This window comes from Tamandua tetradactyla, chromosome 11 (assembly GCF_023851605.1).
Source record: "Tamandua tetradactyla isolate mTamTet1 chromosome 11, mTamTet1.pri, whole genome shotgun sequence".
Taxonomy (NCBI): Eukaryota; Metazoa; Chordata; class Mammalia; order Pilosa; family Myrmecophagidae; genus Tamandua; species Tamandua tetradactyla.
The window spans coordinates 71,053,822-71,125,578 of NC_135337.1; the positions used below are offsets into that span (position 1 = coordinate 71,053,822).

Consider the following 71,757-nt stretch of genomic DNA (forward strand, 5'->3'; position numbering starts at 1 on the left):
GTGGAAGTGGCAGCATGTACATCAGCGAGGTGGCTGGACACTGCCCTGTGGGGATCAGCAACAGAGGTAGCAGCTGGCAGCTTGGTGAAGAAGCCAGGGCTGCAGAGTGAGAGATACCTGCTTCTGAGGACAGGTGAGACAGCTCCTAGGAACAGACATAAATAACTGTGGGTACCCAGGGTGGGGAGGTGAGGGCTCAAGTTATTGTACTTTCTGTATTTAACAGAAATGTTATCTTACTTTATAGTTACAATCTGGAGAGGTCTTGTATAATTAGGGTTGTGTGATTATGTACCCCTGAAAAGCCATGTCCTTTAATCCTCATTCAGTATTGCTGGGTGGGATCTTTTTTATTGTTTCCGTGGAGATGTGACCCGTCCAATTGTGGCTAATAAGTTTTGATTAGATGGTCTCCATGGAGATGTGCCTCCACTCATTCAAAGTAGGGTAGCTTAGTGGAGCCCTTTAAGAGGGAACCTTTTTGGAAAAAGCTTTAGAGCCAACAGAGTCCACATAGCCAGACACCTTTGGAGATGCAGAAGGAAAATGCCTCTGGGAAAGCCTTATAAAATAAGGAAAGGAAGCTAGAAGATGTTTCCATGTGCCCTTCTAGCTGACAGAGGTGTTTTAGACACATCAGCCTTTCTTGAGTCAAGGTATCTTTCCCTAGATGCCTTAGTTTGGGCATTTTCATGGCCATAGAACTGTAGACTTGCAACTTAATAAATTCCCCCTTTAAAAAAGCCATTCCATTTCTGGTGTGTTGCATTCTGGCAGGTTTTACAACATAAAACAGATTTTGGTACAGAGAAGTAGGGTGCTGCTGTGGTTTGCAAATATAAAAAATGTTGGAACAGTTTTTTAAATGGATAAGGGGGAAATTTTGGAAGAGTTGTGAGGATTTTGATAGAAAAGGCCTAGAATGCTTTGGAAAGACTGTTGGTAGAACTGTGGACTCTAAAGATATTTCTGATGAGGCTTTAGACAGAAATGAGGAATGTGCCATTGCAAACTGGAAGGAAGGTGACCCTTGTTTCAAAGTGGCACAGAATCTTGAAAAGTTGTGTACTGCTGTTGGATGGAAGTTAGAATTTAAAGGCGGCAATCCAAGATACTTAGCTGAGGAGATTTCCAAATTAAATGTGGAAAGTGCAGCCTGGCTGCTTCTTGCTGTTTATAGTGAAATTGACAGGGAAGAGTTAAACTGAGAAATGAACTCTTGGGTACAAAGAAATCAGAAATCGATGGTCTAGAAAATTCTGGGCTTCCAGAAAGAGAGACCACAGAGAATAGTGCCTCATGTAAAGATTTAACCAAATATGGAACAGTCAGCCATTTCAGAAAAAGCCAGGAGATGGAGCTATCCAGGAAGGATTTGTGGAAAATCCTATTGTTTGATGGTTATGATCCCAGTGTACTGCATAGAAAACCAACAAGTGTGTTGTGGGATCTATATAAATGGAACCACTGCTAGCATGGACTAAAAGGGACAGATTGAAAGAAAAGTGCCTTCAAAGGCAGAACCATTGAAGCTAAGGTCTGAAGCCAAGAAACCTTGGGCCAGGAGAGTGGACCCACCCAAGCACTTGGAGAGGGTGAGTTTGCCCCAAAGGCAGAGGGTAGGCCTTCCACCTCCTTGCTGTAGAATAGTTGTGTCCATATCTCTCCAGGCCTTAGAGAGGGTGGAGCACATTATTTAGGGATTGTGAAGAGCCTTGCTGCCACTCCATTGTTCTGGAGGGGTTGAGTGTGTGACCTGGGGATGGCAGAGATCTGGGTGCTTCCCTGGTGCTTGGAGAGGGTGGAGCCAAGAAAAAGGTGGTCTCCCCAGGGTCCTCCAAGGTTGCAAACTCTGTGCCAGCATTTAGAGAGAGCCAGGCTGCTGCATAGGCCCTTGGAAATGGTGGGACTGCAGCTTTCCAAAGCCCTGAGAATAACTGATTCTTAGACTTTGAAATCTAATGGTGTTTGCCCTGCAGGTTTCCAGGTTTGGGTCCTATGACCCCTGTGTTCCTTCTCCCCGTGAAAATGGAAACATGTATCCTAGGACTGTCCCTCCTTTGTATGTTGGCAACAGATAACTTGTTCTGAGTTTACAGGTACACAGCTAGAGGAGAATTTTCCCATAGGACAGACCATGCCAGTAGCTGACTTTGTTAGGATTTTATACTGTTTCTGACTTTGTATTATAGTTGTATTTTTGACTGATTTGGTCTCTGGCTTTCTGATATTGTTATGGAATGAATGTATTTTGCATTTGGAAAGAATATGTCTTTTTTGGGATCCAAAGGGTAGAATGTGCCAATTTGAAGCTATTATTTACTCCAGAGAAGCCGTGTCCTTTAAGTCCTTTAATCCTCATTCAGTATTGCTGGGTCGTATCTTTTTTAATGTTTTCATGGAAATGTGACCCACCCAATTATGGTTGGTAACTTTTGATTAGGTGGTTTCCATGGAGATGTGTCTCTACCCATTCAAGGTGAGATTGTTTACTACAGCCCTTTAAGAGGGAACCACTTTGGAAGAAGCTTAGAATGTACATAGCCCACACAGCCAGAGACCTTTGGAGATGCAGATGGAAAACAGCCCTGGGGAAGCCTTTTGAAATGAGGAGAGAAAACTAGCAGAGGTCACCATGTGCCCTTCCAGCTGATAGAGGTGCCTTGGATCCATCAGCCTTTCTTGAGTCAAGGTATCTGTCCCTAGATGCCTTCGTTCGGATATTTTTATGGGCTTGGAACTATAAACATGCAACTTAATAAATTTCCCCTTTTTAAAAGCCATTCAGTTTCTGGTATATTGCATTCCAGCAGCTTTTACAAATTAAAACAAGAGGTTTAGGCTAACTTGCTATAAAAAAGAAACTGAAGGGTGGGTCGCAGTGCCTCAGTGGCACTGAGCCATGCTGGAGTGTTCAACTGCCTACGAAAAAAAAAAAAGAAACTAAAAAATGGAGTGACTTAAATAAGACAGAATTTCCCCCCTTTCCCACCAGGTAGTCCTAAGGGAAGTGGGCCAAGTTTGGCTGGTCCTGTGTTCTCAACAAGTGACTTACAACCCTGGGCCCAAGGCTGATGACAGGGTTGTGGCTATTTGTCAATGAGTGGAAGCCCAGGGAAGAGCCCAGGTTGAATATCTTTGAAGAAGTGTGAAGTTGCCCACATCATTACCATTTCCATCCCCTGGCATGAATTTAAAGACAAGACACTCCTGGCTGCGAGGGGCTAGGGAAATGTGAACTATGTTGGGTCCCCACTAGTACTTAAGAGGCTCTATTATTAACAGGAAGAACAGGAGGATGGCTGCTGGCAAATAGTTAGCACTCCCCACCAAAGGCTGGATAAACTATTACATTGCAGTGTTTTGAATTATTTTTCCTTGCAGTCTGGTTTATAGTGTTAACTTTTTATAGGTAAAAGATGAAAGAGGGAGAAGTGGGAGTTAGAAAGGTAAGGCAAAAATTCCAAAGCAAAAGACATCTGGATTGATAAATGAGAGGTCAAATAATAGTAGAAAATGGCAGTAACAGAACTGGGAATAACCCAGAACGTATCCAGAAAAGGACGGATCCCTGATGTATGTTAAGGCTCAGGGTGGGCCCTGCAATAGAATTCCTCAGACTCCTCTGTTTCAGCATCATCTTCCTACCTCCATCTCTGAATTATGGCTTAAGTATGAAAGTACACAAGGACTGCTTTCTGTAAGCATATAAAATACAGCTGTACTTAAGCCCCATGGTAACCATAAGAAAATACTGGGTAAATATGCATAGAAGGAGATGAGAAGGGATTCTAAAGGATTTGCCACAAAAAACCAACAGAGTTAAAATAAATAAGAAGTAATGGAAGAATCGAGGGACAAAAAGGAATAAGACATAAAAACCGAAGAGTGAAAGGGTAGAAGAAATTCCTGCATATCAGTAGTTACTTTAATTGTAAATGGCTTTAACTCTCCAGTCAAAAGGAAAATATTAGCAGAATAGATTTAAAAATATGATTCAACTATGTGCTGTCAACAGAAGACTCATCTAAATTTACAGATGCAGATAGATTTAAAGTGAAAATTTAGAAAAAATATTCTATGAAAATAGTAATCAAAAGAGAGCAAGTGTGGCTATATTGATATCAGATAAAATGGACTAACTGTACTTAAGCTGATGACATAACTGAATATTCTTGTTTCTGGGAAATGCACATGTATGTATTATGTGTTTAAGAAACATAATGTATATAACTTGCTCCCAAATGTTTAGAAAATTGATAGATAGATAGATGGATAGATAGAAAGACAGACAGATATAATGATATAGCAAATGTGGCAAAATGGTAAGATTGGTGGAATTGGGTATCTGGATGGTGGATTTCTCAGTGTAGATTTTATATTATTTTTGCTACTATCTTATAAGAGTGAAATCATTTAAAAAAAATTTAAGAGGAAAACAGATGTGGTTGTAGTAGACTAATTACTTCAACTAGGCTACTTAAAGCAGAATGCCATGAAATATGTTGGCTTTAATCAGTGGGAATTTATTACCTGACAGACTGAGGATGTGAGAATGTCCAAATCAAGGCATCATCAAGGTGAGAATTTCTTCCTGAAGACCGGCTGTCCTTGACCCTGGGCTCCTCTGCCACACACTCAGGCACATGGTGGTGTCTGCTGGGCTCTTCTTCTCTTCTGGGTTCCATCGATTTCAGCTTCCTCCTCCCATGGCCTTCTCTCTCTCTCTCTCTTTCTGGGTTCTACTCACAATGGGGTCACACCCATAGGTGCAGATTAGGTTTAAGAACATGTCTTTTTGGGGCACACACAGCTCAAACATTCAGTAACTTTTCAGCTGCCCCATAAAGTCATGTTGTCTATTTAACCACCCACTAAAAGGGGACTGCTCTTATGACTTAATCTGACCAATAAAGTGAGCAGAAGTGACAATGTGGCTGAAGTAGCAGTGTGCCAGTTTCAAGACCAGACTTTAAGAGACAATGCATGATTGCCTTCCTCTGCCAGAATCTGCCTGAGCTACCCTGCCTGAGCTGGAGGGATGTGAGACACAAAGGGAGAGAGGCCTCGGGCAGTCCAGCCATGGCTCCCCTGTGCCCCCAGCTGACCTGCTGGACACATGAACAAGCCCAAATTCTCTGTCCTGGTCCAGTTCAGCTGAACTTCCCTGGTAGACCCATGAGAAATAACAAGCGGCTGCTTTTAAGCCACTAAATTTGGGAGCTTGTTATGCTGCTGCAATGACTAGCTGATCCAGGGTTGTTAGGAGGATGAAAGTGACTTGGGCCATATAAACTTCTGCAAAAGCCTTTTCCTAGGAGGAAACACAGTGCCTTCTCCCACGGTGCTGCTATATAGTAGTATATTATTAGAGCACCATTTCTGAAAATTCTTCAGGTTATTCTTTGCTATTTATATTCTCCTTCTCATCATGAGCAGGCCATGAGTAGAGATATTGAAGGATAACATTTTAAAATACGGCTGATGGATTTATGCTAATTCACTCACACTTTTCTTGCATGTGACACATTTTTAAAGCATTTTTATACATAAAAAGTACAAGGTTGCATCGTAGCTCTTCTAGATGCCATTCTCAATTAATGTTAGAGCTGCATCTCCAGTCGTTCATTCCTGAAGATCACCAGATCCTTCACGCTTTGGTCTACTCCTTTCACAGTTTCTCGGGTGCTGCTGTGCTGTATGGGGCATCAACACAGTGACCAAGGCATCCAGAGACTCTCAGTGATACCAGCAGATTATGACAAGCAGAAAGAGCAAATCCAAATTCAGAGTACATGTTTATTCTAATGATAACAAATATATGCTCACTCTATAATGCAAGTCTCCGACAGAACAGACCTGACCCCGGGTAGTGTCTGGGATCTCCCAGTACCATGTCAGAGCTTGTGGTTGGCAAACTGGGAAAAGGTATGAGTCAGATAAGCCTTGGTGAGGGAAAGTGCATGGCGTTGAGCTGCTGCTTTGGCCATGAGCGCTCTGAACATGACCTAGAATGGACTCGTTGAGGTCAGACGGTTCTGTTCCACTGCAGTGGGGTTCTCTGAAAGAGCATTACATGGGTCATCAGATTTTTGTTTTTGCTTTCTGTGCTCTGGATCCACTGGGTGAGAAGCTCATCCACAGATATGCTTTTCCAACCTCCCCGTCATTCATTTTCCCATCTTAGTACTTTCTATCTTGACCATCTCTTTGGCTAGGCCATTAGCCAATGGACAGGTGGGAAGCCATTTCTTTCCCCCAACAAACCATGAGGCACACTGCTCACTTCCCCCTGAGATGATTTCTCTGTCGACCTTTTTAACGCCATCCCCCTTTCCTTCACTCCTTGAAATACCTCTGATGTGTGCAACAGACTTTTACTTAAGATTTGGAGATACTGAAGTGCTGGCAACATCACTGCAAAGACCACGACAATCTAGACTGAAACATCAGAAATTCCTGTTTCCAAATGTTATATAATTTTAATCTGCAGCATAACATCTCCTAAAACTTCAACCCAGTTGGGTCTACACATGTCCAAAGTATCCATTAGCAAACTTTCCTTACCAAAAAATAACAGATAAAGATAACCCCATGATTGCTTCTATGGTTTATTGCACCACTTGAAAATAAATACACAAGCAGTATCAGCTGGTTGTAGCTTAGCTAGCATTCTCATCTTTCTGAAATACATGGACAGCATATAGAACCTGTAGCTATAATTATTATCCGGATATCATTATACCAATCATGTGTTTGCTCACTAAAAACAGAACAATAGCATTATTTGATACATGAGAAAAGTAAGTTACTGGGGAAAAAAAGAAATTTTGTTTTTACAAAAGATAGGAAAATTCAATATTTAATATCCCAAGGACTGGCAGGGAAAAAGCTGATCAAAAATTAAAACAAGATATAAGTAAAATTTGGATGTTAAGATTACCATTGATTTTTTTTTAACATGGGCAGGCACTGGGAATTGAACCCGGGTCTCTGGTGTGGCAGGCAAGAACTCTGCCTGCTGAGCCACTGAGGCCCACCCACCATTGATTTTTAAAGGATGTGAGAATTTTGATTAACAATATTATTACATTTGTTTTTGACGTCAAGGAGGATAACTACATCCTATCATAGCAGTTTCTGTATTACGGATTGAATCGTGACCCAAAAAGATATGCTCAAGTCCTAGCCCCTGTCCTGTGAATGTGACCCGACTTGGAGATAGGGTCTCTGACAATATTACAGTTGAGATGAGGCCAAATGGGATTAGGGTGGGCCTATCTGATTTGACTGATGGCCTGATACGGAGAGGAAGTCTGAACACAGACAGACAGACAGACAGACAGAGAGTGAAGACCGCCATGTGATGAGGCAGAGATTGAGTGATGCCACAAGCCGAAGAGAGCCGAGGGTGGCTTGAGAGCCCCACAGACCCCGGAGGGCTTTGGAGGAAGCTCGGTCCTGTGGCATGCTGCTTCAGGCTTCTGTCCTCAGGACCATGGGACAGTGACCTTCCATCGTTCAAACCTCCCAGTTTGTGGCCCTTGGTCACCGCAGCCCTGGGAGACGAAGACGCCTTGGTGTGGGTGTCAGACCAAAGTGAGGGTTGGGTCAATGGCGCATCTGATACTTGATGGCGGTTGTTAAGCGCCTTCTCACCCACGCTGTCTTTGGGCCACCACTAGCATCTTATGGGTGCGGAGCTGTCTTGGGTGCTTAGAGGGCAACGTGAAGCTTTTCTTGCAGAGAGCAGGCACACTGGACTCCCTGCCCCTCTCTCTGTCTTACTCAGTTGGCGAAACCACAACTCTGGTTGAGTTCGACTTCCCTCCGGCTCAGCTCTTGTGCCTACACATCTGAATGTGGTTAGAAAAAGAAAACCAGTGTTCATGGCGACCGGTCTTACTCTGTAGTCACGATGCTCCCCTGAGGGGCTGGAAGGCAGCCTGGCAGTTAGGCACTTCTCTGGGCCATTGGCTCTTGCCCTCCCCTGCAGGACTATTTCCCCTCTTTTCCTCTCGCCTCAAGCAGCTCTGACACCCTTTCTCCATCTTCGCCCTCAGTTAACCTGGCTTCCTACTTCGTGGGGAACATAGAAACAATCAGAAAAGAGGCTCCCTAAGCAGTCGCCACCACCCTCGCCGCCCCTGCTCTGTGACCGTGGTCTCTGCTTTCCCGCCGTTTCCTGCCGAGGCACTGCCCCTCTCCCGGCCAAGGGGACCCTCGCGGCTGCACCAGACCCCGTCCTGCTCGGGTCAGCAGCGCAGGGAGCAGGCCCTTTGCCTCCTCTTTCTTTGCGGAGTCAACATGTTCCCTCTTTGCTGGAGCCTCCCACCGATAAGCAAACATGCTGTTGTTTCTCCCATCTTAAAAAATATTTTTGACACCAGTATTATCTCCAGCTACTGCCCTATTTCTCTGTTTCCCCCTTGCAAACTCCCCAAAAGAACCATCTTGTGTTCTCTTCTATATCTGCACTTCTAAGAACCTTCCCATGCGTTCCCACCACACTGTGCCGGGGTCGCAGTGGCGTCCTGTGCTAAGTGCAGTGGCCAGCTTTCTCTTCATGCCGCCTGACCCGCTGGCAGCGCTTGGCATGGCTGATCATTCTCGCCTCGTAACATGCAGACCTTGGCCCTCTCTCTCCAGCTCCGTCCTCTCCCTGGGTGACGACAGCCTCAGCGCTTAGAATGCCACTGATGCGCTGATGACCCCTAAATTTACATGTCCAGCCATTTATATAAACCGCTACCTTCTGGACATCTGCACTGGGATATTCTAAAAGGTATCTCAGACTTCACAAGGCCCTAACTGATGTCCTTCCTTGACACTATTTCCCACTTTATTTACTGAGCTCCGACCTTCCACTGCCCAGGCCAAACACTTGGGGGCCATCCTTCATGCTTCTCTTTCTCTTACACCCCACATCCAACATCCTGTCCTACCAGCAAGTCCTGCTGATTTTACACCTGGAACACAAGCACTTCTTTCCACTAACCTATTTCAATGCTGCCCCCAAAGTAATCCTTTAAAATGTCACTCAGCATGCTCTGATGGCTTTCCCATCTCACTCCGACAAGAAGCCACTCATCATAGCAGACTCTGAGTCCCGCCACCTGCCATCACCTCTCTGCTCCGAACCCCATGCCTTCCCCGGCTCCCTCCACTCCAGCCACCCAGCCTTCCCTGCTTTGCCTCGGACATCATGAACTTGTCCTTGTCGTTCCTTCTTCCTGAATTTCTCCTCCTCCAGATAAACACTGGGCTCACACCCTCACCTCCGTCAGGACTCTTCTCAGATGCCGCTTTCTTGGTGAAATTTTCCTGTTCACCCTACTTAAAACTGAAACTTCCCTGTTGAGCCCTGTCCACCTTCCCTGCTTTACTTTTCCCTAAGGCATTTATCACCATCTACCATCCTGCATGTTTTATCTATTTTGTTTATTGTCTGTCTCCCATGCACGTAAATTCCACAGCATCAAGGATTTTTCCTGTTTGCTCACTGCTATAATCCTTGTGCTCAGAAGAGTGTCTTATCTGGCAGTTGTAGATGCTCAATAAATATTTGCTGAAAGAATAAGTGAATTGTGGTGTAGCATACAGAGGCCCGGATAAGGGCTCAGAAGATACAGGTCTCATTTTCTGAATTGACTACTCCTGATTTACATGCTTTGGGGCCAGATACCTAATGCTAAGTTTCTTTCCATTTGTAAAGCAAGGGTAATAACATGCATTTTACCAAAATTGTTTGTGAGAGTTAAGTCAAATAAGTATGTAGAGAATTGGGTAAATTTCATGTATAAGTGTTAATTAACATTGACAATGCTATGTATAATCACATGAAAAGGAAAGGAGAGAATCGGGCAAACCCAAGATGGATAGTCTCACTTCTAGTGTAAATTCTGCTCCTTATCAGGGGTCAAGTCAGGATTTTCCTTTTTCCCTTGGTGGGGGAGGCTGCAGCTGGACTCTTGCTTATCATGGGCCTGGGTGGAGCAGGTAACCCCGATTTCCCTGAAAGTTCAGTTATTCCCAACTGAAGACTGCCTGCTGCTCTAGGCATCTGGAGATCAGAATTCTGATGTCCACACACAGGTGAAGCCATGACTTAGCAGTCTCAGGCTGCAGAAAAAGATGAACAAAGCAACATGAAACTTTTGAAGGTAGTTTTTCTTCTTTGTGTTTTGCCTCCTCTTGTACCACAATGAAACGTTTGTGAGATTCTAACTCTCTGTTCGTCACAGCTTTACCCATAAAAGCATGTCATATGGTGTTTCAGGCTTTTTATTCCATTAAAAACAGGGGTGTGGGTAGTTGATAAAACAGGGGTGCAGGTAGTTGATTATAAAGTTTGTTAGGCATTGTCCAGCGCCTTCCAGAGAACCTGAGAATCATTCCAATTAATTTGTAATTTACAAGAAGAATAAAGTTACATTCCACAAATGAATAATTCTGAAACAAAAAAATTTGCATCTAAAATTGAAATTGTCAAGTGACCCAGTTACATAAGCTGGTTGTCTTCCTCCGCCTGGCTTGTTACCTTCTCACCACCTGAAGGCTGTGCAGGAGGAACCAGGCTTGTGGTGAGGCACTCACCGCAGCACCCGGCGGGGGACGAGCAGGAGCCGGGTAACCCGAAGAGCAGCCGAGAGGTGAGAAGGGCCGGGGCCCAGAAACTGTTTACAGAGCCTCCCAAGGGTCTCGCCAGTGAGCAAAGCTGGTGTGTTCGCACTGGTGAAGAGAAAGCTAAAGTTTGTAGAAATCTGCGATTTAAGAGAAAAACTCTGCGGCTGTTAATTTGTGGAACAAAAAGTGACTTCTTCACAGGTAAGTTTTGTCTTGTTTTGGGATGTAGAAAATAGGGTCTCTTTCTTCTTTTAAAAACAGTCACACTTTGGAAGTCAAAGAATACTGCAGACATTTATATTCTCAAATCAGATATTTCGTGCACACCTCTCGTGTGCTATTTTAGTCATGCTAAGGGGAGAGGAGAGAAGAGACATTAACTTTGGTAGAGGGTATTGGAAGCAAGGCACCATTCTGGAGACTCACCATGCAGTACTTTATCTAATCCTGCCTGTGGTCCTGGGATGTAGGGATTCGACTATTTCAAAGAGCTTGGAGAAGCTACGTCACAGTTAGAATGGGCAGCAGACGGCCTTGCTTCCAGATTTTTCTGATTCCAGGGTCTGTGCTCTTTCTAGCTCACAGAGACGTAAAATATGATCTCCAAGTCCCTGTGAGCTTGTTTGTAATAACTGTAGCCACATCCGAAGGAGCCGGTCATCCCGATGAGCCCTAACTATAAAGAAAAGCGTGCTCCACAAAACCAAAAACAAAATGAAACTTACTGGTCCTCAGGGGCTGCCCCGGGTAACTGGACAAGAGGCGCTGGGTGAAGCTACCTGTGCCCAGGGCCTGGGAGGAGCTAGCCTGAGGGCGTGCAGGCAGGGGTGGGGATGGACACAGGAGAGCGGGGAAGGAGGAGGGGGACACTGGTGGAAGTAGGTCCTGGGTGTGGGAGGAAAGGGTCACAGCAGACTGACAGACGGGGAGATGAAACGTTGGAAGGAGAGGGAGAACTTGGAGCAGCTCCAAGGACTAAGTCCACAAACGAAAATGTCCCCGCGTGGGCTTATGGGCTGCCCAGGACAGTCCCCGAGACTGTCATTCATTGAAGAAGCTGTGAAACATCATCTCCTAAGTGAAAGTGTTAAACGGTGGCAATCAATTTCACTGCATTGTGGGATACCCTGTTTGTCATTTAGACAATATTGCCAGTTTTCCATCTGCACCACAACCTGAACCCTTTGCTTTAATCTTGTGTCTTCTCTTGCTAAATTTCTTTATACCTTATGAGCCCTCACTTAGTTACTTATCTAATAATATCAACCATCTAAGACAACCTGAGAAAAAGGAAATGAACACAAAAATAGTTTCTGGAGCCAAAATAGATATGCAAAGCCCAGACCCCAAAACTTACGTGCTTTTCTCCCAGGGGAGGCCCTCAGGTGTACTCCCCACAGGTCCTAATTTAGAGGCAGTTCTGATAAGTAGGTCTATTTGGTTTCCCACCTTGAGCTTATCAGAAGCACAGGGTTAGAAGTGGGGGGCAGCTGCTTAGGGCCACCACTCTGGAAATGAGACTGGGGTGGGCTGGGACAGGCTGCCAGCGAAAGTTGAGCTGGGAAAAAACAGATCAGCTATGAAAACTCAACAGACTTTACCTGGGGCCATCTGAGGTGGAAGCCCTGAGCCCCAGGTCCTCCAACGGTCTTGGGTGGTGTTGGCAGTATTTGGTAGTATTGGTGGTACTTGGTGCATCACTGCAGAGGCAAAAAATATAGGTCCCCGCGGTAACTGCAGGCCGCAGGCAAAGCTGCATATACGGACATTATTATTTCAAAGGTAGAATGCATTTGATTGTATAAAAGAAAACATATGAGAAGTAATATATGGTAATAAGTTACATATGTTGTATATAATATATTTTATTGATGAAGATGGAAAGGGACACAAAGTGCTTCGGCAGGTTTTCATCGATCAGGTCTCAATTTAAAAGTGTTTAAAACTGAGAAATGTCAACTTCACTTGAAGATTAATTGCAAATAGAAGTTATTCCATGTAAATAACCTATCCTAAGAACAAAAGATTAACTAGGTATTACTGTGTGACTATAAAATTTGCTTAGTATCCAGTGCTCTTTTCAGAGTTCAGAGGATATAATGACAAAGTAATTAAACTCACTGGCTTTGAAATCTGAGGATGCTCTCTCATCCTCTATTTATATAGAGGTAATCATCTATAGAATAAATATATTCCTTTTCATTTTTAAAGAAGTTTCTCTTTCGGGAGTAGAATGAGAAGCTGGAGACCACATAGAGTGAGAACAGGAGGAAGGAAAGAAAGACTAATACCTAAAAGAGGACCAGGTCTCCAGGAAGTGGGGGTGGGGCGGGTCACAGAATAGATGGAAGGGAAAGAGTCTGAAGACAATGGGCCGAGGCTGGGGGTGGGAGCACTGAGAGCATATGGGCTCAGGTGTGACACACCTGCTCTAGGTAATCCTGGTGACAGGGATAAAGCAGAGCTGCAGTCCAGGGTCTCAGGCGGGGTACAGCGAGGGGGGTACTGCGAGGGGGGTACAGCGAAGGGGTTACAGTGAGAGTACAGCGGGATACAGAGAGGGCGGTACAGCGAGGGCGGGGTACAGCAAGGGGGGTACAGCAAGCAGGGTACAGCAAGAGGGTACAGCAAGGGGGGTACAGCGAGGGTAGGGTACAGTGAAGGGGTTACAGTGAGGGGGTTACAGCGAGGGCGCGGTACAGAGAAGGGGGTTACAGCGAGGTGGGTACAGCGAGCAGGATACGGTGAGCGGGGTACCGCAAGGGGGTATAGTGAGCAGGGTACGGCAAGGGGGGTACAGTGAGGGGGTTACAGCGTGGAGGGGGGGTGCGTACAGGGTGCCTTGGATCGGGTTGTGCTTGCCCAGGCCCTCTGCGGCCGTCCCCTGCTTTGTCCTTTGCAGCCCCTTTGTGCTGGAGTTCTCTTCCTCTCCCCACACCCACGCAAGCTCCTGAGACTCAAGGGGCGTCCGGAGGCCTTGGAAACTGTGCGGAGGTGGGCATGCCCGGGGTGCGGGGGGGGAGGGGCAGGAGTTAGAAATGCAGGGTCTCAGGCCCCAGGCGGGCCTAGAAGGCCACCCCCCAGGTGTGACCGTGGACCCTCGACCGGCCCCGCCCTCTGAGCCCTGCTCCGCCCCCTCAGGGCCTGCCAGTCCGCCGCAGGTCTCTGGCATGAAGAAAAAAATGTGTGGCTTTGAGGTTTGTTTCTGGTGGATAAACAGGTATTTTGGTAAATCTCACAATCACTGTCCTATGGGTAAAGTTAAATGAAAACGTAGGAATAGAAACCATTCTTTGGTCTTTTGTAAACCTTTTAAACCGGCGCTTTTTGGAGCCTGTGGAATGGGGGCGGATGTGTGGGTGCCGCGGTGAGCAAGTGGGCGCCGATTGCCGGCTCCTAGGCTTCCCGCAGTGTCCCACGCGGCCCGAAGATCGCGGGCTCCTAGGCTTCCCGCAGAGCCCGACGTGGGCCGGAAGCTGCCCCAGGTCAGAGCCTGCGCTGACCGTCCCATCGCGCCCTTAAATCAGCAGGGCAGGTGAAAGGACACCCTCTTCACTCTGTCACCTGATTCCGTCTATGCTGGAAAAACGAACAGGCCCTCACGGAGTAGATTTATGATTTTAAGTGAGAATGAAGGAAATCCAACTCCACTGAAAGTTAGCTTTAGAGCCTCATTTCATTAATCCGCATCTCAGTGGTCAAACATACCATCCGCTCCACTTTCCTCATGCGAACAGGGGCCTCTTTCTCTCCATCAATTCAGTATCTTCTTAACATTTCTGGCAGCTGATTTGAAGCAAAATCGCATGTTCAGTTCTGGAAACTGACAAAAAAAAAAAAAAAGAAAAGAAATTGTGACAATGGCAGAATGAAGCTGAATATTACCAGAAAGTTATGTAGAAGGTTTTATTTTTTTATTTTTTATTTTTTTATTAATAAAACAAAACAACAAACATGAACATTCTTAACATCTGAACATTCCATACTTGGTGTGCAATCAGTGGCTCACAATATCATCACATAGTAGTATATTCATCACCATGATCATTTCTCAGAACATTTCCATCACTCCAGAAAAAGAAATTAAAAAAAAAAGAAAAAACTCATACATACCATATCCCTTGCCCCTCTCTCTAATTGACCACTAGTATTTCCCCCTACCCAATTTATTTTAACATTTGTTCCCCCTATTATTTATTTATTTTTAACCCATATTTTCTACTCATCTGTCCATAAGGCAGATAAAAGCATCAAAACAAGGTTTTCATGATCACACAGACACTTTGTCTTAAACATGGCTACTAGAACACAGCTCTACTGTTTCAGGCTGTTCCCTCCAGCTTCTCTAACACACATTAAACTAAAAAGATGATATCTGTATAATGCATAAGAATAACCTCCAGGATAACCTCTCAACTCTGTTTGGAATCTCTCAGCCATTGACACTTTATTTTGCCTCATTTCTCTCTTCCCCCTTTCAGTCAAGAAGTTTTTCTCAATCCCTAGATGCTGAGTCTCTGCTCATTCTAGGGATTGTGTTCCACGTTGCCAGGGAGGTCCACGCCCCTGGGAGTCATGTCCCACGTAGACGGGGGAGGGCAGTGAGTTTGCTTGTTGTGTTGGCTCAGAGAGAGACCACATCTGAGCAACAAAAGAGGTTTTCTGGGGGTGACTCTTTTTTTTTTTTTTTTTTTTTTTTTGATGATGATGATAAGATATTTATTCTGTTTTTATTTGGGGCCAGGCACTTACATGGGTTTTTTGTTTTTGTTTTCATTCAAACCTGCATAGCCTGAAATGCACATTTTTTTATTATTATTTTTTTTTTATTAATGGAAAGAAAAAAAAAGAAATTAACACAACATTTAGAAATCATACCATTCTACATATGCACTCAGTAATTCTTAACATCATCACATAGATGCATGACCATTGTTTCTTAGTACATTTGCATCGGTTTAGAGGAACTAGCAACACAACAGAAAAAGATATAAAATGTTAATATAAAGAAAAGAAATAAAAGTAGTAGTAATAGTAAAAAACAACAACAACAAACAAACCAACAAGCAAACAAAAACAAAAAAAACCCTATAGCTCAGATGCAGCTTCATTCAGTATTTTAACATGATTACTTTACAATTAGGTATTATTGTGCTGTCCATTTTTGAGTTTTTGTATCTAGTCCTGTTGCACAGTCTGTATCCCTTCAGCTTCAATTATCCATTGTCTTACCCTGTTTCTAACTCCTGCTGAACTCTGTTACCAATGACATATTTCAAGTTTATTCTCGAATGTCTGTTCACAACAGTGGGACCATACAGTATTTGTCCTTTAGTTTTTGGCTGGATTCACTCAGCATAATATTCTCTAGGTCCATCCATGTTATTACATGGTTCATAAGTTTATCTTGTCTTAAAGCTGCATAATATTCCATCGTATGTATATACCACAGTTTGTTTAGCCACTCTTCTGTTGATGGAGATTTTGGCTGTTTCCATCTCTTTGCAATTGTAAATAACGCTGCTATAAACATTGGTGTGCAAATGTCCGTTTGTGTCTTTGCCCTTAAGTCCTTTGAGTAGATACCTAGCAATGGTATTGCTGGGTCGTATGGCAATTCTATATTCAGCTTTTTGAGGAACCGCCAAACTGCCTTCCACAGTGGTTGCACCCTTTGACATTCCCACCAACAGTGAATAAGTGTGCCTCTTTCTCCGCATCCTCTCCAGCACTTGTCATTTTCTGTTTTGTTGATAATGGCCATTCTGGTGGGTGTGAGATGATATCTCATTGTGGTTTTGATTTGCATTTCTCTAATGGCCAGGGACATTGAGCATCTCTTCATGTGCCTCTTGGCCATCCGTATTTCTTCTTCTGGTAGGTGTCTGTTTAAGTCTTTTTCCCATTTTGTAATTGGGTTGGCTGTCTTTTTGTTGTTGAGTTGAATAATCTCTTTATAAATTCTGGATACTAGACCTTTATCTGATATGTCATTTCCAAATATTGTCTCCCATTGTGTAGGCTGTCTTTCTACTTTCTTGATGAAGTTCTCTGATGCACAAAAGTGTTTAATTTTGAGGAGCTCCCATTTATTTATTTCCTTCTTCAGTGTTCTTGCTTTAGGTTTAAGGTCCATAAAACCACCTCCAGTTGTAAGATCCATAAGATATCTCCCAACATTTTCCTCTAACTGTTTTATGGTCTTAGACCTAATGTTTAGATCTTTGATCCATTTTGAGTTAACTTTTGTATAGGGTGTGAGAGATGGGTCTTCTTTCATTCTTTTGCATATGGATATCCAGTTCTCTAGGCACCATTTATTGAAGAGACTGTTCTGTCCCAGGTGAGTTGGCTTGACTGCCTTATCAAAGATCAAATGTCCATAGATGAGAGGGTCTATATCTGAGCACTCTATTCGATTCCATTGGTCAATATATCTATCTTTATGCCAATACCATGCTGTTTTGACCACTGTGGCTTCATAATATGCCTTAAAGTCAGGCAGCGCGAGACCTCCAGCTTCGTTTTTTTTCCTCAAGATGTTTTTAGCAATTCGGGGTACCCTGCCCTTCCAGATAAATTTGCTTATTGGTTTTTCTATTTCTGAAAAATAAGTTGTTGGGATTTTGATTGGTATTGCATTGAATCTGTAAATCAATTTAGGTAGGATTGACATCTTAACCATATTTAGTCTTCAAATCCATGAACACGGTATGCCCTTCCATCTATTTAGGTCTTCTGTGATTTCTTTTAACAGTTTTTTGTAGTTTTCTTTATATAGGTTTTTTGTCTCTTTGGTTAAATTTATTCCTAGGTATTTTATTCTTTTAGTTGCGATTGTAAATGGGATTCGTTTCTTGATTTCCGCCTCAGCTTGTTCATTACTAGTGTATAGAAAAGCTACAGATTTTTGAATGTTGATCTTGTAGCCTGCTACTTTGCTGTACTCATTTATTAGCTCTAGTAATTTTGTTGTGGATTTTTCTGGGTTTTCTACATATAGTATCATATCGTCTGCAAACAGTGATAGTTTTACTTCTTCCTTTCCAATTTTGATGCCTTGTATTTCTTTTTCTTGCCTAATTGCTCTGGCTAGAACTTCCAACACAATGTTGAATAATAGTGGTGATAGTGGACATCCTTGTCTTGTTCCTGATCTTAGGGGGAAAGTTTTCAATTTTTCCCCATTGAGGATGATATTAGCTGTGGGTTTTTCATATATTCCCTCTATCATTTTAAGGAAGTTCCCTTGTATTCCTATCTTTTGAAGTGTTTTCAGCAGGAAAGGATGTTGAATCTTGTCAAATGCCTTCTCTGCATCAATTGAGATGATCATGTGATTTTTCTGCTTTGATTTGTTGATATGGTGTATTACATTAATTGATTTTCTTATGTTGAACCATCCTTGCATACCTGGGATGAATCCTACTTGGTCATGATGTATAATTCTTTTAATGTGTTGTTGGATACGATTTGCTAGAATTTTATTGAGGATTTTTGCATCTGTATTCATTAGAGAGATTGGTGTGTAGTTTTCTTTTTTTGTAATATCTTTGCCTGGTTTTGGTATGAGGGTGATGTTGGCTTCATAGAATGAATTAGGTAGTTTTCCCTCCACTTCGATTATGTTGAAGAGTTTGAGGAGAGTAGGTACTAATTCTTTCTGGAATGTTTGATAGAATTCACATGTGAAGCCGTCTGGTCCTGGACTTTTCTTTTTAGGGAGCTTTTGAATAACTAATTCAATCTCTTTACTTGTGATTGGTTTGTTGAGGTCGTCTATTTCTTCTTGAGTCAAAGTGGTTGTTCATGTCTTTCCAGGAACCTGTCCATTTCTTCTAAATTGTTGTATTTATTAGCGTAAAGTTGTTCATAGTATCCTGTTATTACCTCCTTTATTTCTGTGAGGTCAGTAGTTATGTCTCCTCTTTCATTTCTAATCTTATTTATTTGCATCCTCTCTCTTCTTCTTTTTGTCAATCTTGCTAAGGGCCCATCAATCTTGTTGATTTTCTCATAGAACCAACTTCTGGTCTTATTGATTTTCTCTATTGTTTTCATGTTTTCAATTTCATTTATTTCTGCTCTAATCTTTGTTATTTCTTTCCTTTTGCTTGCTTTGGGATTAGTTTGCTGTTCTTTCTCCAGTTCTTCCAAGTGGACAGTTAATTCCTGCATTTTTGCCTTTTCTTCTTTTCTGATAAAGGCATTTAGGGGAATAAATTTCCCTCTTAGCACTGCCTTTGCTGCGTCCCATAAGTTTTGATATGTTGTGTCTTCATTTTCATTTGCCTCTAGGTATTTACTAATTTCTCTTGCAATTTCTTCTTTGACCCACTTGTTGTTTAAGAGTGTGTTGTTGAGCCTCCATGTATTTATGAATTTTCTGGCACTCCGCCTATTATTGATTTCCAACTTCATTCCTTTATGATCCGAGAAAGTGTTGTGTATGATTTCAATATTTTTAAATTTGTTAAGACTTGCTTTGTGACCCAGCATATGGTCTATCTTTGAGAATGATCCATGAGCACTTGAAAAAAAGGTGTATCCTGCTGTTGTGGGATGTAATGTCCTATAAATGTCTGTTAAGTCAAGTTCATTTATAGTAATATTCAGGTTCTCTATTTCTTTATTGATCCTCTGTGTAGATGTTCTGTCCATTGATGAGAGTGGTGAATTGAAGTCTCCAACTATTATGGTATATGTGTCTATTTCCCTTTTCAGTGTTTGCAGTGTATTCCTCACGTATTTTGGGGCATTCTGGTTCGGTGCGTAAATATTTATGATTGTTATGTCTTCTTGTTTAATTGTTCCTTTTATTAGTAGATAGTGTCCTTCTTTGTCTCTTTTAACTGTTTTACATTTGAAGTCTAATTTGTTGGATATTAGTATAGCCACTCCTGCTCTTTTCTGGTTGTTGTTTGCATGAAATATCTTTTCCCAACCTTTCACTTTCAACCTATATTTATCTTTGGGTCTAAGATGTGTTTCCTGTAGACAGCATATAGAAGGATCCTGTTTTTTAATCCATTCTGCCAGTCTATGTCTTTTAATTGGGGAATTCAGTCCATTGACATTTAGAGTTATTACTGTTTGGATAATATTTTCCTCTACCATTTTGCCTTTTGTATTATATATATCATATCTGACTTTCCTTCTTTCTACACTTTTCTCCATGTCTCTCTCTTCTGTCTTTTTGTATCTGACTCTAGTGCTTCCTTTAGTATTTCTTGCAGAGCTGGTCTCTTGGTCACAAATTCTCTTAGTGACTTTTTGTCTGAGAATGTTTTAATTTCTCCCTCATTTTTGAAGGACGATTTTGCTGGATATAGGAGTCTTGGCTGGCAGTTTTTCTCTTTTAGTAACTTAAATATATCATCCCACTGTCTTCTAGCTTCCATGGTTTCTGCTGAGAAATCTACACATAGTCTTATTGGGTTTCCCTTGTATGTGACGGATTGTTTTTCTCTCGCTGCCTTCAAGATCCTCTCTTTCTCTTTGACCTCTGACATTCTAACTAGTAAGTGTCTTGGGGAACGCCTATTTGTGTCTAATCTCTTTGGGGTGCGCTGCACTTCTTGGATCTGTAATTTTAGGTCTTTCATAAGAGTTGGGAAATTTTCAGTGAAAATTTCTTCCATTAGTTTTTCTCCTCCTTTTCCCTTCTCTTCTCCTTCTGGGATACCCACTACACGTATATTTGTACGGTTCACATTGTCCTTGAGTTCCCTGATACCTTGTTCAAATTTTTCCATTCTTTTCCGGATAGTTTCTGTTTCTTTTTGGAATTCAGATGTTTCATCCTCCAAATCACTAATTCTATCTTCTGTTTCTTTAAATCTGTCATTGTAGGTATCCATTGTTTTTTCCATCTTTTCTACTTTATCTTTCACTTCCATAAGTTCTGTGATTTGTTTTTTCAGTTTTTCTATTTCTTCTTTATGTTCAGCCCATGTCTTCTTCATGTCCTCCCTCAATTTATCGATTTCGTTTTTGAAGAGGTTTTCCATTTCTGTTCGTATATTCAGCATTAGTTGTTTCAGCTCCTGTATCTCATTTGAACTATTGGTTTCTTCGTTTGACTGGGCCATATGTTCAATTTTCTGAGCGTGATCTGTTATCTTCTGCTGGCGTCTGGGCATTTAGTCAGATTTCCCTGGGTGTTCGACCCCACAGGTTGAAAGATTTTTCTGTGCAATCTCTTGGTTCTGTTTTTCTTATCCTGCCCAGTAGGTGGCGCTCGTGGCACACGTTTGTCTGTGGGTTCCACCAGTGAAAGTTGCTGTAGGTCCTTTAACTCTGGAAAATTCTTGCCGTAGGGGAGGTTCGGCAGCCGAAGCGTCTTGGAAGAATGCCAGCCGGCCTGGGGTTCCGAATGCGGGGAGGGTCGCTGGCCATCGCAGCACAGGAGAGCGTCCGGCCAAATTAGCTAGTCGGCCCGGGGCACCAAGCGTGGCGGGAGGGCGCCAGCTGTCGCAGCCCGGGAGAGTGCACTGTTCCCAGCCGACGGGGGAGTCACATGTTTGGAAGGGATCCCCCGGTCACTGTTCTCCGCAGTCTGGGGATTTCCGACCCAACTATCTCAGTTGTTCCGGGGGGCCTCGTGTGGTGGGGGCACCAGCCGCCGCGGCCTAAGGGGACCGCCTGTCCAATTCTACCAGCTGGCCTGGGAAGGTGGAAGGGAGGGACTCCGGTCGCTTGCCGTCCCACCCAGGAAAGCCCGTGCCCCTTGGTGATCTCACCGGAGCTGGTTCTCCCAGATAGTCAGCCATTCCAGGATGGGGTACGCTGTCCCTTTGATCTCCCTCGTGGCTCCGGGAGTTGCTCTGTATTATCTCCACTCCCCCAGTAGTTGTTCTGGAGGAGGAAAGGTGAGGGCGGCAAGGCTGTCGAGGCTGGTGGCGGAGGAGCACGGTGAAGGCGGGGGAAGAGGGCACCGTGGTGGTTGGAGAGCAGCCGGAGCAGGAGGGGGAGGAGGGGGGGGAAGGAGGTCGGGCGGCTCGGCTGCTGCGGGGCGTGGGCGCCGCGCGGCGGGCCGGCGGAGAAAGAGAGGGGGGAAGGAGGTCGGGCGGCTCGGCTGCTGCGGGGCGTGGGCGCCGCGCGGCGGGCCGGCGGAGAAAGAGAGGGGGGACGGAGGTCGGGCGGCTCGGCTGCTGCGGGGCGTGGGCGCCGCGCGGCGGGCCGGCGGAGAAAGAGAGGGGGGAAGGAGGTCGGGCGGCTCGGCTGCTGCGGGGCGTGGGCGCCGCGCGGCGGGCCGGCGGAGAAAGAGAGGCTGGGGGTGACTCTTGGGCCTAATTTTTAATAGGCTTAGCTTACCCTTTGCAGGGATAAGTTACATATGAACAAAACCCAAGACTGAGGTCTCAGCCTATTGATTTTGTTGTCCTCACTGCTTGCAAGAATAACAGGCCTTCTCCAAATGGGGAAATTGAATTTTCCCCCATTCTCCCCATTTCCTCAAGGGGACTTTGCAAATACTTTTTTATTCACTTTTCAAATCACTCTGGGATTTATCGGGGTTTCACTCTGGACAAACCTACAAACTCTCATGCCCTACTCAAGATTCCATGTACTTATGGTGTTCAGTTAAACTGTCCATATAAGTTATATCAGGAGATGCACTAGTCAAAATATAAATTTTGTACCAAATAAGCATTTTTTCCTTTAGTCTCACACATAAGTTAAAGTTTTAAAATATGAATTACCATCTATTTTCAACACCCTGCAATACTGACATTCCTTTGTTCGTCCTCATGCAAAAACATTTTTAAATTTGTACATTTAGTCATTATTATTATAGACTCTCGGCATTCCTAGATTTTACCACCTGTCTTTATCATCTATCCTTCCTTCTGATTTTATTTGTGCCCCCAGCCCTCCTCCCTCTATCATTCTCATATTCTGCTTCATTCAGTGTACTAACATTACTGTATTACAGTTAGTTAGTATTGTGCTATCCATTTCTGAATTTTTACAATCACTCCTGTTGCACAATCTGTATCCCTTCAGCTCCAGTTACCCAATATCTACCCTATTCTATCTCCTGATGGTCTCTGTTCTTAACTGAAATTCTCCAAATTCATTCATTATTGTTAGTTCATATCAATGAGACCATACAGTATTTGTCCTTTTGTTTCTGGCTAATCTTACTCAGCATAATGTCCTTAAGGTCTATCCATGTTGTTACATACTTCATAACTTTATTCTGTCTTTTAGATGTGTAATACTCCGTCGTATGTATATACTACAGCTTGTTTAGCCACTCATCTGTTGATGGGCATTTGGGCTGTTTCCATCTGTTGGCAATTGTAAATAATGCTGCTATAAACATCAGTGTGCAAATGTCCATTTGTGTCCTTGCCCTCGTGTCCTCTGAGTAGATACCTAGCAATGGTATTGCTGGGCCATATGGTAATTCTATACTTAGCTTCCTGAAGAACTGCCAAACTGCCTTCCAGAGTGGTTGTTCCATTCGACATTTCCACCAACAGTGGATAAGTGTGCCTCTTTCTCCACATCCTCCCCAGCACTTGTCGTTTTCTGTTTTATTGAAAATGGCCATTCTGGTGGGTGGAAGATGATATCTCATTGTGGTTTTGATTTGCATTTCCCTAATAGTCAGGGAAGTTGAGCATCTTTTCATGTGCCTTTTATCCATTTGCATTTCCTCTTCTGAAAAGTGTCTGTTCATGTCTTTTGCCCATTTGTTATTGGGATGTTTGTCCTTTTGTTGTTGAGTTGAACGATCTCTTTATATATTCTGGATACTAGACCCTTATCTGATGTATCATTTCCAAATATTGTCTCCCATTGTGTAGGCTGTCTTTTTACTTTCTTGACAAAGTTCTCTGATGCACAAAAGTGTTTAATTTTGAGGAGCTCCCATTTATCTGTTTCTTTCTTCAATGCTTGTGCTTTGGGTGTAAGGTCTAGGAAACCACCTCCTATTATAATATATATAAGATATTTCCCTACATTTTCTTCTAAAAGTTTTATGGTCTTAGATCTAATGTTTAGGTCTTTGATCCATTTTGAGTTAATTTTTGTATAGGGTGTGAGATATGGATCCTCTTTCATTCTTTTGCATGTGGATATCCAGTTCTCCAGGCACTATTTATTGAAGAGACTCTTCTGTCCCAGGTGAGTTGGCTTGACTGCCTTATCAAAGATCAATTGTCCATAGATGAGAGGGTCTATATCCGAACACTCTATTTGATTCCATTGGCTAGTATATTTATCTCTATGCCAGTACCATGCTGTTTTGATCACTGTAACTTTGTGTATGCCTTAAAGTCAGGTAGTGTGAGACCTCCGATTTCATTTTTCTTTCTCAAGATATTTTTAGCTGTTTGGGGCACCTGCCCTTCTAGATAAATTTGGTTATTGGTTTTTCCATTTCTGAAAAGTAAGTTTTTGGGATTTTAATTGATATTGCATTGAATCTATAAATCAATTTAGGTAGAATAGACATCTTAACTATATTTAGTCTTCCAATCCAGGAACACGGTATGCCCTTCCATTTATTTAGGTCTTCTGTGATTTCTTTTAGCAATTTGTTGTAGTTTTCTTAGTATAGATCTTTTGTATCCTTAGCTAAATTTATTTTAAATATTTTATTCTTTCGGATGCAATTGTAAATGGAATTTTTTTTCTTGATTTCCCCCTCAGGTTGTTCATACTAGTGTATAGAATCACTGCAGATTTTTTGAGTGTTGATCTTGTAACCTGCCATTTTGCTATACTCATTTATTAGCTCTACTAGTTTTGCTGTGGATTTTTTGGGGATTTTGACATATAGCGTATCATCTGCAAACAGTGAGAGTTTTATTTCTTCCTTTCCAATTTTGATGCCTTGTATTTCTTTTTCTTGTCTAATTGCTCTGGCTAGAACTTCCAATACAATGTTGAATAACAATGATAATAGTGGACATCCTTGTCTTATTTCTGATCTTAGGGAGAAAGTTTTCAGTTTTTCCCCATTGAGGATGATGTTAGCTGTGGGTTCTTCATATATTCCCTTTATTATGTTGAGAAAGTTCCCTTCTATTCCTATCCTTTGAAGTGTTTTCAACAGGAAAGGATGTTGAATTTTGTCAAATGCCTTTTCTGCATCAATCGAAATGATCATGTGGTCTTTCTGCTTTGATTTATTGATATGGTGCATTACATTAATTGATTTTCTTATGTTGAACCATCCTTGCATAACTGGGATGTGTTCTACTTGGTCATGGTGTATAATTCTTTTAATGTGCTACTGGATTTGATTTGCAAGAATTTTGTTGAGGATTTTTGCATTTATAGTCATTTGAGAGATTGGTCTGTAATTTTCTTTTCTTGTAGTATCTTTGTCTGGCTTTGGTATGAGGGTGATGTTGGTTTCGTAGAATGAGTTAGGTTGCCTTCCCGCCTCTTCAATTTTTTTGAAGAGTTTGAGCAGGATTGGTACTAATTCTTTCTCGAAATGCTTGGTAGAATTCACATGTGAAGCCATCTGGTCCTGGACTTTTCTTTTTGGGGAGCTTCTTAATGACTAATTCAATTTCTTTACTTGTGATTGGTTGTTGAGGTCATCTATATCTTCTCGAGTCAATATTGGTTGTTTATGTCTTTCTAGGAAGTTGTCCATTTCATCTATATTGTCTAGTTTATTAGCATAAAGTTGTTCATAGTATCCTGTCATTACCTCCTTTATTTCAGTGGGGTCAGTGGTTATGTCTCCTCTTCCATTTCTGATTTTATTTATTTGCATAATTTCTCTTCTTCTTTTTGTCAACCTTGCTAAAGGTTCATCAATCTTATTGATTTTCTCATAGAACCAACTTCTGGTTTTGTTGATTTTCTCAATTGTTTTCATGCTTCTCAATTTCATTTATTTCTGTTCTAATCTTCATTATTTCTTTCCTTTTGCTTGCTTTGGGGTTAGTTTGCTGTTATTTCTCTAGTTCTTCCAAGTGAGAAGTGAATTCCTCGATTTTTGCTCTTTCTTCTTTTTTGATACAGGCATTTAGGGCAATAAATTTCTCTCTTAGCACTGCCTTTGATGCATACCATAAATCTTGAAATGTCATGTTTTCATTTTCATTTTCCTTGAGATATTTACTGATTTTTCTTGTAATTTCTTCCTTGACCCACTGCTTGTTTAAGAGTGTATTGTTGAGTCTCCATATACATATGAATTTTCTGGCCCTCTGTCTATTATTGATTTCCAACTTCATTCCTTTATAATCTGAGAAAGTGTTTCATATGATTTCAATCTTTTTAAATTTATTAAGACTTGCTTTGTGACCCAGTATATGGTCTATTCTTGAAAATGATCCACAAGCACTTGAGAAAAAGGTGTATCCTGCTGTTGTGGGTGTAATGTTCTATAAATGTCTGTTAAGTTTAGTTCATTTATTGTATTATTCAAATTCTCTGTTTCTTTATTGATCATCTATCTAGATGTTCTATCCATTGATGAGAGTGGGGAATTGAAGTCTCCAACTATTATGGTAGATGTGTCTATTTCTCTTTTCAGTGTTTACCTCATGTATTTTGGAGCACTCTGGCTCAGTGCATAAATATTATTGATTGTGTGTCTTCTTGTTGAATTGCTACTTTTATTAATACATAGTGTCCTTCTTTGTCTCTTTCAATTGTTTAACATTGAAGTCTAATTTGTGGGATATTAGTATAGCTACTCCTGCTCTTTTCTGATTGTTGTTTGCATGAAATATCTTTTCACAACTTTTCACTTTCAACCTATGTTTATCCTTGGGTCTAAAATGTGTCTCCTATAGGCAGAATATAGATGGTTCCTGTTTTTTAATCCATTCTGCCAGTCTACATCTTTTGATTGGGGAGTCTAATCCATTAACATTTACTGTTATTACTGTAAGTACTTTTTTCTACCATTATGCCTTTTGGATTTTATATGTCATATCTATTTTTTCTTCTTTTTACCTTTACTGATAGTGTTCATTTCTACACTCTTCTCCATACTTCTCTCTCCTATCTTTTCCTATCTGTCTCTAGTGCTCCCTTTAGTATTTCTTGCAGAGCTGGTCTCTTGGTCACAAATTCTGTTATTTTTTGTCTGAAAATGTTTTAATTTCTCCCTCATTTTTGAAAGACAATTTTGCTAGATATAGAATTCTTGGGTGGCAGTTTTTCTCTTTTAGTATCTTAAATATATCATACTACTGTCTTCTTGCCTCCATGATTTCTGCTGAGAAATCTACACATAGTCTTATTGGGCTTCCCTTGTATGGGATGGATTGCTTTTCTCTTGGTGCTTTCAAAATTCTCTCCTTCTCTTTGAAATCTGCCATTCTAATTAGCAAGTATCTTGGAGTACATATATTTGGATCTATTCTGTTTGGGGTACACTGCACTTCTTGGATCTATAATTTTAAGTCTTTCATAAGAGTTGAGACATTTTCAGTGATAATTTCCTCCATTGGTTTTTCTCCTTCTTTTCCATTCTCTTCTCCTTCTGGGACACCTACAACACATATATTCATGTGCTTCATGTGGCCATTAAATTCTCTGCTCATATTTTTCCATTAATTTTTGCTATATTTTCTTTTGCTTGTCAGATTTCAGATGTTCCATCCTCCAGTTCACTAATCCTATCTTATGACTCTTGAAATCTTACATTTTACTTTTCCATTGTTTTTTCTTATCTCTTCTACTGTGCCTTTCATTTCCATAAGTTCTGTGATTTGTTTTTTTCAGATTTTTCAATTTCTACTTTTTGTTCGTCCCTTGCCTACTTTATATCCTCCTTCAATTCATTGATTTGACTTGTGATGAGGTTTTCCATGTCTGTTCAAACATCCTGAATTAATTCTTTCAACTCATGTATCTCATTTGAATTGTTGGTTTGTTCCTTTGACTGGGCTATATCTTCAATTTTCCTAGTTTGAGTCATTATTTTTTGCTGGTGTCTAGACATTTAATATCCTTGATTAATTTATTCTAGAGATTATTTTCACTTTTTTTTTTATCTAGGATTTTCTTGCTGGATGACTTTGTTGTCTATCTGCTCTTTGACATTCAGTTCACCTTATTCTAGTCCTCTAGCTTAGGTTTTGTTTAATAGATCAGAATTTTCCAGTTCTTGTTTTCTCGTTTCTTGCCCTGTCTGCATGATGCATTTTTTTTTTTAACTTAAGAGGGTATACTTAGGTTTTATAGATCCCAGTCAGATTTTCCCAGACCAAACTGGCCTCCTCTCAGGAGGAAAGAGTCACCTGCGTCAGTTTTCCCTGAGGGTGAGACCCAGCAGGTTGAGAGACTTTCCTATGATGCCTCTGGGTTCTGTTTTTCTTATCCTGCCCAGTAGGTGCCTTTGAATGCCTGCAGGTCCCACCAGCATAAGGTGATGTGGTACCTTTAACTTTAGCAGACTCTCCCTGCTGGGCATGGTGGAGACAGAGGAGAGGGTGTAGGCTGGCTTTAATTGCTTCACTTTTCCAGATCCTGGGGTCTGAATTCCTTGAGGGAGGGAATCCACCTGAGCTGGGCCTCTCCCTTCTCCTGGGGAAGGCACAGCTTCCAGACAAGCTCTCAGACAAGCTTAATTCCACCATTGCCAGGGACAGAGCAGTCAAGCTGTAGAAACACAGCCACAAAAAAGAAAAGAAAAAAACATTGTCCTTTTCAGAGCAGGAATCCTGTTTCTTGGGTTTACCTATCAAGAGCTTAAGTTGGTACATTGCTCTGTGTGTCTTCAGGTCCTATGTGCCCCCTCCTTTCCTTCAGGGCACAGACCCTTTCACGTACTATGTGCTATCCGATCCAAAAAAAAAAAAACCTTTGTTTTTTTTCTTTTTTCTTTTTCTATCAGCCCTGCCCCCTCTATGCTGGGGCAAAAACCAGCAACCTCCACTTTGTCTCGAGGTTCAGCTGAGCTGGGGGCCTACTTTCAGTAGTTAGAATTTGTTAATTAATTCCACAATTGGCGTTTGGTTGTACTCAGCCCCTGCTGGTGGTCAAGTCCCTTTCCTTTCCCCTCTGGGAAGCAGCCTGTGCGGAGGGGCACCAGCTGCCACAGCTTGGGGCACTCACGGTTCTGGGGGGGATCGCAGCTGGTCCAGCGTGTCCAGACTGGGGTATGCTGTGTGTCCGGTCACTGCTGTTGTTTTGTCCTGTTCCTGGCTATTTACTAGCTGCTCTGGAGGATGAACTAAATCCCACACCTCACTAAGCCACTGTCTTGGACCCAGAGAAGGTTTTATTTTTACAGCAGCAGAGGTTACTGACTTCCATAATAGTTACTACAATTCATTCTTCTGCTTTTCTTTGAAGTATTGTTTTATTACATAACAATTTAGCACATTATTAATCTTATGGAAAGCACAAAAACATAGACATAAAAATTTTGTATATTTCAGCTTCCTCAAACAATTGTCATCATCATTTTCATATATTTCTTCCCAGCTGTCTTCCAGGTATAGTTTTGATAGAGTTTCTCACTATCAGACATTCCGGTAGGACTAGGGCTGTTGTGGAATGCTGTGGCCAGAATCAGAGTTTGAATTTGGGACCTCAAGCCCAATTTAGCAAAGGGACCTCTGTTTTCATGCAGCATGAAAATAGAATTTGAAAAAACTATCCCCTCCTCCCTTATTTCAAAGATCTCCGGGCATTATAAGGGAAGTGAATATTGGTTAAATTGAATTCACCTTTAAAGCAGCCTCTGGGCCATGACTGCAAATGCCTTTTTTTTCTTTTTTTTTTTTTTGCAAGAAATAATTTATATTTCTAGTGTTAATCAGTGGAACACATAGGTTTATACAACCCCTTTCAATCTTGTTCACTTTCAATATGGTAATATTACTTATAAACACACTAGAGAACTGCCTTCACTTCTATCTACTCCCTTACATCTGTGTTCAACCTCATTAGCTAACCATTCACCCATGTCTAGTTTCTATGCATCTCTACGTTCCCTACATTCTGTTTTATAAGCCTCTGATTTTACCTTTACCATGGTCGTAAAAGTGGAATGATACAGTATCTATCTTTTTGTCTTTGGCTTATTTCACTCAGCATTATGTCCTCAAGTCTCATCCATCTTGTCATGTGCTTCAGGATGTCATTTTGTCTTACAGCTGCATAATATTCCATTATACATATATACCACATTTTGGTAAACACACATCTGTTGATGGGTGTTTGGTTTGTTTCCATCTTTTGATGATTGTGAATAATGCTGCTATGAACATCAGTGTGCAAATGTCTGTTTGTGTCATTGCTTTAAGCTCTTCTGGGTATATAACAAGTAGAGCTATTGCTGGTTCATAAGGCAACTCAATATTTAGTTTTCTAAGGAACCACCAAACAGTCTTTCATAGTGGCTGCACCATCATACATTCCCACCAACAGTGCATAAGTGTCCCAATTTCTCCACATCCTCTCCAACATTTGTAATTTCCTATTTATTTAATAGCAGCCTTTCTTATGCAAATGCCTTTTAACAGCACGTGCATAAAGGGACTTTACTGTCCCCCATTATTGAGAAGCTCCCCAGCCTGCCTGCCAAAAGGTGCTGAGAAGAGAGCAGCCCAAGCGCTCATTTGTGTCTCTTGAAGAACATTTGGGAGATTCAATCCAAAACCTGGCTGACATTTGCTTAAGCTGCTTTCCTCTCCCCCTAATTCTCTCCGGCTCTGGAGCTGCTCGGGGGCTCCACACAAAGCCCAAGTCTCGCTTGTGCACATCCAGCTCTCCCAGCCTCTCTATCCTTCCCCCCACTTCTCTTTGTCTATTCACTTTTGGAGCACGTTCACCGTTTCGGCTAGACGCGGCTCCCTTCCCTGCGCACAGGAGGTGCCCGCGGCAGCTGCACCACACGGCAGGGGAAGGACTGGCAGAGCTGGACGAAGCACAGGGACTTACAGTGTCCTCCATCCATCTGGCCGCTACCAGCGCCTTCCGCCTATGTGTCTTCTGCTCTAGCCTTTCCCTTAGGCCCTGTGGCCAGTAAAGCTGTTCCTTTTCCCCTTCCCCGATCTTCCAATATTTAAGTCAGCCGTCTTTCCCTGGTCCCCCACTCCACGCCCAGCCCAGCTCTCTCCAGTCTGAGCGGCCACACCCTTCCTCAGGCGTCCATGGCCACAAGCCCCGTCCCCACCCCAACCAGACTCTCCAGGGTGGGCCATTACCCACTGGACCGAGGGTGAGCAGCGGGCCCGATTCGAGCCCCGTGATCTCTGCACTCCAGGAAGCCCTCCGTGCCGGCGCCGGGGAAGGCTGGTCCCTGCCATGATCCAGTGCCCGGGCAGGGGCAGCCTGCAGGCCTGTGCAGCGGTGGAAATGGTGGGGAGGGTGGAATGAGCAGAGCTTTGGTGGAGATTGGAGAGAGAAAAGAAGCCAGGGATTCCCATCCCGAGTGAAAAGCCCTGGGTTTCCAGATTCATTTAGATTTAAAATGAAATCAGACACCTGCTCCCCAAGTATCTTGCAGAGAAAAGCGGCACTGCCTTTCCCTTGGCCTTAGACAACACGCTCCCGCCCGGCCCTGTCCAGTCTAAATGGATCCAAATGGATCAAGTGGAGCCACTTGATCTTTGATCTTTGGAGCCAAAGGTCCTTCCCTTTGAGTGCCTCTGAGGGACGCGCTTCCAATCTCTGTTTGTCAGTGCTGTACCCAAAGCTGACTTGTCCTGCACTTTGTCCACACACGTAACCACTGGGGTCTTACAGGCTCTGGTGTAAAGATACAGTGATAATTTTCCCTCCATCTCCTGATGCTCAATGGATAGTCATCATTCATCTGTAGTGTTTCAATACCTACCTCCGGCGTTTCCACACAGAGGGCCCTGGGGGTGCAGAGTTTCAGGGTGGGGGGGCTTCCTGGCACTGCTGTTTAGCTGCCCCTCCCTATTGGTGCACATAGGGGCCAGGTGAGGGGCAGCCCAGCACCGAGCTCTGGTCCCCAACTCCAGGCCCTGCTGCCTTCTTTACACTTGCATCAGCTGCAGACCAAGGGCAGGTGGGGAGGGCCTCGGGAGGGCCACTGAACTCAGCTTGCACCTGCAGGGCCCCCATTGCCCACTGCAGTCCATTAGGGCTGACCTTTACCAGCCCACCGGGCAGCAGGGTCAGTGCACGTGCTCGCCTGAAATGGCCTGGCCAGAGCAGCTGCTCTCAGAGTTTCAGAGGTTTCCAGTGTTTCACTGGCAGGATTTCTGAACAGTATTTAATGATAAATGGTGGAACACCGTCTCCATCGTCAATTTCCAGAATCTCTGCTGGGTTCTCTGACTGTTCCCGCCATCTTCCCACACATCGTTACCATTTCCTTAAGGGCAGAGCCTGGGATTGGAGCTTATGTGGGGCAGGCTCTCTGTCCGCATTTGTGGAGGGGAAAAGACGTGGCCGGTCACCGGTCTGACGCCTGTTGCAGCCCTGGAACCCCCCACTGGTGCGTGAAGAGGGGCCCTCAATGCCATCCATCTTCCCAGGACCACCCATTTCCCTCTCATTTGTGGTTGCATCTCCGAGCCCCTCTCTTTGGCTCTTCTCCCTGGGTTTTCCGGCATCCCGAGTTCAGTCCTCTTCTCAGGCACCCACCGGGTCCAGGCCGGGCCGCTGTCCGAGGACCTGGGTCAGCCATGGGCTCCACTTCCTCGAGAGCCGCAGACCGTGGAGCCGAGAGGGGAGGTGTCAGGGGGACGAGGCAGAGAGGAGGCAGAGCAAAGAGCTCAGGGCGCAGAGCCAAGCGTCATTCGTCCGCAGTGGGAGAGCGGGACGCAGCCATCCAGGTGTGACCGCCACCTGGGAGAAAGCTGGGCGAGGAGCAGGGCCCCAAATGGACAGTGTGACCCGGGGGCGTTTAGGAACCCACAGGAGCACTGCCCTGGGAAGGCGCACTGGCTGAGCGGGTCTGAGCTGCCCACTGGCGAAGCTAACGAGACCAGCCTTGGAATTCGTTACGGGGAAGGTTTGTTTCCCTCGTGCCCCCAGCAGTCCGTGCCCCAGGCTGGGCACACCTCTGGCTCTCCCAGTACCTGAGTGCCGAGGCCAGCGCTGCCAGGGCCCATGGCTCCCTTAGTTTGCTGTCGCTTCCTGCAGTTCGTTGCAGAGCCTCCCTCCTCCCTGGGCTTCACCCAGTCTTGGGCCACCGCACTTGGCTCTCCTCCTTCTCCCACCCCGGGCATGGACTCAGACGCCTCTTTGAACTTCCCACCGCACAGCCGAGACCAGGCGCTAACTTCACATGACGTGGCCAGAGGCCAGGTGGCATCAGAAGGGATGTGATGTGAGGACAACGAAAGAAACATAGGGTACGAACCGAGGCTGCCCTGGTGTCCCCAGCCCAGCTCACCTGAGGGCTCCCGGGCGCCGCCCCATGGCCTCAAGGCACAGGGCAGGAAGCCCAGCCAAGGAGAGCATTCCCCTCTGGCCGCTGGCAGCTTCTGCCCCGGATGTGGCCCTTTGTGGAATGGATGCAGGAAAGGTCCACTTTTGGTAGAGGAAACTCCACTCCCCGCACACAGGGGAGGTTTTCCCAGACGGCTGTAACAGAATTGCATTTTCAGGAGCGCCAAGGCCTCCTGCACCCTGACCCTCGCGGGCTGGGCCCCCACGGGCAGGGCCGAGCCACCTGGGCTAATCTGGCGCCTCCTAGGGATCCTTCTGCCGGGATGGGGCAGCACGCCCGCAGGCTTCCCCGGCAGGTCCCCTGCCACTTGGACCTCGGCTCCACACCCGCAGGGCCCCCCCCCCCCAGCCCCTGGCCTCAGCTCCGGCCTAACGAGAGCATATGGGGGTGTAGGGGTCAGCACGGGGCTGGCAGAGGGGGTGGCTGCTCACCTGCGTCCCAGGCTGCCTTGAAGGGGCCCTGGGGGCCGCAGGCACAGGCACCCCGACCCCAGTTTTTGTCGTTTTCCCAAGATGAAGGCACCGGCAGCCCCAAGGGCAAACAGAGTTTTACTTCCTTCCCGAAACAAGGTGCACCCCCGAAGGCTAACTGTTGGAGTGAAAAGTTATACTCTTTTTGACTCATACTCTTTTCACTAATGTTTCAAAAGTCTTAGAGCGAAGTTTTGTTAGAACCCGATGCGCTGTGTTTCCTGTACTCAGGGGAGAACTTTCGAGAAGAAAGTTCAAGTTCGGGTCAGAAGACTGACCCTGAGTAAGGACACTGGGAGAGCATTTACCGAGATGCCCGGGGGCCGGAGCTGCAGAGCCCTCCCAGGCCCGGGCCCCTTCCAAGGCCCAGGGGGGCCCCAGCAACCTATTCCCCAGGCCGTATGTTTTGGTAAAATTTGTGAAAGTAAACTCTTTAAATGGCAGTCAGAATGGCTGCAAGTATTTGGGGGCCCAACATAGGGAACATTGAATCAGGGATGCCTTTAAATTGGGTTTAAAGTGACATTTTAGGTGCTTTGCCATCACCTCCGTGTAGACATGTTGTTGCTAGCCGTCCGAAGCTGGAATGAATTCAGGACCGTGTGGCTTCCTCCGAGGCAGCCGGGCAGTGCTGCGCAGAGCTGGCAGGCAGGGGGCGGGGATGGGCGAGGGGAGAAGATGCCCTCAGGTGCGCACAGCTGGAGGCCGGTTGGTGTAAAGTATGTTCAAAAGAATATATATATTTTTGGGTGCTCAGTATTTTTAATCATGATGCTTGTAAAATTTTAAGCAGAGAATTTGGTTTTCGTCACTACTTGGAAATTCTTTACTGTCAAAATATACATATATGATTATAAATCCACAGCACATTTTTTTTTCTTATTTTGAGGGGAATGAAATAAAACGGAATTGGTCAGAATTTCCGTACTTGTCCGGCACCAGGGCTGCAAACAGCAAGGACGTCTATATGTCAAGTCATGTCTTTGTTCATCCCAGCTAGCATTAATAAAAAGCAAGTTTCCATCAATCGTGCTAAAGGGAAAAACAGAATAAATTCTCCAGGGTTTTCAGACGGAAACTATTATGAAATCCTTGTTGTCTGAAGGGGCCTGCAGGTCTTCGGTCCTCACCCGGTGCAGCTGAATGGACATGCCACACGGGAAGGTGGCAAAGGAAAGCACTTACCAACGGGTGGAGGGGGGGGGCTCCTCCTGGCCCAGGGTCCGCCTCCCCGAAGGAACCATGAGAATCAGGTTTAAAGGCATCATTTGGATCAAAGAGAATGAGGGAAGAACAAAGGAAAAGCAGGGAAGTGACATTTATGGATTCTTTGGGAAATTAGAAAAGTTAGGGAATGCAAACAAGTTTTAGGGTGCATGCGAATTTCCTCTTGGGATTTGCTGCAATGTAACTAGATGCAGAGGGGTGAGCCTTTGGTCAGGGAACCTTTCTTTAGTGGGGCCTGGAAGCCTGTCTACTGATCTAGTTGACCGACCCTCCCTTTGTCAGAAAGGTCAGAGCAACCGGGGGACGGTAAAGATCTCAGTGTCCTGTCATCCTCTCGGCTGCGGGCTGGGGACAGGGAACGTAATTACAGGGGCTGCTACAAGGAGTAAACTTCATCCAAGCTGGGAACCCAGAGACCCAGCTGTAGGGGCTCTTTCAATGTGAAGAGGCTATTAAAGTGCATGCAGGAAAAACAAAAGAAAAAAGTTCTATGGAGGTATATCAGGCAGTTAATGAGAAATGATATTTCATTTTTCTAGATTTTATATTTGTCAGCTTTTAAAGTTTGTAATTTGTCACGATGTCTTTTCTCATTCTAAATAAATATTCGCTTTCGGATCCACTTTGGATTCTTTTCTTAATGAAGGCTCCTTACGTTTTGATTTGCATGAAACCTGGACCCTTGAATTTACACGAAACCTGCCTGTCCCTATTCCCGTTATATAGTTATCATTGTTGCACATGCACAATTTTATGGTAAAACCCTAAAAATGCTATGAAGTTAGTGAGTATTTATTCATTTTCCAGAAGAGAATATTGAAACTTGCTAACCTGTCTAAGACGTTTGGCTGTTATGCTTGGGAGGCAGAATTCTAATTCCAGTCTCATTTCTCTAAGCCTGTCTCTAACCACTGCATATACTTCCTTCCTGAGCCAACAGGGCGATTCAAGGGCTTTTTTTTTAGGTGCTTTTGAATACCATGTTGGACGTCCTTAAAAGTACCACTCATGCCTGGGGAGAAAAAAAGGATTCTGTCTTAGTTTGGGTTTCCCCAGAGCAGAGCCTGAGGCAGGGAGCTGTGCAGGAAAGGACTTGGCAGATGATCCCAAGGGGCTAGAATGGTTGAGCGGAAAATGAGAAGGGGATGCTCAGAAGCCAGTTTCTGAGCCGGTGGAAGTTGCTGGGGACACTGGGGAGCATATAGACTGTGCCACTAAGGTGTCCCTCTGCAGGCTGGGAAGCTGGGGTGCATCTCCACACTACAAAGCCCCCTGGGCTGAGGGCTGACCCCCGTCTCCCGCTGTGGGCTGAGAGCTGACCCCGTCCTTGTAGGCTAGGGCTGACCCCCCTCTCTTAGCTGGAGGCCTGTCCACCAGGGACCACTGAGCCCGCTTGCACTCTGGGCTGTGCTGAGCGCTGAGCAGAAAAGCCTCGAGGAATAGAACCAGAGAGATGCTTTGCGTGCTTGTGGTGTGAGTTGTCAAAAAAGTCCGAGAGCTGTCCAGCAGAGCTGCAGCTGCAAGCAAACACGGTCAGGGGGCTGGTGCACGGGACCCAAGGACGCGCGGCCTGCTGCGCCTGGCTGAAATCTACGCGGCCAGCTCATGCCCACTCGGCTCCCTAACGCCGCCTCCAATTCTCACTGCCTGCCTTTTTCTAAGGAGTTGGCTACAAGTTCTTTCTCTTTCCTCAGCATTCTCTTCTCCAACTGCCGGAATAAACTTCCGGCCAGGCCACCCTGAAAGTGTCCTCAAAGCACATTGTAACACCAGAAATTAAGTACTAAGGCCAATTTTCAGTTCTCATGTTCCCGACACTGCAGATTTCCCTTCAAGGACTCTCCTCTCGCGTCTTCCCTCACAATGGTGTATGAATTTTTGAGTGACTTATCCTCCTGCTTACTTCTTCTCAGTCTCTTTCCCAACTTTAATGTGTGCTTTTGCTCCCTGTACATGAGCACAGGCCCCAGGGGTTTCCACTATGTCTCTGAGCTCACTTACAGCCTTGGTGTGCAGACTATTCCAGTGCATCTCCCTGCACCTGCTCTTTGCAACTCTGGGATGACAGTAATGATAATAAAAACACATTTGCAGAGCTGTTACTGTCCATCAATCACTGTATGAGGTGAGTATTTCGTGTCTCTAATTCCCATGTTAATCCTTCACAAATATCCGACCGCCATACTGGAGAGTAATGTGAAAACGACTGTGGCTGTCGTGAATCAAAATTTTCTGGCTTTTTAATTCCAGCTTCTAGAACCTTTAGCTATATAAAGCCTCGATCTCTCATCAAATCCAGTAAATCTCAAATGAAACTTATTTCCTTCCCCCTTAGACCAGTTTCTGTAAGTTTCTATAAACTTTTCTACCCTGTAAAAATTTAAAAACAAGTTTCTAGTCCTGATTTCCCTATTTCTGTTAATGGGAACATTTTCCCGTTTCCACAGACGTGAAATCTGACATCATTTTGATTCCTACTTCCTCTTGTTCCTTACCAAATTTTCTTTCCAAACATCATAAACCTCTTCATGTTTATTCCAGAAAAGCCTGAGGTTTGGGATAAGCAACATGGGGTTGAGCTTTGGCTCTACAAGTTGTCAGGTGTATGAACTTGGGGAATTTGCTTTATTTCTCTCTGACTTTCAATTTTTCTCATGTGCAAACTGGGGATGGGTATGACAATGCCAATGGGATCTCGGGTTGTTGTGAGGATAACTGAAATAGAATAAGTGAAGAATCAAGGGGTGGGCACAAAGAGGCCTGCATCGCGTCCAGCCTGGCATTCTGCCCGCAGCTCTGTTTTGCTTGGCAGGGCTGCCTCCTCAGTGGCCTCCCTGCATCAGTATCACTTCTCCATGTCAGTTCTGCAAGCTTGTTCCCTGTCATTCCATTGCCCACGGAGCTCCTGTGTCTTTGAATGTCACCAAGACAAAGTCTCAGCTCTTTATCCAAACTTTCATAGCTTCTTACTGCAGAAGAGCTCCTACAACAGTATGCACATTCTAGACCAGCTCCTGCATTTGTTCCCACCTTCTAGACCAACTCCTACATCTATTCCCAAATTCTAGACCAGTTTCTACATCTGTTCTCAGTTTAGACCGTCTCCTGCATCTCTTCTCACAGTCTACACCAGCTCTTGTGTCTGTTTGCACAGTCTAAATCAGCTCCTTTGTCTTCTTATTCTAGACCCGCTCCTGCATCTGTTCTCACCTTCTGGACCAGTTCCTGCATCTATTCTCACATTCCAGACCAGCTCCAGCATCTGTTCTCACCTTTCAGACCAGCTCCGGTGTCTGCTCTCACAGTCTGGACGAGCTCCTGCTTTGTCCGCGTGTTCTAGTCTGATTCTGAGCCTTCCTGTCGCCTAGGCTCATGCTGTCACCCCACCCCATTCATCCCCTCCTGCCTGCCTAGACTTCAGCTGTCCTTCAGCACCAAGCTCCTGGCCTGCCTTCTTGCCCAGGCTTCCCAGATCATGGCCACAGCAAAGCTTTGTCACTCATCTCTCTCCTCTAAACTACTAACATTCTCATTACGTTTCCGTGGTGATTAATCACCTACAGCCTAGTCACACACTGGGTTGCTTTATTATTTAATGTGTCACGAGTTTAGGCCTCAACCTTTTTTTTTTTTTTTTTTTTTTTTTACATGGGCAGCACCGGGAATCAAACCCGGGTCCTCGGGCATGGCAGGGAAGCACCATTACCTGCTGAGCCACCGTGGCCCGCCCTAGGCCTCAACTTTCTAACTGTGTAAGTCCCTAAAGGAAGAAACTCAATCTTAAGTATCTCTGCACATTGTTATGGGACTTGCTGACATAATTTGACGAATAGCATTGTCTCATTTCTATATGGAGAAATCACAAAGCATGGATCCAAGACACTGCTGGATTCACTATTTCGGTTTTAATTTATTTAAGCCTGCCTAACAACAGTCCTGAGTTTAGAGTACTTTTTTCCACTTCTAGCATCTGTTCTAGCTTTTAGCTTTCCTGGGATGGCTGTTAAATTTTTGTCTTTTTTTTTTTTTTTTAACAAAACAAGTTTGTGTTTTGATGTTTTTTGAACTTTAATACCTCTTTTTCACTTCAGAGGACTCTTCCAGTACTGATGAAGTAGACCACCTTCCCAGGGGTCTATTATTGTGTGGTAAACCACCCCCCACTTCTAGGAGCTTAAATGGCCATTTGCTCCCCTCTCTCTGGGCGGGTGGGGGGGGAATGGGGGTTCACTCCCTGGAGCGCTGGTCCAGTGACAGCCAGAGGCGAGGCCTGGGGTTGCGAGCACGCGCCTCAGCTGCTCCGTGCACTCACGGGGTTGGTGGCCACCATGCCACCGCAGCTCCTGGGTGTGGCCTCTCCATGTGGCTTGGACTTCTCAGCCCAGCACAAGGCTGCGGTCTGAAAAGGAGCCTGTGTCCCAAGAGGCCCCGTGGAAACTGCAATGCCACCTGTGGCCCAACCTCGAAAATACCTGAGTATCACTTCCAGGTTATTTTACTGATCCAGAAAGTCCCAAAGGCCAATCTAGATTCAAGGAAAAGGGGATTCTAGTTTGTGTTTTTCTTTTATACCTTTTTATTGGTGTAACATATATACACTTCAAACTTCTCCCATTTTAATCGCTTTTGAGTGCACAATTCAGGGCTATTAATTATGCACATGATGTTGTGCTACTGTCACTGATATCCATTGCCCAGACTTTTTCATCACCTCAAACAGAGCAATTTCATCTTTTAATATGAGGAACAGCATGCCTGCTTCTGAAGGGAAAGAATTAGAGGTCCCATTCCTTGGGGGCTGTCACAAGATAAAAATCTCATTAAGATGCAGATCAGCTGGGTCACTGACCCCAGAATACCCGCTCCCAAAGCAAGACTCAGGTCTGGCCCTCGGCAGTCTTGGCACCGTCTGCATTTTAGATGTGCACGGCAGCCAGCAAACATCAGATTTCAGAATTGTTAAATCAGTGTAGGTCACACTCTACGGAATAGTTGAAGGGTCGTAACTTGCCTCCCTTTCTGGACTACACAATTTCTGTGATCATCTGTGCGTCAAACATTTTTTGTAAGTATTGGCAAAGTTAAAAAATATTAAGTCCTTTGTCGTGCTTTAAAGAAACATTCTAAGTGCAAGGAAGTCAATTTGACAAAAAAAACCCTGTCTCTTTACATAGTTGTTGCTCAAGATTATACAATTTGATTATTTATATAATCAACAAACATTTCCAAGTACCTTTTTGTTTTTTCTCTTTCAAATTCTTCTTTCCTTTTAGGGGAACCAATTACTCTGTGCTGTGCATGGTTTTATAGGGTTCTCCAGCTGAGAGAGCTGCCTTTTCATATCCCACCCTTAAGTAATTAGAAATAAACGCTTACTGATGAACTGGACTACACATCATTCCCTGTGTTATTAACAGCCATAGGCAGATGATTCCCCTAAAAATGGCTTACAAATTTTAAAGCAATTTCTTACAACTGCGATATTAACCTACCATAGTGCGTGGACTTTTAGCACTAACCACCAGATTTCCCGATAGAGATTTGTTTCTATAAAATGCTAAGGGCGTGAGGCGGGGCGAATGACCCCGTGGGCTGCCGGGCTGCGCTGTTAGGCTCACCGCACCTCGTTTGCAGTCCGTCCCCGCCAGCTTGCAGGATGACCCCATCACAGCGTGGTCACAGCGCGACTGTGACTGCTGAGAGCAAAGCCTTCGCCACGCACTGAACGCCAGCGGGAGCCACCAGTAGGCCCAAGCACCTTCCTCCGCATCCCCTTTAGACTTGGCCGAAGATGATTCTACAGCCTCCAGTATGCATATGGTTAAGCATCTCCTTTGGGTGAACAGGCGTTACTTTTAAATAGGAAGTGGTAATTCGGCAATTTGCTTTTGGCCATTTCTCGTATCTCACTGCTTTTTCCCTAGTGATCTTTAGAGTCCAGCGGGTGACGTGCGCGGCCGCTGCACCTCTGAGGGACTTGGCTGGGTTTTGGGTCACAGCCCTTCTCAGGTGAGCTGGCCTCTGGGCACTTCAGCTTTTTCTTTCAGATGCATCCTCACTGCACCCATTCCCTGGTCAGAGCTGGGAATGCTAGCCATGGGGCTGTTACTCTTTCATCTTCCAGCTGTTTGCTGCGCCTTTTTATGCGGAATAAGAGGCTCCTGCTTTCCTAAATGCATTTTCCTTCCAGCTGGCAGGAATGCCCTGCCTTGGAGAGGCACACCTGCTCTCTCCATAGCGTTCAGTGATTGTGGAGCTTCTGGAGTCGCTGCTCCAAGCTATAAATAACCACGGGGCATCTGTCTGTCGAGAAATTAAGTTCTTTCTCTAACCATGTAAATAAGATTTTGAAGAACTAAAAAGTAGTCTAAGGTAAGGTTTGGATGTAATATTGGTCAATACAAATTAATGAGTGGGAGTCTCTGGCATGGGAAGAGTGCCTGCAAGCGAACAAGTGAGTGGAGTTATTAAGAAAAATTGATTGGGCAGAAATTTTTATGAGATGCAGGCAGAGCTGGGCTAATTGCTGCAAGTTGCACAATGATTGTGAAATCAATGTCTTATGACCATAAAATAAGTACCGTGATGGTTAAGAGAGTGCTATCATGGCCTCCCAAGCCTGTGCAGCTGCAGAAAATAGAGATTGCGGCAGTCAGCACTGCAGGGAAAGAGAAATGCAAGATCTAAGTTAGATCTATTCTTGAAATGGTTAAAGATATAATGTCTGTAAGTTTAAAATGAAACTTAAAAGCCAGCTTCCAAAGAAGCAAAGGGAACCAAGAAATTGAAAAACCAATGAACAAATCACTGGAAAGAACTTGACTGTAATTAATAGTGCCGAATTATATATTTGAATGTTATTTAAGGGGGAGATTTTAGATTGTGTATATGATACTAGAATAAAAATTTTTAAAAATATTCCCAAAGCAAGCGGAACAAAGAACAGATGTAACGAATAGAAAACAAACAATATGGCAGATTTATCTCAGATAATGTTAATGGTCTACATCTTTTTAAAAGGTAGAGATTATCAGATTGGATTCAAAAAGACAAAAAAAGCAAGCAAGATTAACTACCAGCCTTCTATAAGAACCCCACATTAAGTATATAGTACTGACAAATTAAAAGTAGACAAGAAGGCTTGATTGGATATACAAATACGAGACAAAGAAGATTTCAGAACAAGGAGAACCAGGGATAAAGAGAAACAGTTCAGACGGGTAAAAGGATCAATTCATCAAGAGGATATAACAATCTTAAATATGTATGCCTCTAGTAATAGAATTCTAAATATGTGAAGAAACTGATAGAACTGAAAGGAAAAATAGACAAACCCACAATGATTGTTAGATATCTTAGCACCCTCTCTCATTCAAAAAAAAATTTGCCAGGGTGTCAATCATGACCGAAATTTGGAGGGCAATTAAAACATTAACAACGTAAATGAGCTCCCCCTTGGACTCATCAGCTTTGCTTGTGTCCTAGACAAATAGTGTGTGCCAGACGGCCATGTTCAAGGAGGGGTTTTTTGGCAGCTTGTTCTTATGAGTGAAAAATTGGTAGCAACCTAAATGTTCACCAGTAGGAAAAAAAAAAAAAGCCCTTTTGGCTTCTGTCTTAACCACTCTTACTCAAAAGCAGAAGGAAGCCAGTCTACAGTTTCAGCTCCACTGACATTTATTTTTTTAAAAACATATGAAAAACTGTGTGGCCATGGCCAAATGAATTAAGAGAACCCATGTTTATTGAGTACCTAGCATTGTGAGATTCTGCGATATCGACGCAAAATTTAAAAATAGCTGTACTGTTTAAGATCTGGTGAAACTTTCTGGCCTTAGAAGCAGTGGGGCCTGGGGACAAAGTGGGTTAGAAGGGCCGCAGGGGCCCGTGGGAAGCACCACGATTACTCACAGACTTAGATCTCGTACTCCCGTCTATGAAGTAGGCAAAATAAGGCCTAACCTTAACGTTTTGTTTTGTGAGGTTAAAAGAGAGAAAAGAAAGATGAATCAGTGGGCTCAATACCTGGCGTGGAATTAGGAGTCAATTTATAGCACGTGCGTGCACACATGCTCTTATTTAGTTCTTGTTTGTCTTGCAGAGCTGGCACGGTGAACCATAAACACAGGTTTAAAATCTTCCACTTTAGTTTCAATTTAATGGTTACGTTTATTATTAAAATTTGTTTTCATTAAAAATTAAGCCCAATTTTTCTCACTGATATTATTTCGACAGCCATTATTAATGGCTTAGCCACACTGGCTTGTTTAGAGCAGGGCCAGCCCTGGCCCCAGGCAGCCAGTGGCCTGGTTTCTCCTCCTGGGGCCTCCACTTCCCTTTCGCTGCCCCCTCTTCCAGCACCCTCTCCTGGTCCCACTCACAGCCAACCAGAAATTCGTTTCTCTGAGACTTCATCCTGTGAACAGATCGCAGCTAAGGTGTTGCTGCCAAAGATTTAAACCGTGACCCACCTGTCCCCGGGTCCCTCACACGTGACTAGGGGACTCTGGAATCCTTCAAAGTTCAGAAAGAAGGTTTTCTATGAAGTGGAGCCAATGGGTGGCCTTTGGTGGCGATGGAATGTGGCTTTGCCGGGCAGCAAGGGAGAGGGCCTGGCACTCCCTAATTGGGCTGTGTTTTGTGGGCTACCAGCCACTCTTCCGTTCTCAGGCTGGTTCTGCTTTTTAGGTCACGTATTAGTCAGTGTTCTTTTCATTTTTAAATTCTTCCATCAGTGAGTTACCATCTTCTGAGACATTTTCTTTTGCATATTGAAACTAATAAAAATGGTATGAGGAAGACACATTCCCTTATTGCAGTAAAACTTTTCATTAACATTTTAAGTGCTAGGTTTAGAAATGTTTTTCTAGATTTGAGTTTTTCTTAAAGTAACCCTTTTTGTGTGTGGTAACAAAATCCTTGAAGTGTTAAAAATTGCAAGGCAAAGGCTAAGCTGTCACTTGTCACCTGCCTGCACCTATTCTTGGTGAGATCTTAGCGCATTTGTATTCCATTAAACGGGATAATAGATTTCGATGGTTTCAGTCCCTAAACGCAAAAGTAACATGAAGATTTAACTTCTCGTAATGAACCTCTAGAAATGTAAGAAACCAAAGACATGTCTTCACATAAAAGTTGTTCTGTAAATCTAAAGTATGTCTGCAGTGCAAAGAGAAGAGATCAGAGCGTGAGCTGGAGGCCTGTGGAGTTTGTGTCCCGTGTGAGTGCTGAGTGAGCGAAGCGCCCGGAGTCAGGGATGGAGTGGGGGCCGTGCTGCCCGGGGATGAGCCTTCACTTGTCTCGGTGGCGCCCTCCCCACACGCACTGAGGCAAACGCTCCCTGGGGTGGAGAGAGGCTGCGGCCGATGAGCTCTGGGAGTCCATGAAGCTCATCTTTGTGTCGTTGCTGCTTGGCACAGGGAGTGGCTCAGGGCAGCCACTCAAGGCTGTCTTTGAATGAATAAATGAATCAGTGACTCCTTAGGCCACCATTTCCCAAGGTGATCTCCGCAAACACTTATTAATAAGGATTCTATGGGTGAGTAAGTTTGGGAAATAATAGGTTCTTCAAGCAGGTTTCTGAAGGGCCATTGATCAATAAGGTGTAATACGAATAACCAAGAGGAGAATGTATTTGGTAGCATTTCCCAAATTTATTTAGCCTTAGAGTGATTTCCTCCTTTTCTACCATCCTTCCTTCTTTCCCTCTCCGCCTCCCTCCTTCCTTCCTTCCCTCTTTCCTTCCCATCTATCTAGAGCATTCCTGGGAACTTTTACTTCCAAATGCTGATGAACCCTAAAGATCTAGCCATTTGATGCTTGCAGTCTACGTGAAACCACGGTTCGCGAGCATGAATATGCATTAAAAATAACATGGAATTGTGACATCCGTGGAAATCATAGCTCTCACCTAATACCAAACTTTTCTGATGATTCCAAGGATATAGGCAATCACCAGAGACAGAGAAACATTCCTTTCCTGGAGGAGCCTGAAATCACCAGGAACAGCTTACTAAAATGTTTTCTTTAGGGGGCATGAGGGCATTTTTGGTTTCAGATTGAAGAGTGCACACCAAAACTTGTTCTCAAAGGCTCCCGATTTTAATTCCCTTCATCAAACAGATGGAAGATGCCCATGTGGTGACTTTCCATTCTCCAGAGGACCTTGCCCCATAACCCATAAAACCTGGAATACAGGCATCTGAATACAGATACAGTAGGCAGTCTAGACACACAGGTACACTTTGCTTGTGCATTCTCTAGACAGGGCCCCTGGAATCCACTAGTCGATACTGTAGGTGTATTTGCAGGAAGGCTTGTCAAGGTGTGTCATCCCCAGGTATCTCCAGCAGAAAGGGGACAGTCACAGGCTCCTGTTAACCCTTCTACTTTCCAAAGATCTCTATTCCCAGAGGTTTGATGCAGGAGGTCTTGGGAACTGACTCATCTCCTGCAATAGGGGCTTGCCCACCTGGGCTTGGGCGCTGACCATCTGCTGAGACAGCCCCTGCCATGTTTGTTAAACTCGTCAGACAGTCTTCCCAATGTGTTTACATCATCTCCACTCAGTGGTCACCTCCCACCCTTGGGGACACACTGTGCACACCCAGACTTTTTCTTTTTAAATACAGTTTTATTGAACTATATTCATATACCATATAATCACCTAAACTGTACGGTCCGTGGTTCACAGTATCATCATATGGCTGTGCATTCATCATCACATTTGATGTTTGAACATTTTCATTACTCTAAAAAAAATAGCAAAATAAAAGTAAAAAGAACACCCTAAACATCCCATATCCCACATCTCCCCTATTATTTATCTATTTGTCTTTTTTTTTTTCTTACTCGTCTGTCCATACACTGGATAAAGGGAGGTCAGTTACAAGGTTTTCACAATCACATGGTCATACTATAAAAACTCTATAATTATTTAGTCATCTTCAAGAATCAAGGCTATTCGATTACAGTTTGGTAGTTTCAGGTATTTCCCTGTAGCTACTCCAATACACCAAAACCTGACAGGGGATATCTATATACTGCATAAGAATAACCTCCAGAATGACCTTTCGGCTCTATTTGAAACCTCTCAGCCACTGAAACTTTATTTTGTTTCATTTCTCTTCCCCCTTTCAGTCAAGAAGGCTTTCTCAGTCCCACAATGCCAGGGCCAGGCTCATCCTTGGGAGTCATGTCTCACGTTGCCAGGGAGATTTACAGCCCCAGAAATTGACTTTCTTATAAATGGCAAACTTTCATGTAATTGATAACTTCATTTCTACCTGACCCTCGTTTTTTTTTTTCAGGCTAAATAAATCCAGTTTTGATAGATTGAATTTTCTTCATTTAATGGCCACTTTGCTTCAAGTGATCCCAATCAAACATTTTTTCCCATGGCTCAAATCTTTATTACTTAGTAAATTTGACCAGTGCAGAGCTGATGGACCTATCACTTAACTCATTCTAAAAATTATGGTTTCAATAGTTTAGCCTAAAAATAAAATAAAATAAAATAACTAACAATTTTAACAGGCTACATTTATTAAGCATTGTATTAGTTTTCTGTCCCTGTGATAAATTACCAGCTACTTAGTGGCTTAAACAATGCACATTTATTATCTCGTAGTTCTGGAGGTAAGATATCTGACACAGGTTCCATTGGCTCAAACCAAGGTGCTGGCTGCTGCATTGCTTTCTGGAGTCTCTGGGGCAGATCATGTCCTAGTCCAATGGGGTTTTTGGAAGAATTCAGTTCCTTATAGTTGCGGACTGTGATCCCTGTTTCCTTGCTGCCTGTCAGCGGAGGTCCATTCCCAGGTTGGAGAGGCTTCCCACATTCCTTGGCTCATAACCACCCCCTTCACCCCCACATTCCTTGGCTTGTAACTACCCCCTTCACCCCCACATTCCTTGGCTCTTAACCACCCCCTACCCCGCATTCTCCTATTTTCAAAGCCAGCAGCGATGGGTTGAGTCTCTTGCTTTGAATCTTTCCTCTTCCTTGATTTCATCTCTCTGGTTCAGTTGAGGAAGGCTCTCCCTTAGAGATTAGATTTTGCCCATCTTCATACTCTGAAATAGTCTCTATCTCTAAGCACATACCCTCAGTCACATCTGCAAAGTCCCCTTTGCCATATCAAGGAATATATTCCCAGATTCCAGGGAATAGGAAATGGCTTTTTGGGGACAATTATTCAGCCGACCGCAAATACATTCCTTGGGCCTGATACCTCGATATTGTGTTTCCTGTTCTTTAGCCTAAATTTAGTGAATGATGAGGATGGAGAAATATGATCTAGAGGAAAGTGAAAGTAGATGGTTTCTAGGCAGTAAGATGGCCACGCCCAAACAGCACTGATTTATCCATGGGAAAGAAGGGCATCAGCAATTTTGACAAGTCTACCCTAGTTTTCAAACTGTGACCTGAGAAATAGACTCATTAATTTGTCCCATTCAAAATGTCTTATTATGTTCAGGGATGAGTGAGGATAACATAAGGCCAGGAGGGGCAAAAAGGCAGTTGAAGGTTTTTAGTCAACTCATATGATGATGGTCTTAATAGCTCCTCTTAAAGATGAGTCGATGAGGTAGAGAGGAGATGCACTGGTGTCTCATGTCAACTCAAATAAAGATTTACCTTGTGATTCTGAAGTTATATCTGCTTTTCCCAACCCAGCTCATGGAAAATATGGATTTAATTTTATATTGATTAAGATCGTAGTCAATGGTGCACATGTTCTAAGAAATGAATATGATGATGAATATACAACTATGTGATGATATTAATTACTGATTATATATGTAGAACGGAATTATCATAATAAAAAAATTTTAAAAAAAGAACGCCTAGAGCACCCCCCCCAAAAAAATATCGTAGTCAATGAGACATGGCTTTGCAGTAACTGAGACTGAAAGAACGCCTGCCATCTTAAGCACATAGCGTTCAGCATTCTACTTGGTGCCATATTAAGTGCTAAATAGTACCCTGTTGGCCTGAGAGAATGGGTGAGTCCCGGGAGGGCTGACATGCAGGCAGGAGTGTTCGTGCAGAGTTACTGGGATGGCGCTGACACTGGACTCAGCACAACCAAATATTAGAAAAGGGTTGTTAATTGTAAAGCCAAATCGAATAAAACAATACTGCTTAAGTGTGTCAAGTGATTCCCCTTCAGAGCACTTGAAATTCTTCCTCTAAAAGGCAATTTTGAATAGTCTGTGGCACAGATACTTTTCATACCAATTCACTGTATAGAATTATTTGTATACCTACCTGCTTGAGAAACACCCAGCAGGGAAACATTTAAATTCCAAAGGTAAGTAAATTACATTTTAAGAGTGATGACACCATGGTAAGCTCTGGTTTGGTATGGCCCATGATGGGTTTAAGGGATGAGAAAGAAAATGATGGGCCTTAAAAATGACGTGAGCAAGGCACCTTGTTTTAAGTAGCCTTAGTATCATAGATTTGTTGGTTGACCAGTGAAGTGGACAGAAGATTATAATCCATTTTCTCTCATCTGCCACTGGTAGATAGCAATTAGTAGTTTTTACTCTCAGATCATTGACGAAGGTACAGAAATACTTATTTTTAAACTTCTTAGTTCCCTTATCATCAACATTTTCCTAACATAAAACACATAATTTGTTTCTCCAGAGAGCTGATAATTGCTGTTCAAGATGTCATTTATTTGAGCAAAATGTTTGCATGGCTCTTCAGGTGTTGTGGTGACACAGATGCCAATCTGTCACTGACATGATTTCCTTTAAAACCATTCACACGTGTTTTGTGGTGAAACACTTGGTTTGGGGAAGGCTGAATCATTTCCAATTGCTGTGAGCGATGGGCAGATGGTAAAGCCTGTAGCAATCCTTTCCTCCAGGATGCTTCACCTGCAGCCACAGCAGTGCACGCACACGTGCCATCGTCCAGCATCGTCATTGAGTGTATGCATAGGACACAACACTCAGCTAAGAGACAGCGAATTTATAAATTTTGGTCTAATGTGACTTTCTGTCATTAAAAGGCTTACAATCTAATCTGGAATACAACTAAATTAAAAGAAATTAAAGTCCTGACTCTTGAGCAGGGCAGCATTTAGACCAAACTCCCAGAGTCTCTGCCGGCAATGTGCTTCCACCAGGGTTTGAGTTCCCAAAACCCTCTTTAAATGAGAATCCACGGCAGAGCCTCTGCCGATGCTGATCTCTTCACGTCTTCATTGCACACCCCTGTTTTTGTTCGTACTGTTTGCCGTCAGCTTCTTGAGGCTAGAGTTTGCGTTTTGTGCTTCATTGTATAACTCAGTGCCCATTTAGGAGACATTTCAACATAAGTTAGAATTCAGAAAACATTATATAGCATAGTGCAATTAAGAAATAATATGGGGATCCAGCTAGGAACTCGGTGCCCGGCATGCTGCGCCATCCTTCACAAACTTCTATCTGTGGCTGTCACTCACACCTTTAGCAAACTAATCTCCATGTAGCATGCCCCCAGTGTCTCACTCAGGGGCCTGTGTTGGCCACTGTTTCTCCTCCCAGGCCTGACATGCTGTCTGACCTCACAGTAACGACGAGAATCGCCACCACTTCCTGGTAGCATCCTCTCCTCACTTCTCTAAAGCAACCCCACGCCTCCCCCTCCATCCCTCCCACCCCCTCCCATGCCACCTGCACAGCCCTGGCCTTCCCGCCTCTATCTCTCTTCCATCCTTCCCAGCTGACATCAAGTCTCGGCTCCTGTGAACCCTCTGCGGCCTTCACTGTCCTGGTGACCGCTCCCTGCTTTTGACTTGGTGCTATTTCTTCCTTCAGCCTGCAGCAGCATGCGCGATGAATCCCGCTGTGCTGCAGGTTGCGTTGAGGCAGGTTTCTAGTCATATATTTGATTTCCTGATTAGACATCGGGCTGTTCAAGTTATCTAATTCTTCCTGAGTGAGCTTTGGAAGTTTGGATCTTTCAAGGGATTTATCCAATTTCATTGAAGTTGTAGAGCTTTTCCTTATTTTTCCTTTAATACCTATAGGGTCTATAATGATATTCCCCATTCATTCCTGATATTAGAAATTTATACTTATTTTTCTTTCACAGTCTGGTTATTCTTAAAGAACCAATTTTTTGTTTCATTGATTTTCTTTTTTTTTTTATTATTTCTATTTCTTCTTACTTGTGTTTAATTTGTCCCTATTTTTTTAGTTTCTTAAAGTGTAAATTTCGATCACTGATTGGAGACCTATTTGTTTCTTAATATAAAAAACTTTTAACTCTACAAATTTCCCCTGAAGCACTGTTTCAGCTGCATCTCACAAAATTTTGATATATTATGTTTTCATTCTCCTCAGTTCAAAGCATTTTCTAATTTCCTTTGTGATTTCTACCGTGAAAAACCATTAGTTTAAATACCTACTGTGTTATTTAACTTCTGAATCTCTGGGGACTTTCCGGTGAGTTTCTGCTTTCTGGTTTAATTTCTTTATGGTCAGATAACCTACTTAGGGTTATTTCAATTCTTTTGAATTTATTAAGATGTGTTATATCTTGAATAAGATCTATTTTGTGAATTTTCTGTGTGCACTTAAAGATGTGCATCATGCTATTTCGGGTGGAATGTTTTATACATGCTAATTAGGTCAAATTGATTAATGACGTTGTTTAAGTATCTTTCCTTTATGCTTGTTCTTTTAACCCCTGAGAGATGAGTGCTCAAATCCCTAACTATCATGGTATATTTGCATATTTCCCCTTGTAGTTTTATCAGTTTTTTCTTGGTATCTATAACTTGGAGCATTTTTATTAGGCTCATAAATGTTTAAGATCATATAGCTTCATGATTCATTGACCCTGAGGCTCAGATTGATTACATGTTAACTGCTTGACATTGTCCCATGGCTCACTGATTCCCTGTTCATTTAAAAAAAATTCCCTCTTTGTTTCTACTGCTCTGTCATGAAATTCACTAGCCTTTTCTTCTGCAGTGTCTAATCTGATGTTAATCCCAAACAGTATATTTTTCATTTAATATATGCTGCATATTTCATGTATAGAAAAGCTTTATTTGGGTCTTTTTATATCATTCGTTTCTCTCATCTTGTTTATATTTATCTCTACCTTCTTGAACATATGGAGTTTTTATAATTGCTGTTTGAACGTCTTTGTTCTCTAATTCTATCATCTCTGTCATTTCCCTGTCTCTTTGTGTACCCTTATGGGACTTATTTTCCTGTTTCTTTAAATGTCTGCTAATTTTTGTTTGGATGCCAAACATTGTGAATTTTACATTAGTGAGGGCCCACTTTTGTTATATTTCCTTAAATATTTTTGAGTATTGTTCTGGAATAAGGTTGTTTCTTGGAATCAGATAGATCCTTCGAGGTTTTCTTATAGGTTTCATAATGGCAGGTCCAGAGCAGCATTTGAGGTAGGGTTAGCTTGGCCCTGCTTCTCCTGAGGTGGCCCACTTGGGAGAGTGTTACCCGATGCCCTCTCTGGTTACAAGGTGTTGCCATTTGGTTAGGTGGGAGCAAAATGTTCCAAACCCAGAGAAGAATCTGAGGATTGTTCTGCCTGTTCCTTTTTGGAAGTTCTTTTTCTAGTTTTGTGTAGCTTCCTCCTGAGGGAATCCATCTATAGTTTTTCTAATTTCTCTGTATGTAGCTCTCTCTTTTCTCCTACTCTGTCTTGGTCTCCTTGAACTCTGATCTCTGTCTCCTCAACTTAACAAGACCACCGCCTGCTGTGTGGGCAACCCCACCCTGCTCTGCCGACTGGAAACCACTTCGAGCAGTAAGCTGCTGGACTAACAGAACTCATGTCATTTCTCATCTCAGTTTTTTCTTCCTCTCAAGGCCATAAACATGTGCTCACTATTGTCTAATGTCCGAAGACTATTATTTTTCGTATTCTGATGTTTTTATAGTTGTTTACTGCAGTAGGGTGCATTGGTCCACCTTGATCCATCTTGGCTGGAAGCGGAAGTCTTGTACATGTTTTGATGGATGCATTTCTTTTGGTAGCAGGATTGGTGTGTTCACCTCTTCCTCCACATTTGCAGCACAGGGGCTCCACCTCATGCTTCTCCTGCACCCTCCGCACGCTTACTTGAACTGTGCACCTGCAGCAACTGTGGAAACACAGAGCTGACCCTCAGCCTTGTCCGGGCTTAGGTCCATGGCAGAAGATTGATATCTCGTGGTGTGATGGGTTATGCAAGACGCACCTGGGCATCTGAGGCCCACACCTCCACCTTACTCCTTTCTTCTACCTTGCCAGGTGCACAGGGGAGGAGGCAGGTAGGAGGGCAGGTAGGAGGGCAGGAGAGACTGAGTGAGCAGTGAGCCAGCACACAATGTGAATATCAGGTCATTTAGGCCACAAATTTTTTTTCTGGGGGGATAAGAAAGCAGAACAAAACCAGGCAAATAAAGAAAAGTGCATATGAATATAGCAAAACTTCTGTTCTTCCTGTTTGAGTCTGTTTCAAATGACAGAGATCAAAGCCCTTCTGAGGAGAACCTCTCCCAAGGCTTCTGCTCTGTTCCTTACTAGTTTCCTGGGACATTTCCTTAGGCCAAGCCCATTTATCAGCCCTCTTGGCATTCCCAACACACGGTCTACTCCATACCTCGCTTTGGTAGAGATAAAGTTGATTTGGTCCAGCTGGTCACGTGATGGATCCACAAACACGTGGTGTCCATTCTTGCTTTTCGGCCTGAGCAGGAGATTGTCCCTTCCTTCATTTGCCCCCATTCTCCAAAGGCCCAGCTCAGGAGCCCCTCCTCCGTGAAGACTTTCTTAACTGTGCCAGACTTTTTTTTTCTTTCCTCCACCTTGAATTTCTGCCCCACGAGATGGGTGATGTCAATGTGAGTTGGGCTGGGATGAGGTGTTTTCTTTTGTTTTTTTGGCATGGGCAGGCACCAGGAATTGAATCCGGGTCTCCGGCATGGCAGGTGAGAACTCTGCCACTGAGCCACCATCACATCGCCTGGATGTGTCGTTGTAAATAAATGTGCATAGCTGCTGATGCCCTTTCCCGGCCAGAGATCCTTACTCAGGGTATGTTCAGGGGAGTCCTCACATCCGAACTGCAGGAAATTCTATGGTGAGTCTGATGTCCATCTGGTTGCAAATCACTGGACTATAATTGGAAACTGCTTAAAGACTAGTGCCATGCATTACAATCGCTTTAAACCTGTCTTTGCGGTCATAGGTTTGGTTCAGTAGGCTCTCATTGAATGTAACTAAATTGAATTTTGCATGAAGATTTTGTGCAGATCAGCATGGGGTCTTACTGCTATCACTGTCCTTTACACCCTGGAGCAGGCAAGTTACAGCCAACAGCCACATCTGGCCTGTTGGCGTTAATCCAGCCGGGCTGACCCTCAGAGAATGCTTGTCTTACTCATGACATATTTTGCTTTGTTTTTTTCTTAGATTCACTTTTACTGTCCTGCAATTTCTGCCGGCGAGCCAGTGGGTTGCCTGTCCATTTTTGCTCACTACCAGGCCTGCATTACCTCACCCAGATCAAGTATCACAATGAGTGAAGTAAGCATCTGTCTTATTTTGGGTGCCGGGAGGATTTTTTCGGTTAATTGCGACTATTTGAAAATTGCATGACAGCTAACTCCATTTCCATTTACTTTCCAGGAACCAATGAATTTCAGCAAAATTAATTATGAAAATGAAGATTATTTTGGGACAACCAATAATGGGGATTATTTGGTGGATGATGATTCCTTCGTATGTTCCTTGGGGGAGGTCAGAAACTTTTCCAAGTTATTTGTCCCAATTGCTTACTCTTTGATATGTGTCTTCGGTCTCCTGGGAAATATTTTAGTGGTGATCACCTTTGCATTTTATAAGAAAGCCAAGTCTATGACGGATGTTTACCTCCTGAACATGGCCATAGCAGACATTCTGTTTGTTCTCACCCTCCCGTTCTGGGCAGTGAACCATGCGACCCAAGAGTGGGCTTTTAGCAACGCGATGTGCAAATTAATCAAAGGCATCTACTCCGTGAACTTTAACTGCGGCATGCTGCTCCTGACCTGCGTCACCACGGACCGCTACATCGCCATCGTGCAGGCCACCAAATCGTTCCGGTTCAGGTCCCGGACTCTGGTCCACCGTAAGGCAATCTGCCTGCTGGTGTGGGTGGTGTCGCTTGCCATCTCCAGCTCGACCTTCACGTTCTATCAGAAGTACCACACGCAGGGCCGCGACGTCTGCGAACCCAAGTACCACGCCGTGTCAGACCCCATCAAGTGGAAGCTGCTGATGCTGGGGCTGCAGCTGCTTTTCGGTTTCTTTATCCCGCTGGTGTTCATGCTGTTTTGCTACGCGTTTATTGTGAAAACCTTAGTGCAAGCTCAGAACTCCAAAAGGTATAAGGCCATCCGTGTGATTATCGCCGTGGTGCTCGTGTTTCTCATCTGTCAGATCCCTCATAACGTGGTGCTCGTGGTGACAGCTGCCAACCTGGGGAGGATGGACCGGGCCTGCCGTACCGAAAAACTGATGGGCTACACCAAAACCGTCACCGAGGTCCTGGCCTTCCTGCACTGCTGCCTCAACCCAGTGCTGTACGCGTTTATCGGGGAGAAGTTCAGGAACTACTTCCTGAAGATCATGAAGGATCTGTGGTGCGTGAGACGAAAGTCCACATCCGCCGGCTTCTCCTGCTCCAGGATGTACTCAGAGACCTTCACCTCCCGGCAGACCAGCGAGACGGTGGACAACGAGAACCCGTCATCCTTCACCATGTAGAGAACGCGGCCGGGATGGGGCGGCAACGCGCCAGCAGATGCGCAGGGGAAACAGTCTGTGGCCAGACACGTGGGAAATGGGGACATCAAATACCGCGACAAAGGGGTCTTTTCAGCAGCTCGGAGACGTGCTGTGCTGTGGATGGTGTCAATCTCTGTGCGGTGGGGGTCCGGGAGGCTGTTACATGGGCCACCCCCAGGCTGACCTGCACAGATGCTGTGTTGCTCTGGCCTGCCTCACAGCACAGGAAATGCCGACGAAAGTGAATTACTCAGATTTGAAAATTTGCATAATTATTCATGAAGCAGCCAGAGACCACAATTGCCTCCAGCCATAGCACAAAATAATATGGTCTGCAACATCCAAACAGAAGCAACAATAAATAAACCCCCCACGTAACTCATTTTAGGCAAAAAGTTAAACAATTTACCCATCAACATGCTAATAAGCAGCAAATTTGGCTTAAGTTTTTAATCTCATTTCCCTTTTGTGTGCACTTGAGATTGGAAGAATTAAGAATTCATAAACTGGAAAAGTTGTGTTGGAGGGCTGAAAAGATGACTGAATAAATATTAGTTACAATTGTTACTATGGATAAAGGCTGTTCAGACTATAATGGGGCATCAGAAAAATATAAATATGCTGATATTTCCTACTAAAGATGGACATACTATTATCTGCAAGTGGCAACTCTCCCATACAAGTCTGTAGGCAGAAATTTCTACAAAGATGGGGCCTGTAGTTGTAGTATTCATAGCTGCATTTCTGGCAGAGTCATCGGCATACAGAAGGGACTTAATAAATATTTGTTTAATGAATCATAAATAAAGCGGGATGTATATAGTGCAGTTTAAAGTGTTCAGTGTTTTAAAACTTTTTAAATGAAATACTTCAAAAAAACAAAACGAACACAACTTTGCTGGGGCGGCATAGAGAACGTTCGATTCATTTCGCTTGCAGGCTGAAGGTCCCTGTGCGGCTGAGGATTTCTGGTTATTAGGAGTTTCGGATCAGCTCAAGTACAGCTACAATGATGTTGGCCTCTGCTATGAATTTTAAAATGGTTTTACTCAAAGTCTGTTAGTTTTAACACCTCTCCAACTTGGCAGAAAGTTCACAGAACTAAAGTTTTTAACATGCTATGTAGATGCAAGAACACAAGTGGGAGAACACTGACACGTAAAAGTACAAACACGTCTTGGAAAAGTACTGCCACTAATCGCAAAAATACTGACATACGTGTGTAAGCCTGACCAATGGCATTCGAAACTGTGTAATGTTTTTGTGAGCTTTGTCTACCTCGCCCTACAAGATTCAAAATTATGTCTTACTATTCAAAGTCTGTTTTTTTTTAAAGCATGGTTCTGGCTTTGCAAAATAAAACTGTTTTCTGTATGTGAAGTAGGCTGAATGCCCAGAGAGGCCATTGATTGGGCTTGGGACGATGGGCGCCCGCCACCCTTGCACATCTGCTGGCTGCCTCGCGTACATCTCAGCCAAGGGGGCACTGTTCACACGCTTCTTTAGATATGACCACATAAAGCCACCGGTAGGATCTCTGAGGATAAGGTTTATGTTCGAAAACTGGCACATACACATCTCATTTGGCACAGCTGGGAAATGAGCTACTGTGCATACTTTGAAATTTCAGATAAAGGAAGCTCATGCATTTCAGTCATAATGAATAAAATGTTTCTAAAGAGCTCTGCACACTTGATTTCTTCACAAGCACAACCCACTAGACATCGTCTTTCCCCAGGGATGACTTCCTGGCACTGCCATGTGTGGGCCTGTCGGCAGCCACTGAAATCAGAGGGGCTGTTGCGTCTGTATTAAATAGCTCTGGCTGCTCTTTCACAGTTCTCACGTCTTCTTTTCATAAATTTTCCCCATATCTTCTCTCACTGCCAGGCTTGTAGTTATCTCTTCCTGGACTCTCTGTGTGTCAGGCTCCAGCAATGTGTCTGCCTCTAGTCCTTGTCTTCACTCATTTCCAACATTATTCTGCCAGGTTTGGGAAATCAGCTGTCTGCCCATGTCAGAATTGGGTCTTCATAGGAGCAGGTAAGTCAGGATCTTCCAGGCTTTTGTCAATAAAATGCATCCCTGTATATAATGCATCTGTTCACACACCTACACGCATCTCTGTGTATAAACGCACAAGAGAGCTGAAGGCAAGAATTATGTCTTTTCTGTGCATTCTCACACAGGCTGACCACCCAGGACAGTCAGCTCGGAGCTGTTACCCCCACCTGAACCTTTCCTCATGGTCCAACAGGGCTGCTCTAGCTCCCCCCATCACATTTCCATTCTAGCCAACAGAAAGGGGAAAAGAGGGGAGCAGATGGCTCTTTCCTTCTCTTTAAGGCACACCCTGAGAATTGTGGAAACCCCTCCTACTCCCTTCTTATCGGCCTTTAGTTAGATGGTTGCAGGTGAAGGAGGTCTGGGAAATGCCGTCAGCCGGGTGGCCATGTGTCTACATAAACATTCTACTGCTACCTAGGAGGGGAAGAATCGATATTGGGAAACTAAACTTGTAGAAAAACAGCTGCACCACTCACTTCAAAAAAGAGGGGCTAAACCTCTGAGGCATAAGCTGCAGTGAAAGAAGGACACAAGAAAGTGTGCCAGTTCAGGGACAGCATCTGCAAAGGGCCACTCATCTGTAGGTGAGGGGAGAGAGGCCTGCGAGGGCACACAGGGGGAGCCACAGCCCGCAGCGGCTGGCCTGAGAGCGTGTCCCCAGGCCCTGGGTGCTCTGGGGGTGCTTCCCTTTCCCGTATTTCATGGCTCACCACCATGGCCTTTGGAATTAGTGTTGATTCGATCGTGGGGAAGTTTCTTTTTTCTGCCTCATTTTGAATTGCCTTCTTGGCCTGCTGAATGACATTTGGGGCATTTTTCCAAGCCTGTCGTGTAAAGGATGAACTCGAGGATCTCTTCACCCTGGCAGGGAGCCCACGCCTTGTAAGCCTCCCTGACCGCCCCAGAGGCTGCAGGGCCTGCGCTTTCTCCAGCCTCGGAGCCAGCACTGCCGCGGGGGCCCTGGCAGGGCTCTGCTCTCTGCTGCCGGGCCCTGTCCTGTGCTGCGGGGCGCTGCCCTGTGTTGCAGGGCGCTGCCCTCTGCTGCGGGGCACTGCCCTCTGCTGTGGGGCACTGCCCTCTGCTGTGGGGCGCTGCCCTCTGCTGCCCGGTGCTGCCCTCTACTGCAGGGCGCTGCCCAGTGCTGCTGGGTGCTGCCCTCTGCTGCGGGGCACTGCCCTCTGCTGCCCGGTGCTGCCCTCTGCTGCCCGGCGCTGTCCTTTGCTGCCCGGTGCTGCCCTGTGCCGCGGGCCACTGTCCTCTGCTGCCCGGTGTTGCCCTGTGCTGCGGGGTGCTACCCTGTGCTGCAGGGCGCTGCCCTGTGCTGTGGGGTACTGCCCTGTGCTGCGGGGTGCTGCCCTGTGCTGTGGGGCGCTGCCCTGTGCTGCCGGGTGCTGCCTCCACTTGGCAACGGCATGCGAAGGCACCAGCGTTTTCAATGAGGTCTCAGCTGGTGTCTTGGTGGGAAAGCTTTTCCACCAAATTTTGAAAAACAAATATATAAAATTAATAGGCATATTATATTCTCAAAAAAGGTCTAGAAGCCTTAGAATAATTATGAACACTTGAAAAACGCCCACAATACCCATGCAGCTCGTCTTTTCCTTATTGCCTGTCGGATTCAGGTCTTTATTTTCTATTTAACTTTATTTTTTTCTGAGACTACCTATGTTTTGTTTTTTAGGTATTTGTTTTCTTCTTTTTTCTTTTAAAAGTTTATTAATCTTTGATTCCTGGACCATGCACCCCACCCGCCCCCAAAAAGAAAAAGTTTATTAATCACTCAACACAGAATAAAACGTGAAGACGTAAAATAACAGAACTTTTCATTCTTATTAATTTCAAATGCAATTCCCCTGACTAGTGGTCACTTTTGAAATAGGAATTGAACTGAGGAAAAATATTGTCCTATTTTGGTTTTCCTCATTTTGTGCATAGGTAATTACATAAACGCATAAATATGTAAAGGAAAGAATTCCCACTTGTTTTATTTATTTAATCTTGATAGATGATATTTAAGAAATTGTATAAACCTCTAATTGTTTCCTGTCCCCTTCCAACCCCTACTACTTTCAAAAGGAGCAAAATGAAGACAAAAAGTAAACCAAAGGGAAAAGTACCAGGAGACTATTTCCAACAACTGATGACTCATCTCAGTGCCCGCTGAGCCCTTGTGCTCGTGTGTTAGAGCACACACACGTGTGTGAGCACGGGTGTATACACGTATATATGCTGTAGGAAATAGCATATAGATACATTTTAGGGTATATGTTTTAGGACAATTTTTAGGATATAAATACTAATATAGAACAGATGAATTTTTCTAAAAAGGAAGAAGAGATGTGATCTCTACTCACTGGAAAATACTGCTAAAATTTAAAAATTAAGCAACCTCAATGTCCTAGCTCTCTAAATTCTGGGGCATATCCAACTCCATTTTCCTCTAATTCTTGGGGCAACACAAGGAGGTGGGTGGCACCGTAGCCGGGGCGCACAGAGCAGTGGGTGGACGCGCGAGCTGACACCGTGCGGGCAACCCTCCCTGCGGGCAACCCTCCCTGCGGGCAATCCTCCCTGTGGGCAACCCTCCCTGTGGGCAACCCTCCCTGTGGGCAACCCTCCCTGCGGGCAACCCTCCCTGTGGGCAACCCTCCCTGCGGGCAACCCTCCCTGCGGGCAACCCTCCCTGCGGGCAACCCTCCCTGTGGGCAACCCTCCCTGCGGGCAACCCTCCCTGGGGAGGCGGCTGGGGTCTCCCACGCGGGTCTCAGCGCCCAGGCCCTGCCGCACTGCTCCCTGCTGCCCCCAGGGACCCGCTGTTACACGGCACCCACTCCACGCCAGCAAGCCACGTCCCGGACATGGGAAGCCCGAAAGGCCACCGGTTCCCCTCCCCATTATGCAAACCCTCTGGCCTCTCAGTTTTCCCAGGGGTACGTGGTAGAGACACGAGTGATTTGGGAAGTGCAGGGGAGCTGCTGCCATGGGCATCCTGGGAACTCGGGGTCAGGGCACAGCAGAAACTTACAGCAAACGATCTTTTATTGCAGAGGAGAAAGAGCCCAGAAGGGGCAGCTAAACTCCTTGTCATTTAGCACAGGGCCCAGAACAGCTGCTCCTGCCGGTAGGTCGCATGCCCCTTGTTTCTGTGGAAGGGAGGCCATCTACGCTGGCATCTACCCCTTCGCGCCCTCACCCCGGGGAGGGGGCCCTGCCACTGAGGCCCCTGCTCCATCGGCACCAGGGCTGCTGGCTTCCGGTTCCCAGGATGACCATCTGGCAGGGCCTCGGCACTGGCCTGCACAGCTCCCCGGGTTGCGGAAAGGCCCAGGATAGGAGGCGGGGGCAGCGGGGCCTGGGGGTGGCTGCTTGAAAGGACAGGAACCAGGGGCCAGGGGTTACGACGATGGAAAAGGCATCCCCTCAGCCGCGTCCCCCTTTCCACTGATCACTCTCCGTCAGTACAGATGACTCACTGCCCCGTGGGCAGAGCTGCCCGGCCCTGCCCCGCAGGCCCCCTGTCTCCCGCACACACAGCTGGCCTGCACGTCCCAGCGCCCTGGAAGTTCATCCTGGCACGTGACTGAGTCCCAGGAAACACGCAGGAGTGAGAGCAAAGAGCATCGCTTCCAGGGCTGGCCCATGAAAACACCCGAGCACTCTTCCCTGCCTTTCCAAGCTGGTTGGCCCAGGGCGAGGTGGAAGCCAGTTGTTGAAATCGAAAGTGGAACTCTATTTACTCTGAATCCCCATGGCCCGGTACTCTAACGCAAAGAAAAACTGAATTCTCTTATATTGAGGCCAGCCTGCTTTCCTATTTTAGTTGCTCCATCGGTTTCTCACCCCCAGCGCTGCAATCACCCTGAGCCTGGCCTCCTCCTCTGTGGGGAAACCCTTCTGCTGTGCTCCTGCAGGGCAGCTGCCCCCCTTCCTGCAGACCCTCCCCTACGCCTCTTGCCCCTCCACATGCTGTGTGCCCTCTCCCCACTCAAATCCACCTGCCGGCCACAATGGGCACCTCACGGAGACAGTGTGAGTCCAACAGGAGCTCTGCCACCTTCCGTGGCCTGGTCTACCACCCGCCCTTGTCAGCATTCCTCTTTCCCCGTGTTCTCCCTGCTCCGAGGTGGAGGCTTTCTCACGCTCCGGATCCCACCAGTAGGACTTCGGTCCACATTCTCCCCCTGCGAAGCAATGCCCGCCTACTCCTTCCCTCAGCCTCCCTGTGGGTCAAGTACCCCTGCCCAGTCCTTGACTTCGGACTCTGCCACATGACTCGTTGTGATCACGGGATGAGGGTGGGTGAGACATGGACACAGGCAGCCTGGAGCCGAGGGCAGGGGAGCCCAGCCACGACCAGCCGAGGCCCAGCCGCACCGGCGGACGCACGCATGAGAGAAATGAACTCGAGCTGCTCAGCCCCGGGATGCGAGGCCGCTGGCTGCACCGACAGACCTTCCCGTGTCCCTCTCCCCCATCCTCGTTCTGCTCGCGGGCTCATCGGCACCAGCCCAACTTTGTCACTCCCTTCTCATGAGAAGGCAAAATAAAAATGAACAGAAAAACCATTTCTTGACTCCACCTCCCTGCATCTCCTGCCCCGTTTCCACCTCCGAGCCCTGCCGTCTCCTCAGAACGGGGCCCGCACCCCGATTCGGCCTCCAGCCCACGGAAATGTGATTTCCAGCCCCACTCGTCCACAGAAACCGTGTGGGTCAGCCGAGGCCCCCGGCGCTGGCCAGGCATCCCCCAAGCAGCCTCCTCGCCCCGCCCGGGGGCCTCTCCCCACTCTCCACTCACCCCCCTCTCCATCCCATTTTCAGCCTCTCCTCCTCTATGGAACCCTTACAGGTTAGAACTGCTTGGGGCTCTGTCACGCCGCCACCTCGGGCACCCCTTTAAACACCATCTCCTATTGACCATGCCAGCATTTGCACTCAAGTCTGGACCTTCCCTCGAAATCCCAGTCCCCGCAAAACCAGCTCTGGGATCCAGCCGCCAGGCTCTCTGTGGGTCCCGGACTTCACACCCAGCCTAAAGGACCAGCCAGCTCTCAGGAGCAAGGGCCCAGGGCTTGCGGGTCTTCTGTTTCTCGGGGAGAGAGGAAAATGCAAATGTTTTAAATTCAAAGTCTCTCTTCCCCAAACCCCTATTTAAACTCAATTTGAAAATTGCAAAATAATTTGGGAGCCAATTGTATCTGTATGCTGGACTTGGACTTGAGTAGCCAGTTGAAAGAATTCTGAGTTTTTCCTAGTATCCCGAAGTGATGGGAAGTGTTTTGGCCATCCCCAGTTGCAGTCGGACAGACCCACGAGTGCCAGCAAATGCCAGGCAGGGACAGGGGGCACAGGCCGGGCCCAGCTGTGCTGTCACATTCCCCCCTTAGCACCCCCCACCTCGGCCCTTTTTCTCTCTGAATCTCTCAATTCTCCAGCTAGAGGGAAGGGCCGCCTCCCCACTTTGGAGCAATGGAAACATTTCTCGGCTCATCCTAATCAGAGGTCTTCCATCAGATCCTTGTTCTCAAAAATTGCTGAAGATGCAAAGGGAAAACGGATTTGTTCCCAGAAATCGTAGAGATGTAGAGTGAAAATGGCAGCAGAAATGCACATTATGAAGACTCAATACCCCTGTCAGTTCAAAATGGCCCATTTAGCATATCATCCCTTTTGAATGAAAATGGGGAAAGAATTGTGTCCCCCTTCTCCATGGGCTGGACTGACAGATTTCTTCAGGTTCCTCAAGCAACCTCAGCCTGGCAGCTGGGGGAAGGTTCCCCGGGAGGGGGGATGGAAGGAAGAGATTGTGGCCAGCCGCTCCACTTGTGGGCAGCTCAGGTTTTCCTCTCCTTTTCTGACCTTGAGCAACCTCTCCATGCTGCAGAAACTGGTGGGTGCCCCTTGGGTGCACCTGCAGATAGGAGAGAGGCTAAGAGGGGGTCCGTCCTAGAGTCCACATCTCAGATCTGAGTCGTAGTATTGCACTTCCTGGCTATGTGACCTTGGGCGGTGAGTGATTTAAATCCCCCAATTCCCATTTCTACAGCTGTCACGGTTCTCATCTCACAGGTGTTTGAGCAAAGAGAAGCTGTCTTACAGCGAGCACTGCATAAATGAGTAAATGGGACAATAACACTCTGGAGGGGTGACTAGGAAGACAGGAAGTTAGAAGAAGAAAAGAAGAGAGATGGACGTTAGTAGCTACAAGATACCCTGGAAAAGACCCAGTCTCTCTCTCAGTCCCCACTATGCTGAACTTGGTTGTTTTAGAATAAAATAAGGACACAGTTTGGGCCCAATCTCTCTCTTGCTATCCTAGACTAGACTATTAAGACAAACAAACAAACAATGCTATGTGGCATTCACGATGTCACTGAACTTCTTGAATAAAATATATAAAAGTGAAATCCTGTTTCTTTTTTTATTCATAGATCTAGATTTTATATTTCTTTTCATCTAAAATATCCTTCAAAAATCAATTAAAATAATTTTAATTTCTCTTATGTGTAGACAAGGTGATGTTTTTTCAGTTGTTACAGAAAAGCAGAGTGAGCCAGTCGATTGAGGGTTGAGAATTCACTGTTTTAAACATAACTGATCAGGGAACTTTTGAATGTACAACATCTCAAGCACAACTGTTGGCACGGATCACACCTGGAGGAAGGCTGCTTTATCCTTTCCATCCTCACAGAGTCGTACGGTGTATCACTTACTCTTTGCTCGTCTCACAGACATTGACCCAAGGAGCTGGCCGCTGCTGCAGGCTGTAAGTCATAAGCTTTACCTGGACGAGCTGGGATCTTAGACCTAGAATATCCGACGTCAGGCAGTACCTGCTGGGCATGTTGCCGGTGTTTTAGTTCTTCAGAAGTCTGGAGCTTTGTCCTTGATTATCCTCTTGTTACTAAAAGTTCATTCTTCAAAGCATCTAACAAAGCTTCTTAGAGGTAGCTGGATTTGGGTGGCCTTTTGGCCGCCTTTAAGAAAGCTTTTATTGCAGGATGTTTTCAAAAGTTTTTACAAGGTGAGCATGATACTTTTGAGTTGACAACAAGAAGTGCTGATGGCAAATTACATGTCGGCGCGAGATCAGAGGCCCCTACACCTGCCCGGGTTAATCTTTGGATCTTACCAGCAGCCCTTAGGGGGTTTACCTACTGGGGTCTGCAGAAAATTCTTCTCTGCATTGTTTCAGCATATTTCAGTTCTGTTCAGCCTTTTGTCTGCACAGGTGACACTAGATGGAAAAGCAGAATGCACACAGTTCTCAGGGGCCGACATCTGGAAGGAGGCTGGGTGCTGAAGGGTCACGTGTGAAACAGTCAGGAATTTGGCAAGCCAGGTGCTTCACCTGCAGGCAGGTTAAAACTAATCATGGCGGGAGTGTTTACACCATGGTCATTGGCGAACATGACAAATCAGGGTTTCCCCTCCTCCTCTCCTCCCTTCTCCTTCCTCCTCTCTCTCCTCCCTCCCCTTCTCCTCCCCTTCCCTCCCTCCTTCCCTCCCCTCCTCTCTCCTCCCCTCCCTCCTCTTCCCTCCCCTCCTTCCTCCCTCCCTCCTCTCCTCCCTCCCCCTCCCCCTCCCTCCTCCTCCCTCCCCTCCTCCCCTCTCCCTCCTCACCCTCCCCTCCTCCCGCCCCCACATTCTCTCCACACTCCTCTTCTCCCCTCTTTCCCACCCCTGCCCATCTCCCTCCTGTATGTCCTTCTCCCCTCCTGTCTTCCCAAGAGCCAGACTAAACCACGTGACAGTAGATACAAGGAGCATCGAGATGTAAGTAAACAAAAATAGGCCCAAAGAGAAACACGATAAGTGGAGAAAAATGGGAGACTGGAGCACAAGCTGAGGGGGCTGGACTAGGACCAGGAGGTTTAGGTTTCATCTCAATCTTGTCATTTAGAAACTGTGAGGTCTAGCCAAACTTCCGTACCCCCCCTGAGCAGCAGGACACCCCCACGCCCGGGTAATGGCGTCTCAGAAGACTCGCTGCCGCACGACTCCACCGGCAGGCTGAGCACTCCGGGCGGAGAAACACAGCGCGTGGGGTCTGCCTGCCCCTGACCCAAGCCCACTCCCGGAAGCTGCCGGCTTACAGGGCAGGGATGAAGAACAGCCGGGGCCACAGAAGACCGTCTCCGAGCTGTCACGAGAGGGATGCCGCTCAGGAAACGAGGCCGGGAAACATCCATGACCGGGGTTTCCAAGTGTTACACGAGGGAGGGAGGCTGGGGGGCCACAGCACTTGAGTCCATGGGGCTGCAGGAGGGCAGGAGGGATCTACCAGCGGACAGGGAGAGAGAAGACATGAGTCCACTCTTTGCTCCCTGGCTTGCTCACAGCCCACAGATCATTCTACTCAGGCCCCTTTTCAGTGGCAACGCTGGAGACCGTGGGGAAGGACAAGCCACGCCGTCTACTGCAGCTGGGTGACCTCTGGGAGACGCCACGGCCGTCCGCTGCATGCTGGTGATGGCGGGAGATGTCACAGCCGTCCACTGCACGCTGGTGACCACTGGGAGACTCCACGGCTGTCCTGCACTCTGGGTGATGGCTGGGAGAATGTCACAGCCATCCACTGCACGCTGGGTGATGGCTGGGAGATGTCACAGTCCGTCCACTGCACGCTGGGATGGCTGGGAGATGTCACAGCCGTCCACTGCACGCTGGTGATGGCTGGGAGATGTCACGGCCGTCCACTGCACGCTGGGTGATGGCTGGGAGATGCCACAGCCGTCCGCGACATGCTTAGGACGGGCAGGATGTGGGTCGCAGACCCTGATGTGACCTGCCTCGAAGTCGTGCTTCCCCTGGCAAAGTGCTGTCCTGTGTTATCTCGGTCATCTCAGCCATCCCTTGTGGAAGATATTCTGATTTTCTGACACAGAAGCAGACTCCAAGTGGCGCTTTGTCCAAGGTCACAAGTAGCGGAGGTAAGGCTGAAATGGGGGCCTGGCGATCCCAGGTGCAGGGTCAGGAGAACACGGCACAGTGAACAGAGCCACCACAACGACCTGCAACCAGGCAGCGGAACCCATCACCTTCTAGCAGCCAGGCCACAGCTACCCAGAACCCATGGGCACACTTAGGCCGTGGTCATGATTTCAGGGGAGAAGCGGGCTTCAGGATGAACCGCCAAGGACATCTCCCCAGCTGCCGCTCAGGTGGCAGAGAAGGAACTCAATGACCCAGCTCCAGTGAGCCGGGTCCCAGGCACGGGTCTCCCTCTGCAGCCTGTGAAGTTCATAAGCACTTCCGATTTTCAAAGGACATTTTGAGGTTGGGATTAATTGCCTCAGTGATCCCCGAACACTCAGTGATGTGGCTTGGAAACCTCTTCGAAACATGGGTCTCACTCAGTATCTCAGCTTTAAATAAATCAAAACAGTTGATGTAATATTTATAAATGATTACGAAAACAGTGAAAGCCTGATGCATTTCATATGTGTTAACAGCGACTCTAAAAGGTTCTTCAAGTTCTTAACCTTCCCTCTGGATCCAGACTTTCAAGGTGTTTTGGTTTCCTGGCTGCACAAGACAGTACCCCGCCGTGGGCGTCAACCCTGGGAATTTAGTGGCTCATGGTTTTGAGGCCAGGAGAAGGTCCAGATCGAGCATTGCCAAGGTGACCCTTTCTCCCAAGACCCGGCTCTAGCTGGCGGCCACCGTCAACCTGGGTGTTTCATGTGGCAGCGTCCCTGCCTGTCCATTCCCTCCCGGTTCCTTGGTTTCAGGGTCTGGCTGCCCGCTCTGGGCTCTCTCCCTCTGCCTGAATCTCATCTGGGTATAAAGGACAGAAAAAGGCCCCGTCCTGGATGGGCTCGGCCACTCCTTGACTGACGTGACCTCATCAAGAGGTCCTGCTTTCTATGGCTCCCCCCTCAGAATGGATCAAGTTCAAGAACGTGATTTCTCTGGGGCCCAAACCACCACACAAAGTATATTTAAAAACCAACGTAGTGAAGAATTAATATAAGCATTGGATTAATTCATTTATTTATTTGTAGGAAAGTGTGCATTCCATACATATATCAAGCACCTACTGCATGCCATGTCCTGTGCAAAGTGCCAGGGAGCCAGAGAGGAATGGACTGTGTGCAAGCTGTCCGTAGAGCTGAGACATCGGAGGAGATGCTGACAGGACACACAGAAGACATCCTGGGGAGGAAGGCAGGGAGGTCTCCAGAGCTGAGAACAAGGCAGGGGGATTCATAAGACAGAGACGAGAATATTCTGTGCAAAAGTCCCAAATGGCAAAGATGGGATTGGGTGGCTACTGGAATTTTAAAGAAGAAATGAACAAGATTAGCAGTTAGAGTTTTTAAACAGTGACAGCACTCTCTGCAGGAGGGAAAGCAATGCATCACTCAAATTGAAATGTGGGCTCCTTTTTGCCCTTTCCAGAGATGACAGAACCCAGACGGTGCTTGGAATTCACAAGGCCCACAGATAAAATGAGCCCTGCTTTGTTAACGGTAAGAAGTAAGCTGCAGGAGAAAAGAAACTAAAATTTGCTACTGGCAGCAAAATCATTGTGGTTCCCGAGACTCATCATTTAATCTTTGTGCACACTTTCCTTTTGAGTCATTTCCTTACTCAGAGAAAATAATTTGGAGAAAGAAGAGCCCGGCTGTCCTGTGCTCTGAGAAGACCAGCCGCCTGAGGGCAGAAACTGCCGGTGCTTCTTTGGCAGCAGTGATGGGAAAAAGCTCAGCCAGTCGGTGGGATGGACAGCTCACCTGACCTGCACTTGTAAATGTTCAAAAACGTCCCATTCACAGACATGTGGAGTAAAACGCAAATCAGACAGAATCTTTATGAGAGATCTAAAGGGGAGTTACCAGAAGGAAAGAGTGATAACAAACCTTTGATTCGCCAAAGGTTTGATTCACCAAAACCTTTGATTCACCAAAATCTAGTTCATTGAACGCACATCACGCACTCGATCCCGAGCTGAGAGTGGAAAACTGTGTCCCCAGGGGGTCCACAGACTGATGGGGACATAGACAACAGCCATGGAATAAAAGTGATGATTTAAACATCCCGAAGGAGTGCTCCTGGGGCTTCTGTGGCTCCAGAGCTCTGTGCTGAACGTTCGTTGCATTATTTTATTTGCTCCCCACTGACCCCATGAGGGAGGTTCTATGTCACTTCCGTTTCATAGACGGGGAAGCTCGGAGAGGGGAGGAGTCCAGGGTCCCAGGCTAGGAAATGTGGCACAGGAAACTGTCCCTGAAAGTCCAGCTCCTGGCCTCCAAGGGCTGCGCTTTGCCTGGAGCCAGGGGCCTTGGAAACACCAGCACTCAGGCCTGTCTCAGAGGCGCTGGGGCTGGGGCTGGGCAGCGGCATTGCAACAGCCCCAGAGGCCCCAAGCTGCCGAGCCCTCTGGGAAACTGCCAGCAAAGGGGTGACCCCACCATGTGAGACTTTCCTCAAAGGTGAGAAGGGACAGGTGGCGGGACGGTGGCTGCAGTTCTCCCGGGGTAGACGCAGCCCACTCCACGCCCGAAAGCGGGAAGGGGTTAGCAGCTGCCTGTAAATTCCTGGCACACTCGGGGTGGGCCGCAAAGCCTCTCCAGAGTTGTGGTTGGCCTGTTTTGTCCCCAATGTGCAGATGCCGCCACGATGGCTGTCTCGGGCCCGTGACTGCAACGGCTACACGGCAGTGGAGGGCTGATAGTGCAAAGGCTCAGCCGTGGGAAGTGACCAGCACCTCTGGGAGATTATTGTGTAACCAAGCAAAGAATGCTGGTGGGAGTTTGGTCATAATATGGAAAATACTTATGTTAAAATGCTAGATTAAAAAAGAGGGCATTCACAGCCGGCTGTGCCGCAAGGCCAGAGGAAGAAAAGTGGAAACATTTCTTTTCGGTTGGAAGGGAAGAGAGAGCAGGGTAGGATGTGTTCCCGTGGGTGGAATTAACTCGGGTATTTCCCATCTCCCTGGGCACTGGGCAGGAGCGTGCAGGGCTGGGTTGCAGGCCGGGAGCCCGTGCTATGTATGGTGGGCACTCCCATCTCCAGGGGTCCCCGAGACCCTACTCCACACGCCGTGCACAAGGGGGAAGGGTGGAAACCACCTATCCAAATGCCATTTCTCTATCACACTGTGCAGTCTCCCCAGAAGACATAAAGTTACTGACTGTTTTTTTTTTAAGAGCAGGGAAGCAAGGTTTCAGTTTCAGAGGACTTTAGACATTCAAACTTTAACAAACAAAGCAAAACAATTCAGCAGGGTTGTGGGGAAATTTAGAAGGAAATGGTTTCTATGCTAAACTAGGAAACTAACGATATTGTCTTCGACACACTGTGATTTATAAAAATGAAAGAAATTTTTATACAAGTGAGAGAGTTACTGCTAAGTAGAGCAGAGGATGGCACACAATAACTTACAAGCATTGGGGGCTCTATTTAAAACCCCAAACACTTTCCTCCCTAATTTATCACAAGCTTGTGCCATAGGTGAGAGAAAGCACAGACGATTTTTACATTTTACAAGATAGTAAAAAAGAATTGTGTTGCCAGAAAAAAAACATAGAAAATAAAAGGACTTGCCAAATCCAACCGCCAGAAAACAATACCAGCTCTTCAGCCTTCTTTTCCCCCATTGCTGATCCATTAAGTGACATTTTTTCCAATATGGAGGTCATATAAAGTACCTGCCTGAGTTTTCAATTCAGCATTTAATCTGCATCATAATGCTGTATAAAAGAGGCCCTGGCTTGTCAATTTTGACTTGCTACTTTATGATGCAAAACAGTAGAAGGAAATCCTGGTAAACAAAATACATAATGAAAATGGAAGCAGCCATGCCAATCTTTGCAGTGCCGTCTCAGCAGATTTCCACTGCTTCTGGAATTTTACAATAACAATGATGATTATTTAGATCCCAGGCAGTTCTTATGAAAAAGGGAGTTGAGGAAGCTTTCTGTTCTCAGGAATATGAGTCCTGTGTTCAGAGTTCTGCGGTTCGGCTTCCTTCCTTCTGCCTCTGAGCATCCTGAAGACGCTCCTGGAGGAAAACCTGGAAGCTGGGGGAGAAGCAGCAAAGCGCTGCGTCCCAAGGCTGTGGGGTGGGCGAGGCTGGCGCCCAGGTGGGTGCGAGCACCGTGCTCTCAGAGCCTGCAGCGGGCCGGCCTGCCCAGGGCGTCCCCGGGATCCAGGCCAGGGAACTGGGCAGAAAACACAGTCCAGAGTGCACCAGCGCCCGGGCCCACGCAGCCTGGGCTCTGTTTCGGGGTCCCGGAGCCTTTTCTGGAGGGTCCTGATGATTCCAGGCTTGCAGAGCAAGATGAAGCCAAAGGGGAGACGAAAGCCTGGGGAGAGGAGGTGTGCTGCCACACAACACGGAGGAGAGCCCTCCCGGGGCACAGGCTGTGGCATTCAGCGGGAATCCTGGCAGCCTCGGGAGGGGTAAGCTTGGATGGAGAGGTTCGTCTCAGCAGCCCCCCCGCGGGAGAGAGGCTGACCCGGCCCCGGGGGCGGCCACGCGCAGCTGGTAGTCTCGAGCCACAGTGCCAGGAAGAAGACCCCGCCTCGTGGTTTAGGGACGGCAGGAGGAGCCTGTCTGGCAGGACGTGTGTCCGAAGGGCCACTTCTTGTGTCCAAGATAGAAGGCGACAGGGGAGGCGGGCAGACGGACAGCAGGAGGCGGGTGGTGGCCAGGCTGGACGGGTGGGCCAGGCGGGGGGCTCCCGCAGCCGGGGCCGGGGGAGCGTCCCCGCAGCGGCCTTGCCCGGTGGCCCCAGCCCCAGCCCCAGGCCCAGCCATGGCGCGTCCACCGCGGCCTGCGACCTGGGCAGCCGGGGCTCGTTTCCCAGGCGTCTGGGCCGCTGGGTCTGGCTGGAGAACAGCCAAGGGCAAGGGACGGGACCTGCTGGCTCCGCTCTTTCCCACCAAAGGAAAAGAAAAGTCTTTTTTCCAGGAGCAGGCGAGACAAGTCCTGCATTTCTCCGACAAGAAAAAGTTACAAACCGGCCTCAGAATAAATTCAAATGCAAACTGGAATTTGTTCAGCGAAGCGACTCCATAGGGGGCGGGAAACAGTGCAGTTTGCTTGCCCCTAATCAAAGGGGACATTGTGTTTTGTTTCACATCATCGGGCAGTAAAGTTGAAGCAACAGTGTCGTGAGAAAGTTTTCATCATTGATCATTTGGGTGAAGATATGATTAATTGGAGAGTGTTTCCAAACGACTTATCTTAGAGAGTTGCCGAGACTTTCTTTGGCCAGATTTTTTTTTTCCTCTTAAACCCAGGTCTGTCAGGTCCATTTCCCTCTCCCAGCAGACCGCCACGGGACACTCAATTGTTGATAGGCTTTTCCATACTCAATATCACAATTATTCCATATTAATTCAATCCACAAATAGGCTTCTAAAACACAACTTTGACCTAAACCGCCCAGTGTCTTTGAAGAATTGTATCTAATTGTTTAAAGACCCTCCTTTTAGCTTAGTGGGGGGTGGGGTGGGGGTGGGGAGGCTCCTCCACCCAATCCTGCTTTTCCTCCTAGGAAAGCTCACTTGTATCTCTTCGTTTAAAATAATTACAAAATTGGCCTGTTCCAAGCTGAGCAATGACTGAAGTCCCTGCTGGGAGCCAGGCTCTCCTGCGAAGTGGCTGGGTCCCCAGTGAGCAAGGCCGCATTTCCAGCTCGATAGGTTTGAACTGGGAGGGGATTAACATCATCTGAATGTGCTGGGCACACCGGCACAGCAGATCGTGCCTCCCTCTGGCCGAGGTTGGCATTTTGGACCTGCATCCCCACTGTCCTAAATATGCTTACATTTAGGTCTTGATTGTGTTCTCTTTGCACCTAGAAACCTGTCCCAGGGCGTTCTCCAGATGGAAACACTCATTCACGGGTTGAAGCAAAGCCATCCATACATTAAGGGGCCGAAGATGTGTTTTACAAAATGGCTTATCGTTCCTTGGTTTGGATTCAAAATACTCTCTGAATTTCTAACGATTTTTAAAATGTTACTACTCTTTTAATGCCTCAGTTGGGGGCTTTTTTAGGTACTGGCAGCAGGCTGACAGCTGCCGGAATCCTCTTACCAGAGGGAGCTGCGATATCGAGCCAGCGGAGAGGAAAGTCGTCAGTCCCCCCCTCACGGTCGGGGCTCGGACGGGGGAGGGGGCACGGCTGCCTCCCCAGACGCGTCCTTCTCACTTTTTGGGCATTGTTGATTCTTTCAGTATTC

At 45.8% G+C, this 71,757-nt stretch overlaps 1 protein-coding gene across 3 annotated transcripts; it reads left to right on the forward strand.

Moving 5' to 3' along the window:
- The first annotated feature begins 10,552 nt into the window (after nt 1–10,552).
- CCR6 (C-C motif chemokine receptor 6) lies at nt 10,553–55,867 on the forward strand. 3 transcript variants are annotated; one of them, XM_077119521.1, is made up of 3 exons: nt 10,553–10,652; nt 53,132–53,245; nt 53,348–55,867. In XM_077119521.1, the coding sequence occupies exons 2-3, from the start codon at nt 53,237–53,239 to the stop codon at nt 54,464–54,466; spliced, it is 1,128 nt and encodes a 375-aa protein (XP_076975636.1). In that variant the 5' UTR covers nt 10,553–10,652; nt 53,132–53,236; the 3' UTR covers nt 54,467–55,867. The 3 variants fall into 3 exon arrangements, with proteins under 3 accessions (XP_076975636.1, XP_076975634.1, XP_076975635.1); XM_077119519.1 differs by having other exon boundaries at nt 10,555–10,827; XM_077119520.1 differs by lacking the exon at nt 10,553–10,652 and adding an exon at nt 40,287–40,704.
- Nucleotides 55,868–71,757: the final 15,890 nt, after the last annotated feature.